This window comes from Rutidosis leptorrhynchoides, chromosome 5, assembly GCF_046630445.1.
Source record: "Rutidosis leptorrhynchoides isolate AG116_Rl617_1_P2 chromosome 5, CSIRO_AGI_Rlap_v1, whole genome shotgun sequence".
Taxonomy (NCBI): Eukaryota; Viridiplantae; Streptophyta; class Magnoliopsida; order Asterales; family Asteraceae; genus Rutidosis; species Rutidosis leptorrhynchoides.
Window position 1 is genome coordinate 211,981,631 of NC_092337.1, and position 72,089 is coordinate 212,053,719.

Genomic DNA, 72,089 nt, shown 5'->3' on the forward strand with positions numbered 1-72,089 from the left:
TCATATCATTCATTATAAATATCCTCAATATTTCTGAAGATGTTTTCGAAGCTATCCTTATTTGAAATCATTCATTCCTCCGTAATATCTACGTTACAACGTAAAAGAAACTGTGTTAGTTTCTAAATTCTGAAACCTTCAGGTTAAAATAAGAATGTTCTGAAGCAGTGTTGAGAACTGATGCATAAATTAGTATAATATAATGAAACTTGATCAACTTCATTATATTACATTAAGTTATGATAAGTTTTTAATGAAATGTGATGATTCACAGTACCATCCTCATGTGCCATGTTACGCGGCTCTTACATTCTATACAATCTTCAAACATATTAGAACGTATCACCCTGATAGTTCTAATTTCCCAAAATATTCTGGTAATTTTTATCATACCATTACCATTTCTTTCTAAGAGCAATATCTATGTTCATTCTGAATCTCATACCTACGAAATTCGGATCATTATTCGCTTGGTTCGAGGACGGGAAGATATAAAACCTAACCACAACCTTGAAACTACAAACCGTGCATATCAATACGTATGGCAACGTAAAGGCACGGGAGAATTAAAGACATTATAATTCCAAGGAAAGGATAAAAGAAAATAGATTCTTCTGGTGATAGATGAAAAAGAAGAATGAAAGATATGAAAGTTAGAAATATAACAAGGATTAGAATGGGATGGAGCATTTTTAGTGAATGTCTTAAAGTAGAAACTAAAGAGAAAGAATAGAAGGTGTGGGCAGTAAGGAAAAGAAGGAGGTAAATTTATAGTGAGATGTTCGACAAAGAAATCAAAACAGATTGCTGCGTTAAATCAAAGAAGATCCTGATCGCCGCAAAGCCAAATCTTATTACATAAGATTTTTCTCGAAACCCTTAAATTCCGGAAATCAATCATAATCATGTCATCGGTTACAACAATTCTATATTTACTCATTTCACTCCCTTTTAGCTTCGCTAGTACGCTTCACATAATCGAAATGTTTTATCTATATCTAATAATGATAAAACTTTGTTATCACTACATATTCGTCATGAAAGCATTCCTATTGTTATCCATAACGACCTCTAACAAATTTCGGGACGAAATTTCTTTAACGGGTGGGTACTGTAACGACCCGGAAATTTCCGACCAAATTTAAACTCTAATCTCTATATGTTTCCGACACGATAAGCAAAAAACCCTAATGTTGAGTTTAGAAAGTCTGAAATCTATATTGGAATGATTAGTTACCTTTGACCAAGCCTGACGATTCACGAACATTATGTGTATGTATGATATATATTTATTAACTGATAACGTTAACAAGATATTAGATATGTAATATCAGGTTTCGATATAAGATTACTATAATTATCGACAAGTGTAAAAGATAATATAAATTTTATAAATATCTGAAACTGTCTTTGTCAAATTATTAACGAGTCATTTTAATAAAATAAAGATTTTTAATAAGCACCAAAAGACTACAACATTTCATCACATGATTTTAAGTTAAAACTTTGGAAATCACTAAACCTGCGCACTTGCACGAGAAAAATCATAACTAATTCATTCGGACTCGAAAAAGGGTGATCTTGGTGTCCAAACGACCGTAACTCAAAAATCTACAACTTTTGTGACTATACCTTACACGAATCGTGTACCCATCTACACGAATCGTGTAATGTTTTGCCAAAATAAAGTGGGTAGGTACGAAAATTTCTTTAAAAAGGCTTGTACGTTTCATTTTTTTTTTTTTCATTTTTCATCAAACACCAACACACACACATATATTTATTACTCCGTATACTCACATAAATAAATAAATTAAAAATATTATTATTATTACTAATCAAGATTACTAAGATTATTAGTATCAATATTCATATTACTAGTATTAGTATTATTTTTGAGGGAAATTATCAGTGTTATTTCTAAAATTTATACAAAAATCCTATGATGGGGTTCCGCCCAAGTGTTCCAAAACTAATTTCATGAGTGGGATAATATTAAGAAGATTATGGGTCATAGCTGTGGAAGTTATGGGTATGGATCGGGGGTTTTGCTCGTGAGACAAACTAGTGTTTATCATCTCCGTTGTGTCTAAATAATATCCTGCAATATTGAATCTCAATATTGATACGTGAGCACTCTAAACTTAACTTTTATTTACTTTTAGTGTATCCTTGACTAGTGCTCGAGAAATTAGGATCGTGTATATTTTTATATCAATTTTTTTTTTGTTAAAATATATTTTTAGGATAGAATCTGAATTAGTTACTCTTGTGATTGAAATAAGGTATATGAATAATATGTTTTTGGAAAGGTGGCGAAAAACTATAAACTTTTCATTTAGATGTCGAATGAATTCGACGGACAGATTTGAAGTTATAGCCAATTGAACTTTCGTACAAATTATTAAAAATGAATATTTTTATGTTACGTCGTTGTTAAAATTGTTGTTATTATTATAAACACTACCATCGAGGTTATTAAAATTTTTAGTAACTAATATTTTTACAACAAATGTAAAATTATTATTTTAATTATTATTATTATTAAAACTATTAATTATTATCTTTATTAAAAATATTATTTTAAAAACAATTAATAATTTTGTCAAAAATTGTCAAAATATTACTTTAACTATTATAATCAACAAAATTATAAATTTATCATTTTTGTTATTGTTATTAAATTATTATTATGAAAATTATCAATTTATTAATAAAATTATCATTTTAAGGAAATATTATTATTATAAAATATTAATTCATCAATTTGATATATTTTTGTATATAAAATATTATTTATTAACAAGTATTGTTATTTACTATAAATAAATTTTGTTAAATATTTAAAATATAAAATGACTATATTTATTCAGGTATAAATTTTTGGAGTCCATTTTGAGTCAAATGAATTTCTGTTAACTTTTACAAATTAGTCTCGAGCATTAGGATTGGTACACTAGAAATTGACTTTAATCGTTATTTAGATATTAATCGATATAAAATTATATAATTAATTAGGTTCGTGAATCGAAGGCCAACCTTATAAGTTATCAATGATGTTATATGTATTTTTACTACAAAATACAATTGGTGAGTTTCATTTGCTCCCTTTTTAATTGCTTTTGCAATATATATTTTTGGGACTGAGAATACATGCGATGCTTTTATAAATGTTTACGAAATAGACACAAGTACTTAAAATACATTCTACGTTGAGTTGTACCACTTGCATACTTCCCTGTAGCTTGGTAACTAATATTTACAGCTGTATTGTAAACGCGAATCCTGTTGATAGATCTATCGGGCCTGACAACCCCAACCGGACTGGACGACCAGTATTCAACGGTTGCACAGTACTTCGTTAAAGCGACTACACTTTGGTACAGTGTAGTAAGATTATATATATTAAAGGGAATATGCGACGTGATTAAATGTTAAGTATGGTTACCAAGTGCTCAACCACTTAGAATGCTTTTATACACTTGCGAGTGTACAGATATTTATAACTATGAAATCTTGTGGTCTATTGAAACTTTTGATAACTGTTGTTGCGATAAACTTATGAACTCACCAACCTTTTGGTTGACACTTTTAAGCATGTTTATTCTCAGGTACGAATTAAGTCTTCCGCTGTGCATTAGCTCATATAAAGGATACTAGTTGGGACCATTTAAGTCATGATACAAGAACGTTGCATTCGAGTCATTGAAGATCATTAAGAGCTAAAATTTAGTTATTTGAATTTTGGGAAATGTTAGACGAACATGTCAATTTTGATGTAATGGTAGATTGTCTTTTTAAGAATAAATGCAACGTTTGTAAAATGTATCATATAGAGGTCAAATACCTCGCGATGTTATCAACTATTATAATTCGTTTGTAATCGATATGGACGTTGTCCGAATGGATTAGGAACGGATCGTTATAATATTGAACTTAAGTTTATGAATCTAATCATAAAAAGTATAAGTTTATAGTCGGAAATATAGGTTACAAGTCATTTTTGTAAAGGTAGTCATTTCAGTCGAAAGAACGACGTCTAGATGACCATTTTGGAAAACATACTTCCACTTTGAGTTTAACCATGATTTTTGGATATAGTTTCATGTTCATAAGAAAAATCATTTTCAAAGAAGAACAACTTTTAAATCAAAGTTTTTAATTAACTAACCCAAAACAGCCCGCGGTGTTACTACGACGGCGTATATCCGGTTTTACGGTGTTTTTCGTGTTTTCCGGTTTTAAATCATTAAGTTAGCATATCATATAGATATAGAACATGTGTTTTGTTGATTTTAAAAGTCAAGTTAGAAGGATTAACTTTTTTTGCGAACAAGTTTAGAATTAACTAAACTATGTTCTAGTGATTTCAAGTTTAAACCTTCGAATAAGGTAGTTTTATATATATGAATCGAATGATGTTATGAACATAATTACTACCTCAGGTTTTGTGGATAAACCTACTAGAAATGAGAAAAATAGATCTAGCTTCAAAGGATCCTTGGATGGCTTGAAAGTTCTTGAAGCAGAATCATGACACGAAAACAAGTTCAAGTAAGATTTCCACTCGAAATAAGATTGTTATAGTTATAAAAATTGAATCAAAGTTTTAATATGAGTATTAACTTGTATTATAAAGATATCTTACTGTAAATAAGAAAGATTTCTTGAGGTTCGATGATCACTTTACAAGATTGGAAGTAAGCTAGCAAACTTGGAAGTATTCTTGATTTTATGAAACTAGAACTTATAGAATTTATGAAGAACACTTAGAACTTGAAGATAGAACTTGAGAGAGATCAATTAGATGAAGAAAATTGAAGAATGAAAGTGTTTGGGTGTTTTTGGTCATTGGTATATGGATTAGATATAAAGGATATGTAATTTTGTTTACTTGTAAATAAGTCATGAATGATTACTAATATTTTTGTAATTTTATGAGATATTTCATGCTAGTTGCCAAATGATAGTTCCCATATGTGTTAGGTGACTCACATGGGCCGCTAAGAGCTGATCATTGGAGTGTATATACCAATAGTACATACATCTAAAAGTTGTGTATTGTACGAGTACGAATACAGGTGCATACGAGTAGAATTGTTGATGAAACTGAACGAGGATGTAATTGTAAGCATTTTTGTTAAGTAGAAGTATTTTGATAAGTGTCTTGAAGTCTTTCAAAAGTGTATGAATACATATTAAAACACTACATGTATATTCATTTTAATTGAGTCGTTAAGTCATCGTTAGTCGTTACATGTAAATGTTGATTTGAAACCTTTAAGTTGACGATCTTGTTAAATGTTGTTAACCCAATGTTTATTATATCTAATGAGATATTAAATTATTATATTATCATGATATTATGATATATTAATATATCTTAATATGATATATATACATTTAAATGTCGTTACAACGATAATCGTTACATATATGTCTCGTTTCGAAATCCTTAAGTTAGTAGTCTTGTTTTTACATATGTAGTTCATTGTTAATATACATAATGACATGTTTACTTATCATTTATCATGATTAAACATAGTGTAACAATATCTTAATATGATTCATATGTAATTAGTAAGACATTGTTATAACGATAATCGTTATATATATCGTTTCGAGTTTCTTAATTCAATAAACACAATTTTATGTATATAACTCATTGTTAAAATACCTAATGAGATGCTTACTTATCATAATATCATGTTAACTATATATATATATATATATATATATATATATATATATATATATATATATATATATATATATATATATATATATATATATATATATATATATATATATATATATATATATATATATATATATATATATATATATATATATATATATATATATATATATATATATAATCATATATATGTCATCATATAGTTTTCACAAGTTTTAACGTTCGTGAATCACCGGTCAACTTGGGTGGTCAATTGTCTATATGAAACCTATTTCAATTAATCAAGTCTTAACAAGTTTGATTGCTTAACATGTTGGAAACACTTAATCATGTAAATATCAATTTCATTTAATATATATAAACATGGAAAAGTTCGGGTCACTACACACAACAGCCATGGCAAAAGCCATGACAACCATAGGCATGATAAGAGCAGCCGGAAATCATATGATAAGGGATCCCTAATTGACAGCCTTTCCAAAACTCCAAGGGAGATACTGTTAACGGAGCCCGTAAATGCAAAGTTCACCCCTCCAGTACCATTAGAAAAGCGGGATGGTCAAAAGTCAGACAAATACTGTGAATTCCACGAAGACAATGGTCATGACACCGATGAATGCAAAGCGCTTGTACATGAAATAATCGCCAAAATCAAGGCAGGCGAACTTAATCACTTGTTGTCAAGTCGGAAGTTCAAAAAGGCAGACCCCAACAAAACATTCAGTTGGCAAAAGGAAGACGGCAAGAAGCGTGAGAAGGCAAAAGATAAAGTTGTCATTAACATGATCAACATCGAGAAGGACGAGTTTGCTCCGCAAAGCTCCTGGAAAGATGCTACACATCATGGAAGAAAAACGAGTATCTGTTCTTAAAAGGCTAACTTTCTTCTCCCCATCAGCACACTTTGGTAGTAAAAATCCAGTCATCATCAATGAGGCAGAGAAGGAAGTTACCGGCTGCCGTCGCCGGCCAGGATGGGAGAAACCATTTAACGGTGTGTACCTGAACCCTTCAATCCGACATCCAAACGTTCCAGGACTGAAAGCTGTGAGAGCTCCAACCGAGACAAGACAACGGTTGAAGGAAACAAAAATCGCTAAGTGCAACAACTGAGATTTAGATGGATACCATGATTGAAACTGATCACTTCAACTCATGGTTATCTTGATGTTTATGTCTTTTTTCTCCTAATAAAGAATCTATGTATGTTTTTCCTTTTTAAGGAATGGATAAAAGAATTTTACCGTTTACAATAACTTAGTCATTATGTTATTTACAACAATGTTCACATAATAATAATCGGCTAGCGGCAGACGGATTTCGGCATCCACATAAGTCCCATGCAAGTTATTTTGTACCAGTCTAGCCCTCGTCGGTACAAGTTTATACTGATAAACGGCCAATGAGTAGATGTCATAAACATGCGTGACTGCACGGTGTACACGCCAAAACTAATACAAATGTAGTCTAGACCTACATATGAAGATATGAACTAGTTCAAATGAAGAAAATTCGGCCTTTATCATTATGATTAAAAGTTTGAACTATTCGGCCTTTATCATTATGTTTTATTAAACGCACTCAAAATTCAGTAATATCTCACACTAAATTTTTAAGAACCTTGGATACTTCTTTGGAAAAAAGAGAGAAAAAAATCGTATTGGTATTGAGGGATTATCTAAGTTCATTTAAATTAGGTTTTAATTCATTATTATAATTTTATTAAATATTATATAATATTTTAAAATATTTAAAATTAAAATTTTATAATAATGACGTAGAAAGTTAAAGGGGAAGAATAAGTTAGAGAAGAGACAATACTATATCAACTATTAGACAAAAATGATGAATAGTAACTCGAGGCATTTTCGTCCTTTCACTTTTTTTTCTTTTTTTTTTTTTACTTTTCCCTTCATTTTTTCAAATAAAGGCCCCCAACTTAAAAAAAAAATAAAAAACCGACCCCCCAAAAAGGGGGTAAAGTGTCAAATAACTATTTTTATAAAAACTCTTAACTAAACTCCACCCAAATATTCAACGAGTCTCGCAACGAGTTAAATTTTTCCGACAACATCGTTAAACTCGAAATAATTTTAGGAACACAATGTCACTAACTATAGCAAAACGGACGCTTTTTAAAAAACGATAAATATTTGAGGTATTTTTCAAACACGTTGATTTTGCGTTAAATTTTTAAAAGTCGACAATTCCATGGCGAAACGCGGAGATGTAAAATAACATTTAAATCTTTGACGGGTTATACCTTTTAGTTCGACTCGAGTTGCGCTTCAACGACATGATCGTTAGCCACAAAATAATTTTACAAACTAAATACAATAAAATTTATTGAAAATCGAATCCCGGCGCGAAGCGAGGGTTAGATAACTAGTTATTATAATTACGGCAAACCCAGTATCCATTGTTGTTTCCAAGCAACACTCACCACATCCTTCACTCTCACCCTCTAAATTCCAAATTATTCCATTCAACATCTTAAACACATCCTTCCCCTTCCCACTGCACGTACCTTTTCATTTATCTCTCTCCCCAAACAATCGTCCAAATACAACACACCCTTCCGCCGCCAACCACCGTAACAAATGAAAGTCCTAAATCCGACCACCCTCATCTTCCTTCTCCTCTTCTTCACCACCTCCACCGCCACCAAATTCCAAACCTTCACCCGCACCTTCTACTCTTTCAACAAATCCTTCGAACAACAAGCAAACAACGAACTTACATTCGAAAATTACGCCACGTTAAGCCAAGACGCCATACAAATCACTCCCGACACTGCTAACGTCAACGCCGTTTTCTCTCTAACTAACCAATCCGGTCGTGTCATGTTCAACAAAAAATTCAAATTATGGGACGACAACAACAACAACATCGTAGCTTCTTTTAACACCTCATTTCTCGTCAACATGTACCCAATTAACGGCGACCTACCAGGTGAGGGGTTAGCTTTCGTGATCGCACCAACACTCGATATCCCAGTTGATAGTTATGGTCAATACTTGGGACTCACGAATCAAACACTCGATAACCAAACATCTAACGGTATCGTTGCGGTTGAACTTGATACCGTAAAACAAGACTTCGATATTGATGATAATCATATTGGTCTCAATATTCATTCCGTTAGATCTGTTGAGTCCAAATCTTTAACACCGTTAAATATTACTCTCGCGCCTAATGCTTCAGTTTTTCATAATATCTGGATTCAGTATGATGGTGTTGCTAAGATTATTCGTGTTTATATTGCGGATCAACCCGAAAAGCTGTCTCCTACTCCACCCATACCCGAAACTCCTATTATTCAATATGATTTGGATCTCATAAAAACGGTTAACAAGGAATCGTATATCGGATTTGCAGCATCTACTGGAAATTTAACCGAGTTGAACTGCATCCTACGATGGAACACAACGGTATACTTATATGAATTTTTTTATAGACACCTTTTATTATAAGCTAATTAATTATAGTATACATATAAATAATTAACTGTAATTTATCAAAGGTCATGGTTTATTAGTTTAGTGGTATTCATGAATAAATTTAAGTGAATTGTTTTTGCAAAAAATAACTACTGTATAACTTAACCATTTATTATTTTATACATTGTTGGTTAAATACAATTATTTATATTTATGTGTTCATAAACTTTTAATTATAGCTTTTAGAACTCTCGATACTCTACTTTGTGTAATGTGCTAATGATAACTTTCATTCCATTATTTTCTCCGTACATTTTCCTTTTGAAGGTAGCGTACTTCCCGGGACCAAAAAGTCGTGCGATGGTAATATCACTTGGTGTTGGAGTTCCGGTGGTGGTGGGATTCTTGGCGTTGACTGCGTATTTTGGTTATTATTTTTACAAAGAAAGAAAGATGAATAGGTCAAAATCGAATATTTTGAGCCGGCTAAGGACATTACCTGGAATGCCGAAGGAGTATCACTTTCGTGAGCTAAAAAAGGCGACAAATAATTTTGACGAGAAGATGAAATTAGGGAAAGGAGGTTATGGGGTTGTTTATCGTGGTGTGTTGCCAGAGGAAAATGAGGAGGTGGCCGTAAAATGGTTTTCGAGGGAGAGTTTAAAGAGTGAATACGATTTTTTGGCTGAGCTTACGATTATTAATCGTTTAAGGCATAAACATCTTGTTCGATTATTAGGTACGTACGTCTTCCCTTCATTTTTTAAACCATTATATTTTAGTATTAACCAATAAAGAATGTCAATTACTTTGACGGTCTTAATATTCTTATATAGATTTATGTTTTAAATAATTAATAACACATCCTTGAACTTCTTAATAAGATGATCATGAAAAAAAAAAAAAAGGTCATGAGATGAACACAGTTATAATATAGTATATATTTTTTGAGTGAAAATAATTATCTTCCTCAACTTAAATAAATAATAGATTTCATTGTTAATGTTATTCACTTGTTATGATCTGTCCAAATTTACAATAGCATAGCATTGCATTGTTTTTTTTCTTTTTTTTTTCCAAAGGACAGAAAATATATAGTAAATACAAGTTAAAAAAAAGCTATAAGAATTTACAAGCAGTCCAATGGGTTTTGTAACCACAAAATCCAGTCTAATCTAGCCTTTTTGAATCTAAAAAAAAAAGCCGATTAAAAGCCGTTACAATGATACTATCAAACACATGAGATATCCGAAACTTTTGATCGTTGAAAGCGTAACTATTACGTAGTCTCCACAAGTTCCACAGAGCCGCAATGAAAATAGCCTGAACAATGACACACTGGTTCTTTGAGTTTGAAAAATTATCAATCCATATTCAAGCATTGCATTGTTCGAACTTGCCTTAATAGTTTTATGGATAAAAAAACATGTGAATAATATCATTTTTATTCAAAACTGTATTCAAATTTATAACTTGTTTGGAATTTTTCTTTAGGGGTAGTGTTTTATTTGAGAAGAAGGTCAAAATTTTTGTGGCTTGTTGCGTGATAACAAATCAATTTAACGTTAGTATATTTTATGGATTTTTCTAAGAACGGCTTTAGAGATTGTCGTTAACCCTCACTATAAAGTTAATTGGTATGATAATATGGTAGATTTATAAATCATTTATTTTTATTATTATTATTTTTTTGAATGAATGGTTAGTACTAGCTACTATATCTCAAAATAATTGTCACATTTTGATATTTAAAAGTCTTACTTTTATTGACTTTGATTTTTAATTTTTTTGTTTATATCTATATAGTCATATGTCATATAAAACTCTAAAATGATGATTTCATTATTAAACTAATTATCCTTTAATTTTTATAATGATGATGTCATAATTTTATATTAATTTAATTAAAAAATAATACGAAATCTTTTATAAAATAAAATACTAATCTCTCTTAAAATGTAAAATCTTCTACAGAACACCCAAATTTTAAAGCATATTATACAAGTTTTATATAATAAGTGTATTTTAATTTTTTAAAAACATTTAAAAGGCATTTATTATTACTAATTATTATTATTACTATTATTAAAAATATAAATACTAAACTTTAAGCGAACTTTATTATTATTATTTACTTTTAATATAATAATTATAATTATAATTATTATATTATTAATATTCAAATATGGATTCTTTTTACGAAATTAATTACGTTACATATGTATGCGAAAATACATGTCTCTATATATTTGTAAAAATATAGACAAGTTTCTTAGTCAAACGGGTCATTAAAATAAATGATTTTAGCATTTATATTCATTTAATACCTAAAATATGTCATTAAATTGTTTCTTTAAACAAACCCGTGATTTCACGGGTCATTTCATTAGTTATATAATAATAATTTTTAATAAGAGTTATAGCAATGACAACGCATTTAAAAAAATAATATCCATCAGATTATCTAGCATTTTTTATTAAAATTAAAATTAAAAGTCAAATCAAATTCTGTCTGGAGGAGTAGAATTTGACAAAATCAATATGATTGAATAGGTATAACTATGTGTATTTTAAAATATTAAATGTTAAGAATCTCAACATTTAGGCCGGCATTAGTTGTTTCATCGTATTTTTACTATTTATAATATATTTATTTATTTTATTTTTATTTATTATTTATTATTATCAAATTAGTTTTATGAACCCGTCCGTTAGACGAAAATTATAAATATTGATATTTAAAATCGTCAGTATTGACGACAATACATATGTTGTCGATCAAATATGGACAACAATTAAATACATGAAAACATAAATAAAATAGAATCGTTAGATAAATATCCTCTATATAAGAGCCACTGCTTTACATGGTGTTTTAAATTAAATATAAAATAATTATTAAATCTTATCTCAATTTAATATCTTTAATTAAATTAAAGATGAAAATAACTGATAAAATCACACGAAAATTATTAATTAATCTGACAAGTATAATTTTATTAATCAATTGTTAAATTTTAAATTAAATATGATAAATATATTGATAATATAATAATATTATTAATTATTATTATTATGATTATAACATCTTGTTTAAGTGTAATTATAATTATAATATTGTAGGTAAATGGAATTCATATTAAATTAAACTATAATATTCGTTAAGTCTAAACGCGTGAAGCATATCCACGATTTAGTTAATGCTAGGGCGGATGAAGGGTCGACGTTTCAAGTTTGGGTTAACGAAGTGGGCTATTCGAGTGATGTTAGGGAGATTGTTGAGAATTGCTTCTCACCTGATTTGTTGGCGGAAGCCAATAGTGTGATTCGGTTTGGAACTATTTCGACGCCATTTAATGTCAGCAAAAACGTTCCGGAGTCGAATGCTTCTGCGGGTAGACAGGTGTTCCCTGATGATTCACAGAAGGCGGATAACGGTTTGGATGTTGAGAAGGAGGTGGTCGAGGCGGTTGTTAGGGCTTCGGGGATTTTTGATGCTTCTATGGCCGATGATGTTTTGAATATGGAACATTCTGTGCAGGAGGAGGGTTTGGGTAATGTTTCGGTATTGGACAAGGTTGTTGATGCGTCTGTGGTTAATGTTTCGGGTGTGGACAAGGGCAACGCGAGCTGTGATATTATCGGGCCTAGATCGAGTTCATACCCGCTTGATTTCGTGGGTTCAAAGCTTGACGGTTTAAGTGCAGTTCATGTTTCAAAGAAAAGAAGATTTGAGGACGTGTCGAAACCGGTTGAGGATGATGAGGTCAATTGTGAATTGCTTGACAATTTGGCTAAAGTAGCTACGGGGAATAGTGAGGGTCAGAAATTTTGCATTTGTGCAAATAAGCTTTGCAAGGGTCATTGTAGGGGTTGGCATGTCCATTCTAGTAAGTTTCGAGTTAACGGGGTTAAAAAGCTTGATCCGAAGAGTAAGGTAAAAGGGAAAGGTAAGGTTAAGGACAAGAGGGCTAAGGGTGGAGGATTTAGTTTGAGGGATTCTAGTGACGACGAGGATACCGGAGGTGCTAAAGATTTTCATACTTTCGTAAGTGTTAAGGGAAGCGGATTGGAGTGGGGGCGGGAGAAGTGCTAGAAGGTGTTGGCTTTTTTGATGAATTTAGAAATGGAGGTTTTAATTCAGACGGGATTGGAATCGAGTCTACCTTTAAGTTCAAGGCGAACGGGGAAGATGACACGTGATTATGGGTTCGTTTTTATCGTAGTTGGTTGTGTTTTAGGTTCGTTAGTCTTTGTTGATGTTTTTGATTTTTTTACGTAAAGGCTCGTTTATAGTTAGCTTTTAGGTTTGGTTTTGTCTTTGAGCCTTTTTGTGGGGTCCCTTTTGTATCTCGGTTTGTTTTTTATAAAAGTTTTTGTTCTTTTGCCCAAAAAAAAAAAATTAATAATTAATTAATAAATGTTAATAAATGATAGAATGACATATGAGAGGAGTAAATTAGGAGTTAACATGTGACAGTTTGAACGAGTAAATGTATGACACCTAAACATTGATGTAATGGGGGCCATGGTGTAGAACTGTAGATAACAATATATAGATATTCAAAATATATTTAAGGCTATATCGTTCATTTTATTTTTCTTTAGATATATTGTTGCCTATTAATTTAATTATTCATGTAGTTGAATATTATCAAGATATATTTAACATTACGTTTTGATTAAAAAAAATTGGTTTTAAAAATCCAAACATCTATGTCACAATATTTAAGACCATATGATTAAGAAAAATAATTAATCAACGCTATCGATTATATTTTTACTATTTATTATTATATTATTATCTAATCATTTTTTAACATTTCATTAATCAACCGTCAACTGTTTTTTAAATCGTTCAATTAACCAACCGTTAACCATTTTTTTAACGATCAATCAACCAACTCATAACCGATCAAAATTACCACGTAGGAAAGCGCGAGTTTCTCATCCTCGTTGATAGACATTATCTAATTTCTTACATAGATTTTTGCTATTATACTTTATCAATTTATAACTTGTGATATCGTGAAATTACTAATTAATAATAATAATAATAATAATAATAATAATAATAATTTTAATAATAATAATAATTTTAATAATAATAATAATTCCACTAAAGCTTGGCTTCAGTGGTATGGGAGTGAGATTCAACTTGGGTACTGCTAACTCAGGTTCGATTCTTACTCCAAGCAGAGAGTTTACAACTTTTGATGGCACTGCCAACATCAATGCGATTTGAGAAGGTCTTTAGGGGGTTTTTCCAATCTTCGATGACACTGTCAACATCGTCGTGAATTGGGTTTCCTCCTAACGCGTGTGTGTATGACAAATGAGAGCATTCGATGTCGATATCGCCGTTCAATAATAATAATAATAATAATAATAATAATAATAATAATAATAATAATAATAATAATAATAATAATAGTAATAATAATAGTAATAATAATGTCAACTCACACTGATCCTCAGTGTGAGTTGTTGTTGCTTAGGGCATGTACGGGAGTTTCTAAACTCTACTTTTCCTTGCGTACTTGTCCTCCTAGTATATTTGAGGCGGCTCAGCGCGCTTTCGATGGAGCCCTTCGATCTTCCTTGGAGCGTATTGTTACTGCTTCAGGGCCTGGGTTTGGTGATTGGCAGTGGCGGCTTGCCACCTTGCCATTTGCATTTGGAGGGCTTGGTGTTTATTCTGCGGGAGATGTTCGTCATTATGCTTTTCTCGCTTCTCGATTACAGTCTGCTGGATTGCAGACCAAGCTACTACGTCATGCGAGTATTGTTGGTCTTGGTCGTGCTTTTGAAGATGCATTGGGTCTGTTTAATAAAACAGTTGGGTTTGATATTTTAGGTAATCCGAGTGAGGTCGCTGCCCCAATACTCATGAAGAAATTGGCAGATGTTTATTTCACAAAGGTTACCGCTTCTGCAGAATCCACTTTTTCGTTATCTCCCCGACAATCGGCCTTATGGAAATCGCAGTAGGGTGATCACACCTCTGCTTGGCTAAGGGCAGTCCCTATTTTGGGGTTGGGTCAGACGATGAACGCAAAGACTTACCGATGTCTGTTGTGCTACCGGTTGGGTGTTCCATTGTTCTCTATCTCGACGGCATGCTCTGCCTGTTCAAGGGTTTTTACTGGGGATATTTTCGGGGATCACGCGGTGTCTTGTGCTGGTATGGTGGGTATTAAGCATCGACATAATGTTGTTCGGGATTCCCTTGTTGATGTTTGTTATCGATCTGGGATTTCAGCGAGAAAGGAGGTTGACATTGGGTTGTCTGGAGGGAACAACAGGGCCCTCAGACCTGCAGATGTGTTACTTTATTCCTGGGATTGTGGTCGCGATGTTTGTGTTGACTTGACAGGGTCTTCTCCTTTGACACAGTCTGGGCTTTCTGACTTTGTCCCTGGACGTGCTGTGGTTGATGCGGCTCGTCGGAAGCGGGTCAAGTACGAATCTAGCTGTCAGACGATTGGTTATGGTTTCATTCCTTTCTCATTTTCTTCCCTTGGGGAATTAGAAAAGGATGTTGTTTCTTTGCTAAAGCGGGTTCAGAAGAGTTCGATGGCGCAAGATATTGGTGCCGGTGCTGCTGCTCATATTTTTACTAGGATAGGTTTTGCTATTGCTAGAGGTGTGGGGGCCCAGATTGTCTCTAGGCTCCCCACTAATTTTTTGTAAGTTTTAATACTTTTAAGTTTATTATTATAATAATAATAATAATAATAATAATAATAATAATAATAATAATAATAATAATAATAATAATAATAATAATAATAATAATAATAATGAAAATGATAAACGTAGCACTAAAAGCTACACTTAAGCATACCAAAAATAATTTTATACCATATTTATAATTCAACCCTGCCATGAATAATATTAATCCCAAATTTATATAAGGAAAGTTTATATTAAAAAAGGAATATTTTAACTTTGTAATTAATTAAATAAACTTTAGAAACTTATTTATAGTATGCTTAAACGTAGCCATAAGGGCTACGTTTTCAAAATCAATTGTTAAAATTAATTCTTTACTTGTATTATCAAATGACTAAATCAATTGTTAAAATTTAAATTAGTCTCGAAAAAAATTAGCGTTTCATTTGAAATAATTGACATATGACATCATATCATAGTATAAATCAATGTTTAAGATTTAAAGACATCTAATTTCGAATATTTAATTTGATATTTTAACAAGAGATTACATAATATAATTTTTTGTATACATAGAAAATATTTTTTCATCTGCACCAACAAAACACAATTCTTATCCAACGAGATTAATTGACATTCTGTATTATACTCTAGTATATGTTTTGATTGTATATTTATTCAAAGTTCATTTAATTTTAAAACTGTGTAGGATGGTGTCACAAACACGGGAAGCTACTACTAGTGTACGAGTACATGCGAAAAGGTAGTCTCGATATGCACCTATTCACGGTCACAGGCGAACCATTGAGCTGGACTCAGCGACGCACGATCTTAATCGGTGTCGCCTCAGCCCTCCATTACCTTCACAACGAATACGACCAAAAAGTTGTTCATCGTGACATCAAAGCTAGCAACATTATGCTCGATTCGGATTTCAATGCTCGATTAGGTGATTTCGGGCTAGCTCGTGCTCTTGATAATGAAAAATCAAGTTATGCTGAAGCCCAAGGTGTACTTGGAACTATCGGTTATATCGCCCCTGAATGCTTCCATACAGGAAAAGCAACTCAACGTTCCGATATTTATGCATTTGGGGCGTTAATAATCGAGGTCGTTTCAGGTCAACGGCCCGGGACAAAAGTCAACGGGTTCCATTTCATGGTTGATTATGTATGGTCGTTGTATCGAGAAGGACGTATCTTGGATGTGGTCGATAAGAGAATTTCGGACGATTACAACAGTTAAGAAGCCGAACGATTATTGTTGTTGGGGTTAGCTTGTTCACACCCTATTGCTAGCGAGAGGCCAAAACCACATGCCATTGTGCAAATATTAAACGGGTCGATGGCTGTCCCTAATGTCCCGCTTTTCAAGCCGGCTTTTGTGTGGCCCGCGATGATGTCACGTGATGATGTTTCACAAGCTACTTCGATCGATACGTCCCCTATGTCAAAAAGTCAATACGTGACCGATTGGAGTCTCATGAGTCGAGAGAAATACTCGGGTTACACCGATCGATCTAGGGTTTAGTTTATTTGCTACAACTATATGTCTATAAATAACCTTAGGGGATGCATTATAAATAACCTTAGGGGATGCATTCTTTATGGTTCGTTTTTGTTGTCATATTATATTTGTTCCTTTTAGGTGATGATGATTATGATGCAGGAGATATAATATCTGAATCTTGAGTTTCATAGTTTATGACATGAAATCTGTTTGTGTGGCAAATTGATGCCCGTGTATATATTTTAAGGGCTACGTTCTTTTCCGTTTGATATAAAACTGACTTTTCTTTTGTTTATTTTTTTTTTTGATATATAATGTATATGAAATTGTGCAAGCCTATTGATTCTCTTATTTCTTAGGTTTTGTTTGTATCATGTCTATTAAATTTGAGTAAAATACATTCACAGAGGTGGATTTCTCAGGGAGAATCAAACATATGCCTGGACATCTAAAGTTTTGCTTGACCGTATGGAGCAGTTATTTCTCAGGGAGAATCAGTTTTGCTTGAATAAAATTAGACCCGTTTAAAATTTTTACCCGTTTGACCCATGACCCATTACAACTCAAAACCGTTTTGACTCATTACTCAAATCGACTCAACTTCACCCATTTGCAGGTATAGTCCGTAATCCACTTTGATTTTTGATAAATCAACTACATTAATGCATTAACCCATTGTACAGTACAATTGTTTAATGCATAAATGTAATTGATTTATCAAAAATCAAAGTGGAAATATCAAATCCTAATGATTAGACATCCAAATACAAAACCAATGAGTACCACCAACGTATCTGCAAACTTGATCAACATGCAGTAACACTCTGAGTTTGCGTACTCTCGATCTATGTACAAACTGAGAACCACTAAAATTCGCATGTAACAGATTGATACTTAGAAAGACAAAGTTAGACTTTAACAGACTAAGTGGTGAATTTGTGTGAAGACTGAGTCTTTTTGTAGGATGATAACCTCTCTCAATATGTATGCATATAAAATTCATAACACATACTACCTCCCACTCATTAAGTGTTCATTTACTTTTTACACACAGTTTTAAGAATTCTCACTAACTTCATTCTTCACCAATCGTAAATCTTCTCTCTTCAGAATAACCTCTTACGATTGATTAAAATTCAAAGTGAACACTTGAAATGAAATGAGACATCGTGGTAGGACCAAGGGAATATTAAGAGTTTACAAATTGATAATGACCCTCAGTCTTTGTACAAACTGTGACCAGAGGGATAAAAAATGTACTTGATAAAACTTTCTGGTTATTTTATCTACTTGAATATATGTATTCATTTGTTTCGAAGTAATCAAATAGATTTAACTAGTTAATTTCGTACATATAGAAACATAAGAATATCAATCCATATTCCATGATAACTCACTTTCCACATACAACAAATCATACAATTTGTGAAAATAAAACACAGAAGAACAGGATAAGAGATAGCGCACACAATAAATGGTCAAATTACAATTCCACAATCGTCAAAGTTCTGCTCCATACATGTTCTAAAAAAAATATTTAGTTAAATTAAATGTCAACAATTCAAAGACTTTACTTGAAAGTATTCATCGACAAAGCTAACTGATAATATAGCAACACATTAAAGACTCAAGAGACACCAGAAAAGAAAAAGAACCTAATGAATATAGTTTCTTGCTTTCAGGATCACTAAAGGTTGACTTTCTTAGTCAAAAGTCAAGCGAACCCATTGATGGAGGAAGTCCCGAAAGGTCTCTACTGTTGTGGATTCTTTCACTCGATTTTTGACCAAAGGATTCAATCTCTTGTTTCCCGAGTTGTTGCACATCCTCAGGAGAAAGTATCTTGATATACCAGACACTACTTACAAATGCCCTGCATACACAACACCATTTACAAAAATATACTCATTTTAAACTGACAAATAAAAAAAAAAAAAAAAAAAAGAAAAAGAAAAATGTCCGATGAGTATAAAGCTTAAGTGAGGAACTTACTCCCAAGGGTCGTCTCCAAGGAGAAGAATGTCATTCTCCCTATCGACGAATACAAGCTGCCAGCCTGATCTTTGCGGGTCTTCAACAAAACCCTCGATCCCGAACATCTGACCCAATTCCTCTCTCAGCTCTTGATAGCTGTTGAACCGGGTGATGTCCAGTGACCTCCCGACGCACCCTGATTTGTATACCTGCAACCAAACAAATACATATCATACCCCATGTTACTTTTTAACTACACGTTTAATAAATCGCAAACAATAAACAGCTAGAGGTGGAAATTTTGACTCATTTACTCATGAAGGCGTGGTTATCTTTCCTCTAACATGACAAAATGGTAACTGGCAAATATTATTAACAATCAAAAGGTTATACACCGAGACATTGCCTGAGTGGTACAACTTTTATGTTGATCCCAGGCTCACGTCCTTAAAATAATAGGTGAGGGTTCGAATCCTGGGAGGGGTGTTTTTTCAAGGATTCTGTTGGGGTAATACGGTGCATGTCTTAAGCCTCTCAATTTAATCCAAAGCACACCGGGTACTGAATGCGGCGATGGTGTGTGAAGAGTTTCCTCCTAACGCGTGTGTGGGTGACAAATGAGAGCATTCGATGTCGATGTCGTTGTTCAAAAAAATAAAATAAAGACTGAACATATGCCTCCGACATACTTCATTTTTTAATTGACATGCACGCGCGCGCACACACACATGTGTATGTGTACATATGTGTGTGTGTATATATATACATACACATATATATATATAAGTGATTTTGGTTTTCATAATCATACTTGGCACACTAATTGTATATTAGAAAAAATATTTGAGGTTGACCCGATCAATATAAAGTTTCCGTTATTTACCCGTTACCCAACCCAACTGACCAGCTCATATTTCCACCTTTAGTTGCCATATTAACAGCTGTACCTTCACAAATGTCCTGTTATGGTTAGACTGGAACAGCTCAGAAGAGTCATGCGTGTAACCAAAATTCTGAAAACCAGAAGCAGGTGAAGAAGGCATTGTGGACGACAAATCAGTGTCAATTGTTGGAAGAATAAGTCCAGATGAGTCGATATTAATCGGACTAAATAAACCACGATTTTGAACATCCAAGTTTGAAGATTCTTGCTCAACGGATGGTGAAATTGAAGAAGACGTATTGACTTGTGGTTGACCAAATTTCAATCCCCATGATTGCTGATTCGATTGAATCTCCGGGATCAAAAGTTGACCCGTTCTTGAAAAACTCGAAAGATTGCTAGTCCCTTCTGAGCATTTCGAACCCAACATATTCTGCATAACGGGGACGCTACTCGATGTAAATTTGGGACTCGAGTCTATAAAATCTGTTTTTGGAAATGAATGACGCTGGTTTTGCATCAGATATGTTTCAGGATATGAGTTTTGGTGGTGTTGACTTTCTTGGTTGTTGACTTGTTGCTGCATTGACCTTGAATTATCCAACATTTGGGTTTGACCATGGACAAACGGTTGTGTAATTGACTGCTGCTGAAGATATTGAACGGGCTGTTGAAATTGCAATAATTGTTGGTATTGTTGATTAAGATTACTTTGTAGGATTGACTGGTCAACTCTTTGCGCCTGCATCCATGGATACATAACACCCGATTGAAAATTTAGAGGTTGCTCGTTAGTGTGCCCTTGTAACCATGTCATCCTGCTAAACGCATCATCTCGGTTGTCTGCATACATATCTTGAAAATCGGAAAGCAAAACAATGACATAACTTTAAAAAAAAAAAAAAAAAAAAAAAATTACCCGAATGATACCTTGAAAAGATGATGGTCCAGGATACCAAGGTCGTTTCAACCGAAGGGGAAACAAAGAAGGATAGATAGGATAGGTTGATAAGGGTTCAATTTCCCATAACGACACCCGAGGCTGTTTCTCACCTGCAGTTGACTCATCCCAACCAACCTAACACATACGTATTAAGTTTACAGTTTGTACTTCTCGCAAATAAAGGTGAACCAAGAATACCGAAAATGATATTAGTATGTTTCAGGTAGCCAGTAGGGGTGTTCATCAGTTCGGTTTCCTCGGTTTATTCGCTTTTGAAAATTTTGAAGGCAAAACAAGAATCCGAAACCAAAACCGGATCAAATTAAAAACCGAAACTGAACCGAAAACCGAATCCAAATTCTGTTTGGTTTTAGGGTTAATTGGTTTGAAACCAAATATTAAACAATCATAGTTTAAGGTAATTTACCTTAACAGAGCGCCAATGAGAATTGGGCCAGCGGACAGGATCTAAATCAGCAATGCCAGTGATGGTTCCCATGTATCTGGATATAAACTATGTATTAAACATTATTTAAACCTTAAGATTAAATCAACAATAATGAGGTACGGTTCAGTTACCTGCGTACACTTGATTCTTCAGTTTCAAACAGCATACGAAAACGCATCCCAACTGAAACCCGTGTGTGATACACTGATTTGATGTATTTAGAAAGGGGTATGACAAACTCAGATGGACTGGCCCTGAATCGAATGTCATTTTTAAGAAGAATAAGAAGCTATAAAGCATGCTATATAATATGATATAACAATAATATATAATATATATCGTTTTAATATATCACCTTGGATTATAGAAGATAGTGAAACAACTATTAGTAGCAGATGCATGAGCAGCAGCAGCAAGAAGGCCGATATGCATACTATCACTTGATAGAACAGAGGAAGGCATCACTGTTTGGGGACGAGTTGCTCGCCTAACTCCTAAATGGAGCTGATTTTTCTCGTTCCTAGTTATTCAAATCAACATCGCTTCAATGTAAATAAGCACGAACTAACTAAATAAAAAAGGGTAAAACCGACCCTCTAACGGCCCCACAACGACCACTCCCACGACCAACCTGTGAGAGGAAAATCATGTAACCCATGAACTAACTAAATAAAGGTGGTAACATATATTAGCTCGGGTGGGTTTAGTAACAATCGACTTTTTCGGGTTGGCTTGATTACAATTTTTCTCCATTTCTCAAAAGTTTAGAAAATCAAAAGTGTGTTACATCACAAGAACTCAAATATATTATCAAGTTGACTTAGGATGTGGTATGATTTGAAACTACACTTCGTGCGACTTTCAACCCGTTTGACATGTTCCCATTTTGGCTAAACTTTTTCTAAAACCCATTTGAGACTAAATCACAAAATATGCCACAAATTCACTCTCGAACTGACTGATTGCACGTCAATTTTCCATTTTAAATGAAAAAAAAAAAATAAACTATTTACCATATAAAAAGAACAGAATCTCCAGCTACAAGCCTTTTTGCACTAACAAACACGCTCCATCCTGTAGTTAGAAGATGGCGCTTGGGCTGCCCTGCAAGACATGGAAAAAACGTTTAACATCAACAGAAATACGTCAAGTATTTCATGAAACAACAGTAACGAGAAATAAAAGTTCAAGAAAAGTTGAGTATTGAAACTTCCCAGGGTACAAGAAACACATATAAGAGACATTTACTCCCGTTTCACAGTACGACCCCTTTTACACAAAATGAACATTTTGATAATCTGATCTAAAATATTTATAATTAAATTTTATAGAAAAAAACCTCCCCTTAGACTCTCAAACATCTATATGTAATTATTCCTTCAAGCAGCAAAAGCACATCCAATTACTATCTTGTACAATCAGTTAAACTACACCTGATTCTAATTATAATTATTCTACTATCACTCAATGTTGCAAAAATCGGTACTCGAGAAGAAGTCGCCGGGTGGAAGGGGCCGAGATGGAAAAGTTCGGTGAATTCATAAAAAGATGCTTAATGTGGTCGGCGTTTAGATGGTTGCTAACCGTCCGTCATACGTTTGATTGGTCACCCTCTATTATATCTTGATCTTCTTTGTTTTTTTGTATCGTGGTCATATTTTCTATTTTGTTGTTTAGATCTTTTGTTTAGGTGCGAGCTTGGTTAGTTTGCAGTTCTTGTTTTAAGCTCAGTTGACTTTGGTTGTACGTTATTTGGGCTTCAATTTCCGTTTGAAGTTTCCTTGTTTTAAAGAAGTTTTCTGTTTTTTCGCAGGAAAAAAAAATTATGTAATAAAGTTCAAAAATATATGTATAAATTATAAAGTTCAAAACAATATGTGTAAATATACGTGAATTCCATAAACATAAACATAAACGTTAATATAGTTAAAATAAACATATTCTTCATTTGTTCAAGAACTCTAAAATTCTTATTTAAATTCACATTAAAATTAAAATGATAGACCAATATTAACTTTTACCGAATTTGACCGACTAAATCCAACTTTGACCAACTAAATCCCATTTTGACTCATTGACCATTGTTGACCAATTAATTTCTCGGATTTTGGAAAATCGGATCGGCCAGTTCCTAAAAAGGAGTAATCGGCATTGATCGGGGCATTTTACAACATTACTATTGAGTAAGCACTCCCTGAACAAACAGTCAAACAACATAACAACATAATAAGGAAGTACGAACCCACCCCGGAAGATATGCCTGAACTTCCACTCAACGTCATGTAGATCCCTTGCAATAAGTTCCTGTGCAGGAGGCTGCATAGAAAAATCCTAATACGAACAAAAATCAATAACATAGTTTTTGTTAGTATATATTCGACACATATCCTATATTAAGACTATTATCGGAGTAATATGATACAACCAGTATTACCAATGGAGGAAAAACTTTTTCAGCAGCACGTCTAGGAACCGAAAACCCGCCATGTGTACTCGTATCGCTAGCTGTTAACGTCTTGCAGAAGTAATTGGTCGGCTGTCTACTCGGAACACCCAACTCAACAGGAAGAAATTTATCCTTTTGTTCTTGCTGAAAAAAAGAGAGATAAACTTTTTAATCCTCCTAGTTCTATATACTTTACAATTACAAACTTATAAAGCACATCGTAAGTTTGACTAAATATTGATTTACTTGAGTCAATGGCTGTAATGTCATTTGAGCATACACTTCATCGGTTTCAACGTCTGCCTGAAATTCACGAAATTGTAAAAAGAATCAATCATTGTTACATCCGTCCCAAAATAACCATCCTAGATTGACTTTAGTCTTTCTTTTCAACTTTGATTTTGAATATCTTTTTTGTGTTATATAACATGTGTTGATGAAAATTATTCCAATGAAAACACGTTTGAAATCTCTCAATTCATATTAATTTAATCAAATCAATTATTATATAAAACAAACAAACATATTTAAAGTCAAATTTGTGAAAGAAAAAAAAAAAAAAGACTTTTAAAAATTAAATGGTTATTTTGGGATGGATAAAGTACTAAGAATCTGTATAAAAACATACATGCATTGTGACATTGTGAAGTTGGCAGATCAATTGGGGAGGCAGGCTTGGATAATTTGGAATGTGAGCATCCATTTCTTTATTCGTTGTGGCAGCAACCTTGTGGTTTCACATTACGAAATCGGATCAAAATATATAACAACAATTGCATGTAATGCAAATTAAAACGTTATTATTATTATTATATATTTAAATTTATAAATTTGTGGACCTGCTCACTATGACCCTGAGGGAAATAAATGACACGAGAACCAACTGTTGGTAGTGAAACAAGAGGGCCAGCACAAGCATGCCATAGTTCTGAATTCAAACATTTGTTTTCTCCTTCCATAAATAAACAAAACAAACAATTAATTAATTTCTAGTAATTCTCATTCATTAGTTATTAAATTTTTCATCAAAAATATAAGTAATTAAGGAAGAATTAATGAAAATGACACAATCACAATCACAATCATCATGGAAAATCAAAAGGTAAAAAGGTAAAACAAAAACACACAAAAAAAAGACTAGTTAGTACAAGGGAGTACTAATATTTACCTTCTTGAAGCTGCTGACCAGACCCTGATGTTGAAAGCTTCATTTTATTTAAAATTTATTATAATCGCAAACCTTAACTTTTTTTTTTTTTTGTTATTTTTTAATTATTATATATAAGAAAGGTATGTAATTCTTTAACTAATTATTAAAAGATTTTAAACAAACATTACCCTTCTTCTTCCTAAGCTAGTCTAAAACACCTGATTTTGACATGCATTATAACAAATAAGCTAAAGTAAAAAAGAAGCCATAATTTTAACCAAGCTCAGAAAACCACTTGTTGTTGTTGTGAAAAACAGCCATGATGTTGAGATGATGATCAAATAAACACTTTTTGTTTTTAACTTTGTCTCCGATCACCATCGGATTAAGAAACAAAAAAGTGATGAAATAAAGAGACTGACGTTGCAGTATATTATATATTATTAATTTGTTAGTTTAGTAATAGTTAAAAAAATCGCCTTTCAAAAGAAAAGGTAATAATTTAAAAATATCCAGCAGTGGACGACCGACCGAAGTATAGCTGAAAAAAGTAAAGAGAGAGGATGAGTGATGGATATATAATGGAGAATAAACATTTATTAATTTTAAATGAAGTTTTAAAAATTAAATTTTAAAGTAAAATTCAAATTTAAAATCAGATTTAAAATCCATGAAGATTAAGATAAAAGATGGGAAATGAGGGCCGTAGGGGATGTCCGTACATGGAGATGGAAGACCGTTGATTATTAATGACAAGAGTCAGCATTTCATGTGCCACCATCCTTCAATTCTCCAGTTTATGATTATTTTATATAGTGAAAAAAAAAATGATAAAATGAAAACTAAAAGAGAAAGAAACTTATTCTTTAGATGAATTGACTCGAAATGATGTATAATATTAATATAATATAATAATATATCTTTATATTCCTTCCGTTCCAAATCGATTATTCATTATTTCATTTTGGGATATTCCAAATTAATTGTCTAGGTTCTTTTTTAACCAATCAAAAGAGATTATTCTGGAGAGAAGATATATTAGTGGTGGAGAATGAAGTTAGTGAGATTTCATAAAACTGCGTGTTTTTGTCTGGGGACAATAGATTTGGGACGGAGGGAGTACAATATTACTTATTAATAGTTTACGGACAAAAAAAAAATTCACAGTTTAAGAAAATGTCATAAAAGTAATGTATTTTCTGTTACTTTTCAGTTTTACCCTTAAATTTTCTTTCTCATTTAATCATATCCACGTACAACAGTAAAAATAGAGATTAGAAAGGCCTCTAAATTTAATATCTTATTTATGTAGGTCACATGATATATTTGAGAATAATTTTGTAGGCAATAGAAATTCTTAAGTTGGTCCATTTATATCAAATTGTTCTAAACTTCACAGGAAAAATGTAAATAAACACAAACCGCTATAAAAAGTCTAATAAGACATTAGAAAATTACAAAGAATAGAAAGGGCTTTCAAGCATTATAACCTTGAAAAATACAAGTTAAAAGTAGAAACCACAAAGGAGTAGAGACGACGACAACAACAACAAAATCCAATACCACATAAATAGTGTATGGGGAGGTGATATGTAGACAGTCCTTCCCTTATTCGAGAATAAAGACAAGTCATTTCTCCACACAGAGTGAAAACACTCTCAAAAGTAGAGAAAGTCATCCCTCTCTCTGTTCGACGGATAGAGAGATTGCTTCCGAGTGGACCTCCAACCAATAAGTAGAAAATTTTTTTTTACAAAAAATAAAATAAAATTGAGACGTAATGAAAATGGTAAAATCAAATTTTCATGAGTTTTAAATCCTGCCTGAAATTTAATTTTGGCTCTAAGAGTCAATCAAATCGTCAATAAATTGACGCTTGATGTCGACTCAATAACTAGAGCCGTCGCAAAGGAATAGAGAATATTTTAAAAAATAATAGTCGGTCATTATAATTATAGTATTGTATATAGGGGAAATGATCTGAAAAGGTAACCTAAGTTATCTAATTTGACAATCAAGATAACCCCCAATATGACTAAACCCAAAAAGGATTGGAATTTAATTTTTGCTCACAAAATGAATTGCGTGTTCAAATTTTTTAAATTTGAGGTAATATTCAATGAACACAGAATTTAAAATCACGAATCACTTCAAATTGAAGCTTAAAACAAATTCCTAGAGCTTCGATAATCATTTTTTGTGTAGCAACTAGATCCAAAACATCATGAAAAACAATGAATCGACTTGTTCAAACGAGTTGTTCACGGAGAATAATAACGAACGTGATGAAATTGGATTGTTCGCGCCAAACGTGTGGATATCTGAACTATCCAGTTGAAAAAATCAAGTTTTGACTATTCGTTCAATATTTAGTAAACTACCAGGACTACATGTTTAATTTTGTTTTTTTTTTTTTTCAAACTCTTTTCTATCGCTACTTGGATTGAATGGGATTCTGCGTAAATATTTTTATCATGCCACCACTTTATTTCAACAGTTTACATAACTTTTTATATGGAGTTTCCGAATTAAAGATAAATGTGAATTTCAGGATGAATTATTTGCCTTTTATAACAATTGTCTAGATGTATGACCGTACGAGTCGATTTTGTGGCGAAGTATAAAATCTTAAACCTAAATGAATGTGAGGTGATCGTTACATACCTATATTTTATCCATCACAATTAATTTTCTATCATACCCTTACTTATACTTAAAATAATAATATACCTTCAACTCTCTATTTTTATGTAGAAATATAGTTGTGAGTTAAAACTTAAAAGTGTGTATGAATAAAAAATTAATGTGTAAGAATTACCTTTCTAAATGAATTAACAATTGATTTTATAAGATTCTTCGTTATCGGGTAAACCTACATATGTAGATCTAATGTGGCACAAAAGCTAGACCCCTTTAGACCACATGTAATGGAGAGGGGCGAGTTGATAGTGTTGGTTGCTTTTTTCATTTATTGATGACTAGAATGTGTGGATTTTTTATGTGGCGTAACGATAGTGTGAGTTTTTAGTGTGAGTTATTAGTAGAAAGCTGAGGTGTCAATTAATTTGGGGTTTCTTCCTTGTTTGCAAAAAACAGTCCACCCTATTCATTGTCTTTCTATCTGACGTTTCTTCCCAATTCAAAACCCCAAAATCAGTCCACCCTATTATTTCAACTTCTCTTCTCTAATTGTGACGACCCGAAAATTTCCGACCAAATTTAAACTTAATCTTTATATAATTCCGACTTGATAAGCAATGAATTTTAATAAATCTTGAACCTCCGAAAAGAGTTTTACACAAGCTTTTGGTCACCCTTTTATTCCGACGATTCACGAACGTCATAACTTGATTTAATTGCTTAATTGTTTAATTATTGTGTATATATATGAATTTATATATATTTAACTTGAAAATATGATAATTAAATATCTCATTATGTATATTAACAAAGTATTATATATATATTTTCATACTACTAATTTAAAGAGTTTTCAAACAATATATATATTACTATTTAAACGACGTAATTAACTTATGTTAAAATGTATTTACATATAATGTATTACGAGTGTAAATACATCCTTACAAGTATTGAATAAACTTTATAATATACCAACACATATAAAGGATAGCTATACTCGTATTTTCGTTCAATTTCCTCAAAGAATTCTACTCGCATTCATACGGTATTTTTACCCGTATTATACACAGCTTCTAGAAGTATTTACTATTGGTATATACCAATAGAAATCTGCAATTATTTGTGTAATATGTCATCCATGACCTAATCAATTTAATATGTCATGCATGACTTAATACAATTTAACTTATCTTAGATATTTTCACTAAAAGTCAAAATTATAAGCTTATAAATAAGGACCATTTTAACTCATTTTTACTCCACATTTTCTTAAACTAAAAACACACACTTGAATGCTCTCATATCATACTTTAATTTCAGCAACTTTCCTCTTCATAATCAAGGTAAAATACTTCTCAAAATCCTTGTTCAATTCCTTGTATAGTTGCTATCTTATTATACTTATAAAACTTGTAAAAACTAGAACTTATTTTGGTGAACACCAAGCTTGTTTGAAAAACTAATCTAATCTTTCTAACTTAACTCTAATAACACTTATTTATATGTATTATGATGTTATATTAAGTTAATATAAGAACTTATAACTTGTACATATGAAGAACACCTTGAAACTTAACATATATCCTTTAATCTCCATTCGGTAAAAAGCGGGCTGTTTTGGGTTGGGAATTAAAAACCTATCTTAGACTTTGAGTTCGAGGCTAAGCCTTTGGAAATATGTTAATATATGTAAATAAGACTTCCAGTATTTTTTTCATAATTTTAGACAAAGTGGAAGTATTTTATCAAAAATCATATATTGGGTGGGTGCCGGGATTCTTCCGAATCTGTCCACCGGCACAAAAAGAGGGTAAAACTCTGAATATTAATACATGGGCTGAAATTTTTGCATTGTTTTTGAAAAATTAACTTCTTAAGGAATCCATCACAATTTAATTACTTTAAACAGAGTTGTAATAAATATTTGGCGAGCAAATCAAAATCTGCTAAAATTAACGTTGTATGGACGAAATTTATATTGTAAAAACTATATTAACCATATCCTTGATAACTTTTCCTATATCCTATATATATTTGGACATGTTATCATTAGTATAACAAAATATTATAATCTTAGTTAATTCCGAGATTGTATATATATATATAATAATTTTGGTACATTCCATGACAATAAGTATACAATACGTTTTGATAAATCCTAAGACAATAAGTATACAATACGTTTTGATAAATTCTAAGACAATACGTATACAATACATCTCTAGGTTGATGCAAAGACAATACGTATACAATACGTCGTGGGGTAATTCTAAGATTATATATATATATATATATATATATATATATATATATATATATATACACACACACACACACACACCGATTATTGGACTGTTGGACTTTTTGGACTATTTTGGACTACTAACAAAGGACTACTAACAATAGACTACTAACATAAAATGTTACAAATTATTATATAAGTATTCTATGAACTTGCTTTATTTTATTCATATGTCGTATTATTATCTGAATCGTTATTATTGTTATAGGTTCGTGAATCCAAGGACGACGGTCATATTTTTAATAAGTTGAAAACTTATTATTAATATACTTTTACTACTGTGAGTATATAGTCCCATTTTTAAACTCTAAAAATATTTTGGGATGAGAATACATGCATTTTATGTTTTACGCCATGGACACAAGTACTTAAAATATATTCTACGTTGAGTTGTACCACATTGCATATCTTCCCTAATAGATTGGTAACTAATATTTACATGTTGTAAGAACATGTAAGCGCGAATCCTATTGATAGATCTATCGGGTTTGACAACCCCAACCGGGCTAGTTGTAGTGACCCGAACTTTTCCATGTTTATATATATATTAAATGAAATTGTTATTTACATGATTAAGTGTTTCCAATATATTTAGCAATTAAACTTGTTAAGACTTGATTAATTGAAATAGGTTTCATATAGACAATTGACCACCCAAGTTGACCGGTGATTCACGAACGTTAAAACTTGTAAAAACTATATGATGACATATATATGGTGTAGCGACCCCGACAAATCGTCAATTGACGGCGTCGACTACTTAGGTCCCGTTGCGTGGTCATAGGTCTTTAACGTGACGTTTGACCAAAGATATGTCGCATTACTTTCAAAAAAATAAAGATTGTTTCAAAGTTTACAAGAGTTGTTCATCCAAAAGTTTCGTTACAAGTTATAAGTACAAGTGAAACATATGCGACACAGTTTTAAAGAAAGCCAAAAGACGCTCCATGTATGCACATATACCCGACATCCAATGCAAGTATCAAAATAATGAGCGGAAGCATGTTTCACATATCGTTCAAAGACCTGAGAAAAACATAGAAATCTGTCAACGAAAACGTTGGTGAAATCATAGGTTTAAGTAAGTAAGTGAGTAAAAGTAAGTGAGCTAAAGTAAGTCGAACCACAAGATTTGCAACATTGATAAAATAATAGTACATTCTAAAAGTTAATATTCACGAGCACCCAATTATCAAGGCTTAACATTCCGTCCGTTGAACCCCATCATAATAGTGCTAGAACAACACTGTGTCTCGAAAATATATTTCATCTGTGGACGGTAGCGAACCGTCCGAGATGAGGGTTTGTCAAACCCATATGGCTATACAACATAAGTTCACGCCTACACTTACACCCTGCAAGTGTAACTAATGATAATCGAATTGAGGATTTCGTTCTAAACTCGTATGTAGAATGTTTGTTTTCCGGTACTTGTGTTCACTTAGTTAAAAAGAAACGTTTATGTTTTCTCATCCCAAATACAAGTTCAAAAAAAGTAAAAGTGGGACTATGATCTCAACTTGAGTGCAAGAGTAATAAAGTACTTCAACAAGTAAACGCGTGCAAAGACAAAGCTAGTCTTGACCTAAACATATAGATTGTATCAATAACGGTAAACACGATAGGTCAAAGATGTTCAATTAGTCCTATGGCTCGCTACGACTCGATCATAAAGCATGTGAATCAAATTGTCAAGTTTCATGCAAGATACAAGTAAAGAATCATGTTAGAAAGATTGCATAATCATTTGTTTAAGTTTGACAAAAAGTCAAAATTTGGTCGGTCAAAGTCAACAAAAAAGTCAACACGTTCGATTCGGGTCCCAAACTATTTTTCTGAGGTTTTTAATCATATATGAGCATGTTAGAACAAGTTACATGTGAATCGGAGGTGCGTAGCATAGCAAACATTTTTCGAAAATTGACAAAGTTGGACAGCCCACTTTGGCGCGCCGCGCGGGTATATGGCGCGCCGCGCCATTACCTGTGCAGAGAAATCTGGCAGTTTTTAAGTTTTATGCACGAACCTAACTTCAAACAATCACCATTTATGACCCGCAAACAACCAAAACATGTATCTTATATCATCGGAAAGGTATTTTGACAAGGAACACAACTAACTACTTTTCATCAAGCGAAAACATCATTTACAATAACCGATTTCTCGCCAAGTGGTCATTCAAGGTCCATTTTCAAAGTTTCAAGTTCTTGAAATGCATTACATGATTCGGGAATCCAATCCACACATATGATATGCCGCTTCGAAGGTAATTACTCATGCAATACAACTAAACACTTACTAAAAACATTTCATGGCATCCAAAGTATCAAAAGTTCATTTCAAGTTCATCAAACCCTAATCAAAATTCACAAAAATCACAAATCATGTATTTGAAGTTTTCTTAATCAACCTACGCATCAAAACGAAGCTAGTGATACTAGTAACACAATTAAAACATGAACTTTAACAATTTAACAACACTTAATCTTCCAAAATCAAAGATTAAGCAAACCCATTTTCAAGTGTTCAAACTAGTTACTCAAATCAACAAATCGAACAAACAAAACATATATTCATGTTATACACGAGCCATAGACACTAATTAACACTATTATAATTCAAAAACATCAAGAACACAAAATCTAGTAATTTAAGAAATTTACCCAAATGAGATGAAATTGGTATCAAGTCGAAGAGGATGAAGAGAGGATTCCAAATATGTAATTTGTTTTGATGTTAGCCTCCAAATCCGAAATTAGATGATGAATCTTGTTTGAGTTCTTGAGAGGAAAATGGAAGTATGAAAAGAGAGAAAGAGAGAAAATGAGAGGAGGAGGTTGAAGGTTTGACTAGTTGACCTAGTCAAATCTTTGGTCTCTTTGCAAGTTTAGTCCCTCTAGTTCGGGTGCGGGTGCGTGAATTAACCAAACGAATTATTTTGAATTACACGAGAGTACGAGAGATGTTATAATCCAATAACGAAAATATTTTAAGAATGTAAGCTAATGGAGGATACGAATCGAGATACTGAGGATATTATTAAAATAAAAAGACGGCCGTTAAAATAATTTAACGGAAAAATGCGGGATGTTACATTACCCACACCTTAAAAGAAATTTCGTTCCGAAATTTAGTTGGAAGCAATAGTCGTTGTTTCTTACTCGAGACCTAGTGTTGTCAATGCTATGAATAAGTGAAGATACGTGCTTGGGCATTCCCACAAATTTTGACAGTCGAGATCTCAGTTTGTATTAAGACTTGGTTTTACGATCCACAATTTCAACCAGTTTCCCATGAAGGGGAGTTTGCCATCAATAGTAAGTTTATCTAGGAGAGTAGCACGTTCCTGTTCCGTAGGACACGTCTCTAAGTTTGTTACATGGAACGTATGGTAAACGAAAACTTAATTGAGTCGGAAGTTCTAAACGGTAGGAGCGGTTCCAATACGCCCCATGGTTTCAAAAGGATTAATATATCGCGATTTTAACTTTACCTGATTCTCGAAACGGATTACACCTTTCCAAGGTGCGAGTTCTCAATATTACACGGTTACTGACTTGGGATTCGAGAGGTTTACGTCGAATATCGGTATAGCCCTTTTGGCGACTACGGGTCGTCTTGAGTCCTTCTCGGACTTGGACGATCTCAAATGTTATTTCTTGAATGAGTTCGGATCCGGTGATTTGCTTGCCACATGCTTTGGTCCAACGAATAGGGGTATGACATTTGCAGTCATATAGGGTTTCGGAAGTGCGGCGTTAATACACGAATGGTAACTGCTGTGTGAGAGGAGACAACTAGAGGCAACAATACAAGTTTGTAACATGTCTTTCCAAGATGTGAAACGTACGTTTGTTTGGTCCGTTGGTTGTGGATGATACGTGGTACTCATGTTTAAACGTGTCTCTAAGGCTTCTTGTAACACTAGAAGTGAAACGAGTATTGTGATCCGAGATAATCGACAATGGTACATCGTGTTGGAATAGAATTAAGATATGTTTGAACAAGTTAGTTAGGGTTTGAAAATGTTCATTGGAACAAGTTCCTTATCGGCTACAGAGAACGTTTTCCAGGGCTATTCACCCTCGTGGTGAATACTAGTAATACATGATGAGTCTCTCTCTCTCCATTGAGAAAGTATATAAAAGGTTTCCTTATACAAAAGTACAAGCGAAAGGACAGGAGTGGAATGAGAACTTAGAATAGGATGAGCTCACATCCTGAGGTAGCCATATCGCACATCTAGTGGTCAAATGTTGAGACCTGGTGGGAAAACGAGATAGAACACGTAGTTGTATAGTTCGGGGTCGAGTAGTAGTTGTCCGTATCAGGAGCATGAGGACGATAAGTCAAAGAGAAAGGAAGTATCCTTGGATTTTGTGTTATCTTGGGTCCCAGTAATATCAGACGGTCATAGTGAAATAACAGTGTTATGTAACGTGGTACGTGGTGATGAGAAGATTGATCGGATCCATAATTAAGTATTCCAATCGTTCGTGCAAAAATAACGAATTTCAGTTTCCTTGATTTCGAGTCGAGAGAGTATGCCTTTCGGGCGTTCAAGTAGAAATATTTCCATATTTGAATTTCATTGTGTTAAATGAATTTAGCTAGTAAGGTTGGTGTGAATAATTGCGTTAAAAGTTCGGACACAGAGAGGTTTAGTCCTTTCCTGGGGGAGTTAACGGGGTTAAAGGACGAGTAACACGAGAAAAAGTCGAAAATGAATCTGCGATAATAATCGGCGAGATCTAAGATTTTACGAGTACAAGTCAGAGTCGTGAGGGTTTCCCGATTACGTGTGGTTCCGATTGTGAGACGTATTGAAATACTTTGACCACTAACAACATGGTCAAAAGATTGGACTTCGTTTAACCAAAATTCTCACTTGGAGAATTCGGCGTAGAGTTGCTCTTTTCTCAAGAGTTCGAGCGTAAGACGGAGACGTTGTTCGTTTTCTTCTTCATTTGAATAGGTTTAGAACATCAATTATAAGTATGGTAACGATTTTTATCTTAGATAAGTTTGCATACGCGGTGCCGGAGGTCTATGAATACAGACGGAGCCTTAGATAAACTGAACAACACTAAAAGAAATTTATAACTATCGTAGCGAGTTTTAAAAATGGGTTAGGAGACATCTTCTCCCTGATCCCTCAATTGATGATAATCGGAACAGAGGTTGGTTTGGAATATACGCGAGATTCATGTAAATAATCATGAGGTCATGGATACGAGGAAGAGGGTATCGGTTTTCACCCGAAAGTTACTTAGTTCCGATGATCTATACATAACTGTAGGGAAACATTTCTCCTTAACGAATAGGTTTTGAGCTCCTTAGTTCTATAGGTGTCAAGTCACAATTCAAATTATCCACTCAATAAGTTTAACGTATATCCTCCGATAAAATTTATCGATACACAAAAATTTTTCGTTGGTCACTTAAATGGCGTAAGTAGTACCTAGGGAAAATGGTGGAATGTAAAGAGTAGGCTCCTAGCCTTGGATACAAAACATTTATCGACATCCGAATCGAATAAACATGAAACATGAGAATTTCGAGAAGAAACATACCCGTGACTAGTTGTCATCTCGGGCTTCCTCGGTGTTAATGTTGAAGTCGCGTGCGTTGGGGTTGATTTTCTTCTTTGGGCATTCATTCCTAAAATGACCCGTTTGGCCACATGCGTAGCAAGTGACCGACTTTTGTGTGTTGGGTCCCTTTTGTGTGATGGGGGTGGCACTTCCACAATATTTAGCCATATGACCCCTTCCTTGGCATCGGCAGCAAATTAGCTTGCCACATTCACCAAAGTGATGTTTGTAGCATCTGTTGCAAAAAGGCTTGGTACATTCACCAAAATGATGTTTGTGGCACTTGTTACAATAAGGCAGGTACCTGGTGTAACCTTTCTTGCCGTCGGAGGTGAAAGACTTCTTGATGAAGTTGTTGTTGTAGTTGCTCGATGGAGAGACTTACCATTTTCTTTTGTTGTTACCCAGTTGGTCCTCAGCCGTTGGTGTCGGCGCTTCAATTTCATTCACCGTTTTTATAGATTGGCGGGCCATCGTTAAAGCCTCTTGTAGGTTGGCGGGTTTGGATGATACTACCTCGTGGTGAATGCTCTTTGGGAGGCCTTCCATGTAAAGTTCAACTCTTAGGGATTAAGGAGTCATGATGTTCGGGCAACTTAAGGCTAGTTCGACAAACCGTTGATTATAAGCTTCAAGGTCATTCCTGACCGTTTTTAAATTCCTTAGCCCCTGTTCGAGCCTTTGAGTTTCGTCACGCGGGAAGTATTCGGTGATCATTCTTTCTCTTAATTCGGTCCAAGAGAGTGTGTGGGCTTCATCGATACCCACCGATTGTACATGCGTGTTCCACCATGAGAGAGCAACACCGGTGAAAGTGAGGGTGGAGAATTTGACCTTATCTCGGTCTCGACAACCGCTTATGCTAAAAACGGATTCCGTTTGATCAAACCATCGGGTGAGAGCAACCGGTCCCCCGGTTCCATCGAAAGTGGGAGGATTGTACTTCATGAAGTTTTTGTAGGAGCAACCTTCGTTTGAATTACCGGCCCCACGATTATTGTTGTTGGAAAAGTGATCGACCACGGCCGCACCCACGGCAGTGGTTATCATTCGTTGAAGAGCTTGTTCTAAAGTTTAGAGAGGAGTATTGTGTTGACCTTGGTGAGCCATTGTTCCTTCATGACACAAGAATATCGTTGATTAGTATTCTTAACAATACTAATCGTGATATGGAATAATGATGAAGAGATAAATTTTTCCTTGACTCGCCTTAAATTCTTTGTGTCGTAATGTCGGAACGTTCATATGAGTCATCGTAATATAATCCCGGCAATTATATTACCCTGATTCATATGTGCATTCGACATTATTCTATAAAGTCAAAGTGGCGCGTCAATCAAATTAAACAACGAAAGATTTAGATGAAGCGAGAGTTAGTTATGAGTAGAAACGTTCGAGTATAAATGCACAAATAGTCAAGTAATTCCTACTTCAAGTCTATATGCCGGTTGTAGTCTAGATTCACTAATGTACCCTATGACTCGGGGTTGACACCAATGAACTCTAAATCCCTACAACCAAAGCTCTGATACCACTTGTAGCGACCCCGACAAATCGTCAATTGACGGCGTCGACTACTTAGGTCCCGTTGCGTGGTCATAGGTCTTTAACGTGACGTTTGACCAAAGATATGTCGCATTACTTTCAAAAAAATAAAGATTGTTTCAAAGTTTACAAGAGTTGTTCATCCAAAAGTTTCGTTACAAGTTATAAGTACAAGTGAAACATATGCGACACAGTTTTAAAGAAAGCCAAAAGACGCTCCATGTATGCACATATACCCGACATCCAATGCAAGTATCAAAATAATGAGCGGAAGCATGTTTCACATATCGTTCAAAGACCTGAGAAAAACATAGAAATCTGTCAACGAAAACGTTGGTGAAATCATAGGTTTAAGTAAGTAAGTGAGTAAAAGTAAGTGAGCTAAAGTAAGTCGAACCACAAGATTTGCAACATTGATAAAATAATAGTACATTCTAAAAGTTAATATTCACGAGCACCCAATTATCAAGGCTTAACATTCCGTCCGTTGAACCCCATCATAATAGTGCTAGAACAACACTGTGTCTCGAAAATATATTTCATCTGTGGACGGTAGCGAACCGTCCGAGATGAGGGTTTGTCAAACCCATATGGCTATACAACATAAGTTCACGCCTACACTTACACCCTGCAAGTGTAACTAATGATAATCGAATTGAGGATTTCGTTCTAAACTCGTATGTAGAATGTTTGTTTTCCGGTACTTGTGTTCACTTAGTTAAAAAGAAACGTTTATGTTTTCTCATCCCAAATACAAGTTCAAAAAAGTAAAAGTGGGACTATGATCTCACCTTGAGTACAAGAGTAATAAAGTACTTCAACAAGTAAACGCGTGCAAAGACAAAGCTAGTCTTGACCTAAACATATAGATTGTATCAATAACGGTAAATACGATAGGTCAAAGATGTTCAATTAGTCCTATGGCTCGCTACGACTCGATTATAAAGCATGTGAATCAAATTGTCAAGTTTCATGCAAGATACAAGTAAAGAATCATGTTAGAAAGATTGCATAATCATTTGTTTAAGTTTGACAAAAAGTCAAACTTTGGTCGGTCAAAGTCAACAAAAAAGTCAACACGTTCGGTTCGGGTCCCGAACTATTTTTCTGAGGTTTTTAATCATATATGAGCATGTTAGAACAAGTTACATGTGAATCGGAGGTGCGTAGCATAGCAAACATTTTTCGAAAATTGACAAAGTTGGACAGCCCACTTTGGCGCGCCGCGCGGGTATATGGCGCGCCGCGCCATTACCTGTGCAGAGAAATCTGGCAGTTTTTAAGTTTTATGCACGAACCTAACTTCAAACAATCACCATTTATGACCCGCAAACAACCAAAACATGTATCTTATATCATCGGAAAGGTATTTTGACAAGGAACACAACTAACTACTTTTCATCAAGCGAAAACATCATTTACAATAACCGATTTCTCGCCAAGTGGTCATTCAAGGTCCATTTTCAAAGTTTCAAGTTCTTGAAATGCATTACATGATTCGGGAATCCAATCCACACATATGATATGCCGTTTCGAAGGTAATTACTCATGCAATACAACTAAACACTTACTAACAACATTTCATGGCATCCAAAGTATCAAAAGTTCATTTCAAGTTCATCAAACCCTAATCAAAATTCACAAAAATCACAAATCATGTATTTGAAGTTTTCTTAATCAACCTACGCATCAAAACGAAGCTAGTGATACTAGTAACACAATTAAAACATGAACTTTAACAATTTAACAACATTTAATCTTCTAAAATCAAAGATTAAGCAAACCCATTTTCAAGTGTTCAAACTAGTTACTCAAATCAACAAATCGAACAAACAAAACATATATTCATGTTATACACGAGCCATAGACACTAATTAACACTATTATAATTCAAAAACATCAAGAACACAAAATCTAGTGATTTTAGAAAGTTACCCAAATGAGATGAAATTGGTATCAAGTCGAAGAGGATGAAGAGAGGATTCCAAATATGTAATTTGTTTTGATGTTAGCCTCCAAATCTGAAATTAGATGATGAATCTTGTTTGAGTTCTTGAGAGGAAAATGGAAGTATGAAAAGAGAGAAAGAGAGAAAATGAGAGGAGGAGGTTGAAGGTTTGACTAGTTGACCTAGTCAAATCTTTGGCCTCTTTGCAAGTTTAGTCCCTCTAGTTCGGGTGCGGGTGCGTGAATTAACCAAACGAATTATTTTGAATTACACGAGAGTACGAGAGATGTTATAATCCAATAACGAAAATATTTTAAGAATGTAAGCTAATGGAGGATACGAATCGAGATACTGAGGATATTATTAAAATAAAAAGACGGGCGTTAAAATAATTTAACGAAAAAATGCGGGATGTTACATTACCCACACCTTAAAAGAAATTTCGTTCCGAAATTTAGTTGGAAGCAATAGTCGTTGTTTCTTACTCGAGACCTAGTGTTGTCAATGCTATGAATAAGTGAAGATACGTCCTTGGGCATTCCCACAAATTTTGACAGTCGAGATCTCAGTTTGTATTAAGACTTGGTTTTACGATCCACAATTTCAACCAGTTTCCCATGAAGGGGAGTTTGCCATCAATAGTAAGTTTATCTAGGAGAGTAGCACGTTCTTGTTCCGTAGGACACGTCTCTAAGTTTGTTACATGGAACGTAGGGTAAACGAAAACTTAATTGAGTCTGAAGTTCTAAACGGTAGGAGCGGTTCCAATACGCCCCATGGTTTCAAAAGGATTAAAATATCACGGTTTTAACTTTACCTGATTCCCGAAACGGATTACACCTTCCCAAGGTGCGAGTTCTCAATATTAAACGGTTACTGACTTGGGATTCGAGAGGTTTACGTCGAATATCGGTATAGCCCTTTTGGCGACTACGGGTCGTCTTGAGTCCTTCTCAGACTTGGACGATCTCAAATGTTATTTCTTGAATGAGTTCGGATCCGGTGATTTGCTTGCCACATGCTTTGGTCCAACGAATAGGGGTATGACATTTGGGGTCATATAGGGTTTCGGAAGTGCGGCGTTAATACACGAATGGTAACTGTTGTGTGAGAGGAGACAACTAAAGGCAATAATACAAGTTTGTAACATGTCTTTCCAAGATGTGAAACGTACGTTTGTTTGGTCCGTTGGTTGTGGATGATACGTGGTACTCATGTTTAAACGTGTCTCTAAGGCTTCTTGTAACACTAGAAGTGAAACGAGTATTGTGATCCGAGATAATCGACAATGGTACATCGTGTTGGAATAGAATTAAGATATGTTTGAATAAGTTAGTTAGGGTTTGAAAACGTTCATTGGAACAAGTTCCTTATCGGCTACAGAGAACGTTTTCCAGGGCTATTCACCCTCGTGGTGAATACTAGTAATACATGATGAGTCTCTCTCTCTCTATTGAGAAAGTATATAAAAGGTTTCCTTATACAAAAGTACAAGCGAAAGGACAGGAGTGGAATGAGAACTTAGAATAGGAAGTATGTTTTCTAAAATGGTCATCTAGACGTCGTTCTTTCGACTGAAACGACTACCTTTACAAAAACGACTTGTAACTTATATTTCTGACTATAAACCTATACTTTTTCTGTTTAGATTCATAAAATAGAGTTCAATATGAAACCATAGCAATTTTATTCACTCAAAACGGATTTAAAATGAAGAAGTTATGGGTAAAACAAGATTGGATAATTTTTCTTGTTGTAGCAACGTGAAAATTGGTAACAAATCTATATTAATCATATCCTAGCTAACTTATATTGTATTATACATGTATTCTAATATATAATGTAATCTTGGGATACCATAGACACGTATGCAAATGTTTTGACATATCATATCGACCCATGTGTATATATTATTTGGAACAACCATAGACACTCTATATGCAGTAATGTGGGAGTTAGCTATACAGGGTTGAGGTTGATTCCAAAAATATATATACTTTGAGTTGTGATCTAGCCTGAGACGTGTATACACTGGGTCGTGGATTGATTCAAGATAATATATATCAATTTTTTCTGTACATCTAACGTTGGACAACTAGTTGTAGGTTACTAACGAGGACAGCTGACTTAATAAACTTAAAACATCAAAATGTATTAAAAGTGTTGTAAATATATTTTGAATATACTTTGATATATATGTACATATTTGTTATAGGTTCGTGAATCGACCAGTGGCCAAGTCTTACTTCCCGACGAAGTAAAAATCTGTGAAAGTGAGTTATAGTCCCACTTTTAAAATCTAATATTTTTGGGATGAGAATACATGCAGGTTTTATAAATGATTTACAAAATAGACACAAGTACGTGAAACTACATTCTATGGTTGAATTATCGAAATCGAATATGCCCCTTTTTATTAAGTCTGGTAATCTAAGAATTAGGGAACAGACACCCTAATTGACGCGAATCCTAAAGATAGATCTATTGGGCCTAACAAACCCCATCCAAAGTACCGGATGCTTTAGTACTTTGAAATTTATATCATATTCGAAGGGTGTCCCGGAATGATGGGGATATTCTTATATATGCATCTTGTTAATGTCGGTTACCAGGTGTTCACCATATGAATGATTTTTATCTCTATGTATGGGATGTATATTGAAATATGAAATCTTGTGGTCTATTGTTACGATTTGATATATATAGGTTAAACCTATAACTCACCAACATTTTTGTTGACGTTTAAAGCATGTTTATTCTCAGGTGAATATTAAGAGCTTCACTGTTGCATACTAAAATAAGGACAGGATTTGGAGTCCATGTTTGTATGATATTATGTAAAAACTGCATTCAAGAAACATATGTCGATGTAATATATTTCTATTGTAAACCATTATGTAATGGTCGTGTGTAACAGTATATTTTAGATTATCATTATTTGATAATCTACGTAATGCTTTTGAAACCTTTATTGATAAAATAAAGGTTATGGTTGTTTTAAAAATGAATGCAGTCTTTGAAAAACGTCTCATATAGAGGTCAAAACCTCGCAACGAAATCAATTAATATGGAACGTTTATAATCAATATGAACGGGACATTTCAGTTGGTATCAGAGCGCTGGTCTTAGAGAACCAGAATTTTGCATTAGTGTGTCTTATCGAGTTTGTTAGGATGCATTAGTGAGTCTGGACTTCGACCGTGTTTACTTGAAAAATGATTGCTTAACAAATTTTGTTGGAAACTATATATTTTTAACATGTGAATATTATGTGATATATTAATCTCTTAACGCGTTTGATATTATGTGATAGATGTCTACCTCTAGAACAAGTCCCATTGACTCACCTAATAATAATGAAGAGTCAAATGTAAATTGGAATGATTCGTGGACTGATTCACAAGTTCCCGAAGAGGAACCGGAAGAAGAGTCGGAACCGGAAGAAGAATCGGAACTGGAAGAAGAAATAGAACCAGTGGGAGAAATAATAAAATGGTTAAGTAGAAGAAAATCCTCAACCAACCGACCAAAGTTAATTATGGTCAATGGTGTTTCTGCCAAGGAAGCAAAGTATTGGGAGGATTACCAATTCTCCGATGAATCGGATCCCGACAAGGATTACGATGATGTTATAGAAATTACCCCAACACAATTTAATAAGGCAAAAGAGAACAATAAGGAAAAGGGCATAAAAATAGAGAAATTTGATTCCAAACCCGATGAACTTTATATGTATCATCAACACCCGTATTTCTTAAGTTGTGACAATAACCCGGGAACCTCTAAACCACCAGGTTTTTCTAAACCAATGTGGAAAACAACAGCTCGTATTAGGGGAACATCATATATCCCTAGAAACTTGGCAAAACGAACCAAAACCGAAGAAGAAGAAACGAGCGAGTCGGAATAAGATAGTTGTATTCGTGTGGTGTAATATATGTAATATAGTGTGCTTATGCTTTATGATATATGTAAAAATTGCTTGTATTAATAAGTATTTTTTTTTATGAATCTAACTCTTGTCTATTTTACAGTATAAAAACACAAAATGGATAGACAACCCAATATTTTAAGAGACCTACCCGGAGACATGATTGATGAAATCTTGTCTAGAGTCGGTCAGAATTCCTCGGCACAACTATTTAAGGCGAGATCAGTTTGTAAGACATTTGAAGAACGTTCCAAGAATGCCTTGATTTATAAAAGGCTTTCATTCGAAAGATGGGGGATATCACATTGGGAAATCCATAAGTTACGATGTGTTTACTTAGACGCATATATTGCGGGGAACCCAAATACTATTTTACGCAACGGGTTAAGAAATTATTTTGACTCAATATATCCGAATATAGGACTTCGTGATTTAGAAAAATCGGCTAACATGCAACATAAAGAAGCATGTTATGCTTACGGGTTAGTAATGTTCGCTTCTCACCAATGTGAGAACAAGAACATCGGGCTATAACTATTAAACAAAATGTTCCCACAAGTGACGGAGTCGGTAATTGGGGTAAGAAATGAGGTTTTTAGGTTATTACGAGACTGTTGGTCATTACGTAACCTTCATCCTTTTGACGACGTTACAACACATTGTCTTACTATCGGTCACAACGGTTATGTTCCACAAAACCAAGGATGGGAAGTGGTATTAGTAAAACCAGAATGCATGACTTGTTTCTGGACGTATGAATTACGTGTCTTTATTGCCTTTACTGAACGCCTTATTTATTAACTAGAATTATCTTCGCAACTACTTTGTATCAAAGTTTTATGTGCTATATTTCATGCAATATGTAAAAAAAAGCGGTATTGTAAGTTTGCAAGTTATTGTATAAAGGTTTGAATATGATTTTTTTTTTTTTTTTTTTTTTTTTTTTTGTGATTAGTTTTTCAGATAGAATTGTAGTAGTTGAAATGGTATGTTAGCTACTAAGTATGAACTTAACGGGTTGGTACTACCCGAATTAAAGAATATAAAACGCTAATATGAAGAAAGAGCTTTTATAAATAAGTTCATATTACGCTACGAAATACTATTGACTACTCTTGATATTCTATATGATTAACTCGTTTCATTTGACTATTTTGAAGGAAATGGCACCGACTACTTGACACACCTTGAATATGATCGAAGAGGAATTTTGTGCCTTTCTTGCTTCAAACATAGCCGCAGTACAGGCTGCGCAACATACCAACAGTAACCTTGGATCTACCAGTACAGGAAATCGTGTAGGATGCATCTACAAAGAATTCACTGCCTGCAAACCTTTAGAATTTGATGGAACCGAAGGACCGATCGGATTAAAACGGTGGACCGAGAAGGTCGAATCGGTGTTTGCCATAAGTAAGTGTACTGAAGAGGACAAAGTGAAGTACGCTACGCATACCTTCACAGGTTCTGCGTTAACATGGTGGAATACCTATCTAGAGCAAGTGGGACAAGATGATGCTTACGCACTACCGTGGTCAGCATTCAAGCACTTGATGAACGAGAAGTACCGTCCCAGAACCGAGGTCAATAAGCTCAAGACAGAACTTAGAGGGTTACAAACCCAAGGATTTGATATTACTACGTACGAAAGACGATTCACAGAATTATGCCTATTGTGTCTGAGAGCGTTCGAAGATGAGGAAGAGAAGATCGACGCGTTTGTGAAAGGATTACCGGAAAGAATCCAAGAAGATATAAGTTCACACGAGCCCGCCTCCATACAACAGACATGTAGAATGGCTCACAAACTAGTGAACTAGATTGAAGAAAGAATTAAAGAACAGACTACTGAAGAGGCCAATGTGAAGCAAGTCAAAAGAAAGTGGGAGGAAAACGGTGATAAGAATCACCAATACAACAACAACAGCAATTACAACAATAATGGCAACAACTATCCCAACAATCGCAACATCAATCGCAACTACAACAAATGGCCCAACAACAACAACAACAACAACAACAATAGCAACTACAACAATCATCCCAACAACAATAATAACCGCAATAACAACAACAATCAGAAGCAGCTATGCCAAAGGTGTGAAAAGTATCACTCGGGGTTCTGCACCAAATTTTGCAACAAGTGTAAAAGAAATGGTCATAGCGCGGCGAAGTGTGAGGTCTACGGACCAGGGGTTAACAGAACGAAAGGAACAAATGGTGTCGGAACGAGTAATGGCGGAGCAAGTAGTGTCGAAGCAAGTTATGCCAATGTAGTTTGTTATAAATGTGGAAAACCGGGCCACATTATTAGAAATTGCCCGAATCATGAGAACACGAATGGACAAGGCCGCGGAAGAGTTTTCAATATTAATGCGGCAGAGGCACAGGAAGACCCAGAGCTTGTTACGGGTACGTTTCTTATTGACAATAAATCTGCTTACGTTTTATTTGATTCGGGTGCGGATAGAAGCTATATGAGTAGAGATTTTTGTGCTAAATTAAGTTGTCCATTGACGCCTTTGGATAGTAAATTTTTACTCGAATTAGCAAATGGTAAATTAATTTCAGCAGATAATATATGTCAGAATCGAGAAATTAAACTGGTTAGCGAAACATTTAAGATTGACTTGATACCAGTAGAGTTAGGGAGTATTGATGTGATAATCGGTATGGACTGGTTGAAAGAAGTGAAAGCAGAGATCATTTATTACAAAAATGCAATTCGCATTATACGAGAAAAAGGAAAACCCTTAATGGTGTACGGAGAAAAGGGCAACACGAAGCTACATCTTATTAGTAATTTGAAGGCACAAAAACTAATAAGAAAAGGTTGCTATGTTGTTCTAGCACACGTCGAGAAAGTACAAACTGAAGAAAAGAGCATCAATGATGTTCCCGTCGCAAAAGAATTTCCCGATGTATTTCCGAAAGAATTACCGGGATTACCCCCACATCGATCCGTTGAATTTCAAATAGATCTTGTAGCAGGAGCTGCACCAATAGCTCGTGCTCCTTACAGACTTGCACCCAGTGAGATGAAAGAACTGCAAAGCCAATTACAAGAACTTTTAGAGCGTGGTTTCATTCGACCAAGCACATCACCGTGGGGAGCTCCTGTTTTGTTTGTCAAGAAGAATGATGGTACATTCAGGTTGTGTATCGACTACCGAGAGTTGAACAAACTTACCATCAAGAACCGCTACCCACTATCGAGAATCTACGACTTATTTGATCAACTACAAGGCTCGTCTGTTTATTCAAAGATTGACTTACGTTCCGGGTATCATCAAATGCGGGTGAAAGAAGATGATATTCCAAAGACTGCTTTCAGAATACGTTACGGTCATTACTAGTTTATGGTCATGCCGTTTGGTTTAACTAATGCACCAGCTATGTTCATGGACCTTATGAACCGAGTGTGTGGACCATACCTTGACAAGTTTGTCATTGTTTTCATTGATGACATACTTATTTACTCAAAGAATAACCAAGAACACGGTGAACATTTGAGAAAGGTGTTAGAAGTATTGAGGAAGGAAGAATTGTACGCTAAGTTTTCAAAGTGTGCATTTTAGTTGGAAGAAGTTCAATTCCTCGGTCACATAGTGAACAAAGAAGGTATTAAGGTGGATCCGGCAAAGATAGAAACTGTTGAAAAGTGGCAAACCCCGAAAACTCCGAAACACATACGCCAGTTTTTAGGACTAGCTGGTTACTACAGAAGGTTCATCCAAGACTTTTCCAGAATAGCAAAACCCTTGACTGCATTAACGCATAAAGGGAAGAAATTTGAATGGAAGGATGAACAAGAGAAAGCGTTTCAGTTATTGAAGAAAAAGCTAACTACGGCACCTATATTGTCATTGCCTGAAGGGAATGATGATTTTGTGATTTATTGTGACGCATCAAAGCAAGGTCCCGGTTGTGTATTAATGCAACGAACGAAGGTAATTGCTTATGCGTCTAGACAATTGAAGATTCACGAACAAAATTATACGACGCATGATTCGGAATTAGGCACGGTTGTTTTTGCATTAAAGACTTGGAGGCACTACTTATATGTGGTCAAAAGTATTATATATACCGACCACAAAAGTCTTCAACACATATTTAATCAGAAACAACTGAATATGAGGCATCGTAGGTGGATTGAATTGTTGAATGATTACGACTTTGAGATTCGTTACCACCCGGGGAAGGCAAATGTGGTAGCCGACGCCTTAAGCAGGAAGGACAGAGAACCCATTCGAGTAAAATCTATGAATATAATGATTCACAATAACCTTACTACTCAAATAAAGGAGGCACAACAAGGAGTTTTAAAAGAGGGAAATTTAAAGGATGAAATACCCAAAGGATCAGAGAAGCATCTTAATATTCGGGAAGACGGAACCCGGTATAGGGCTGAAAGGATTTGGGTACCAAAATTTGGAGATATGAGAGAAATGATACTTAGAGAAGCTCATAAAACCAGATACTCAATACATCCTGGAACGGGGAAGATGTACAAGGATCTCAAGAAACATTTTTGGTGCCCGGGTATGAAAGCCGATGTTGCTAAATACGTAGGAGAATGTTTGACGTGTTCTAAGGTCAAAGCTGAGCATCAGAAACCATCAGGTGTACTTCAACAACCCGAAATCTCGGAATGGAAATGGGAAAACATTACCATGGATTTCATCACTAAATTGCCAAGGACTGCAAGTGGTTTTGATACTATTTGGGTAATAGTTGATCGTCTCACCAAATCAGCACACTTCCTGCCAATAAGAGAAGATGACAAGATGGAGAAGTTAGCACGACTGTATTTGAAGGAAGTCGTCTCCAGATATGGAATACCAATCTCTATTATCTCTGATAGGGATGGCAGATTTATTTCAAGATTCTGACAGACATTACAACAAGCATTAGGAACTCGTCTAGACATGAGTACTGCCTATCATCCACAAACTGATGGGCAAAGCGAAAGGACGATACAAACGCTTGAAGACATGCTACGAGCATATGTTATTGATTTCGGAAACAGTTGGGATCGACATCTACCGTTAGCAGAATTTTCCTACAACAACAGCTACCATTCAAGCATTGAGATGGTGCCGTTTGAAGCACTTTATGGTAGAAAGTGCAGGTCTCCGATTTGTTGGAGTGAAGTGGGGGATAGAAAAATTACGGGTCCGAAGATAATACAAGAAACTACCGAGAAGATCATCCAAATTCAACAACGGTTGAAAACCGCCCAAAGTCGACAAAAGAGCTACGCTGACATAAAAAGAAAAGATATAGAATTTGAAATTGGAGAGATGGTCATGCTTAAAGTTGCACCTTGGAAAGGTGTTGTTCGATTTGGTAAACGAGGGAAATTAAATCCAAGGTATATCGGACCATTCAAGATTATTGATCCTGTCGGACCAGTAGCTTCCCGACTTGAGTTACCTCAACAACTCGCGGCTGTACATAACACTTTCCACGTCTCGAATTTGAAGAAATGTTTTGCTAAAGAAGATCTCACTATTCCGTTAGATGAAATCCAAATCAACGAAAAACTTCAATTCATCGAAGAACCAGTCAAAATAATGGATCGAGAGGTTAAAAGACTTAAGCAAAACAAGATACCAATTGTTAAGGTTTGATGGAATGCTCGTAGAGGACCCGAGTTCACCTGGGAACGAGAAGATCAGATGAAGAAGAAATACCCGCATTTATTTCCAGAAGATACGTCAACACCTCCAACTGCTTAAAATTTCGGGACGAAATTTATTTAACTGGTAGGTACTGTAGTGACCCGAACTTTTCCATGTTTATATATATATTAAATGAAATTTTTATTTACATGATTAAGTGTTTCAAACATATTAAGCAATTAAACTTGTTAAGACTTGATTAATTGAAATAGGTTTCATATAGACAATTGACCACCCAAGTTGACCGGTGATTCACGAACGTTAAAACTTGTAAAATCTATATGATGACATATATATGGTTATATATATAGTTAACATGATATTATGATAAGTAAACATATCATTAAGTATATTAATAATGAACCACATATGTAAAAATAAGACTACTAACTTAATGATTTTGAAACGAGACATATATGTAACGATTATCGTTGTAACGACATTTAATGTATATATATATCATATTAAGAGATATTCGTACATCATAATATCATGATAATATAATAATTTAAAATCTCATTTGATATTATAAACATTGGGTTAACAACATTTAACAAGATCGTTAACGACTCAGTTAAAATGTATATACATGTAGTGTTTTAATATGTATTCATACACTTTTGAAAGACTTCAAGACACTTATCAAAATACTTCTACTTAACAAAAATGCTTACAATTACATCCTCGTTCAGTTTCATCAACAATTCTACTCGTATGCACCCGTATTCGTACTCGTACAATACACAGCTTTTAGATGTATGTACTATTGGTATATACACTCCAATGATCAGCTCTTAGCAGCCCATGTGAGTCACCTAACACATGTGGGAACCATCATTTGGTAACTAGCATGAAATATCTCATAAAATTACAAAAATATGAATAATCATTCATGACTTATTTACATGAAAACAAAATTACATATCCTTTATATCTAATCCATACACCAACGACCAAAAACACCTACATACACTTTTATTCTTCAATTTTCTTCATCTAATTGATCTCTCTCAAGTTCTATCTTCAAGTTCTAAGTGTTCTTCATAAATTCTACAAGTTCTAGTTTCATAAAATCAAGAATACTTCCAAGTTTGCTAGCTTACTTCCAATCTTGTAGAGTGATCATCCAACCTCAAGAAATCTTTCTTATTTACAGTAAGATATATTTCTAATACAATATAATACTCATATTCAAACTTTGATTCAATTTCTATAACTATAATAATCTTATTTCGAGTGAAAATCTTACTTGAACTATTTTCGTGTCATGATTCTGCTTCAAGAACTTTCAAGCCATCCAAGGATCCTTTGAAGCTAGATCCATTTTTCTCATTTCCAGTAGCTTTATCCAGAAAACTTGAGGTAGTAATGATGTTTATAACATCATTCGATTCATACATATAAAGCTATCTTATTCGAAGTTTTAAACTTGTAATCACTAGAACATAGTTTAGTTAATTCTAAACTTGTTCGCAAACAAAAGACATGTTCTATATCTATATGATATGCTAACTTAATGATTTAAAACCTGGAAACACGAAAAACACCGTAAAACAGGATTTACGCCGTCGTAGTAACACCGCGGGCTGTTTTGGGTTAGTTAATTAAAAACTATGATAAACTTTGATTTAAAAGTTTTTCTTCTGGGAAAATGATTTTTCTTATGAACAAGAAACTTTATCCAAAAATCATGGTTAAACTCAAAGTGAAAGTATGTTTTCTAAAATGGTCATCTAGACGTCGTTCTTTCGACTAAAATGACTACCTTTACAAAAACGACTTGTAACTTATATTTCCGACCATAAACCTATAATTTTTCTGTTTAGATTCATAAAATAGAGTTCAATATGAAACCATAGCAATTTGATTCACTCAAAACGGATTTAAAATGAAGAAGTTATGGGTAAAACAAGATTGGATAATTTTTCTTGTTGTAGCAACGTGAAAATTGGTAACAAATCTATATTAATCATATCCTAGCTAACTTATATTGTATTATACATGTATTCTCATATATTATGTAATCTTGGGATACCATAGACACGTATGCAAATGTTTTGACATATCATATCGACCCATGTGTATATATTATTTGGAACAACCATAGACACTCTATATGTAGTAATGTGGGAGTTAGCTATACAGGGTTGAGGTTGATTCCAAAAATATATATACTTTGAGTTGTGATCTAGCCTGAGATGTGTATACACTGGGTCGTGGATTGATTCAAGATAATATATATCAATTTTTTTCTGTACATCTAACGTTGGACAACTAGTTGTAGGTTACTAACGAGGACAGCTGACTTAATAAACTTAAAACATCAAAATGTATTAAAAGTGTTGTAAATATATTTTGAACATACTTTGATATATATATACATATTTGTTATAGGTTCGTGAATCGACCAGTGGCCAAGTCTTACTTCCCGACGATGTAAAAATCTGTGAAAGTGAGTTATAGTCTCACTTTTAAAATCTAATATTTTGGGATTAGAATACATGCAGTTTTATAAATGTTTTACGAAATAGACACAAGTAATTGAAACTACATTATATGGGTGAATGATCGAATCCGAATATGCCCCTTTTGCTTGGTAGCCTAAGAATTAGTAAACCGATCTACTAATTGACGCGAATCCTAAAGATAGATCTATTGGGCCTAACGAACCCCATCCAAAGTACTGGATGCTTTAGTACTTCGAATTCGTTTTTTATCATGTCCGAAGGATTTCCCGAAATGATAGGAGATATTCTTATATGCATCTTGTTAATGTCGGTTACCAGGTGTTCACCATATGAATGAATTTTATCTCTATGTATGGGATGTTTATTGAAATATGAAATCTTGTGGTCTATTATTATGATTTGATAATATATAGGTTAAACCTATAACTCACTAGCATTTTTGTTGACGTTTTAAGCATGTTTATTCTCAGATGATTATTAAGAGCTTCCGCTGTCGCATACTTAAATAAGGACGAGATTTGGAGTCCATGCTTGTATAATATTGTGTAAAAACTGCATTCAAGAAACTTATTTCGTTGTAACATATTTGTATTGTAAACCATTATGTAATGGTCGTATGTAAACAAGATAATTTAGATTATCATTATTTGATAATCTACGTAAAGCTTTTTAAACCTTTATTGATGTAATAAAGGTTATGGTTTGTTTTAAAATGAATGCAGTCTTTGAAAAACGTCTCATATAGAGGTCAAAACCTCGCAACGAAATCAATTAATATGGAACGTTTTTAATCAATAAGAACGGGACATTTCAGTTGGTATCAGAGCGTTGGTCTTAGAGAACCAGAATTTTGCATTAGTGTGTCTTATCGAGTTTGTTAGGATGCATTTGTGAGTCTGGACTTCGACTGTGTTTACTTGAAAACTGATTGCTTAACAAATTTTGTTGGAAACTATATATTTTTAACATGTGAATATTATGTGATATATTAATCTCTTAACGTGTTTGATATTATGTGATAGATGTCTACCTCTTGAACAAGTCCCATTGACTCACCTAATAATAATGAAGAGTCAAATGTAAATTGGAATGATTCGTGGACTGATTCACAAGTTCCCGAAGAGGAACCGGAAGAAGAGTCGGAACTGGAAGAAGAATCGGAACCGGAAGAAGAATCGGAACCGGAAGAAAAAATAGAACCAGTGGGGGAAATAATAAAATGGTTAAGTAGAAGAAAATCCTCAACCAACCGACCAAAGTTAATTATGGTCAATGGTGTTTCCGCCAAGGAAGCAAAGTATTGGGAGGATTACCAATTCTCCGATGAATCGGATCCCGACAAGGATTCCGATGATTTTATAGAAATTACCCCAACACAATTTAATAAGGCAAAAGAGAACAATAAGGGAAAGGGCATAAAAATAGAGAAATTTGATTCCAAACCCGATAAACTTTATATGTATCGTCAACACCCGTATTTCTTAAGTTGTGACAATAACCCGGGAACCTCTAAACCACCAGGTTTTTCTAAACCAATGTGGAAAATGACGGCTCGTATTAGGGGAACATCATATATCCCTAGAAACTTGGAAAAACGAACAAAAATCGAAGAAGAAGAAATGAGCGAGTCGGAATAAGATAGTTGTATTCGTGTGGTGTAATATATGTAATATAGTGTGCTTATGCTTTATGATATATGTAAAAATTGCTTATATTAATAAGTATTTTTTTTATGAATCTAACTCTTGTCTATTTTACAGTATAAAAACACAAAATGGATAGACAGCCCAATATTTTAAGAGACCTACCCGGAGACATGATTGATAAAATCTTGTCTAGAGTCGGTCAGAATTCCTCGGCACAACTATTTAAGACGAGATCAGTTTGTAAGACATTCGAAGAACGTTCCAAGAATGCCTTGATTTATAAAAGGCTTTCGTTCGAAAGATGGGGGATATCACATTGGGAAATTCATAAGTTATGATGTGTTTACTTTGATGCATATATTGCGGGGAACCCAAATGCTATTTTACGCAATGGGTTAAGAAATTATTTTGACTCAATATATCCGAATATAGGACTTCGTGATTTAGAAAAAGCGGCTAACATGCAACATAAAGAAGCATGTTATGCTTACGGGTTAGTAATGTTCGCTTCTCACCAAAGTGAGAACAAGAACATCGGGCTACAACTATTAAACAAAACGTTCTCACAAGTGACGGAGTCGGTAATTGGGGTAAGAAATGAGGTTTTTAGGTTATTACGAGACTGTTGGTCATTACGTAACCTTCATTCTTTTGACGACGTTACAACACATTGTCTTACTATCGGTCACAACGGTTATGTTCCACAAAACCAAGGATGGGAAGTGGTATTAGTAAAACCAGAATGCATGACTTGTTTCTGGACGTATGAATTACGTGTCTTTATTGCCTTTGCTGAACGCCTTATTTATTAACTAGAATTATCTTCGCAACTACTTTGTATTAAAGTTTTATGTGCTATATTTAATGCTATATGTAAAATAGCGGTATTGTAAGTTTGCAAGTTATTGTATAAAGGTTTGAATATGATTTTTTTTTTGTGATTAGTTTTTCATATAGAATTGTAGTAGTTGAAATGGTATGTTAGCTACTAAGTATGAACTTAACGGGTAGGTACTACCCGAATTAAAGAGTATAAAATGCTAATATGAAGAAAGACCTTTTATAGATAAGTTCATATTACGCTACGAAATACTATTGACTACTCTTGATATTCTATATGATTAACTCGTTTCTTTTGGCTATTTTTGAAGGAAATGACACCAACTACTCGACATACCGTGAGTATGAACGAAGAGGAGTTTCGTACCTTTCTTGCTGCAAACATAGCCGCAGTACAGGCTGCGCTACATACCAACAATAACGCTGAATCTAGCAATGCAGCTAACGGCGCAAGAAATCGTGTAGGATGCACCTACAAAGAATTCACTGCCTGCAAACCTTTAGAATTTGATGGAATCGAAGGACCAATTGGATTGAAACGGTGGACCGAGAAATTCGAATCGGTGTTTGCCATAAGTAAGTGTACTGTAGAGGACAAAGTTAAGTACGCTACGCATACCTTCACAGGTACTGCGTTAACATGGTGGAACACCTATCTTGAACAGGTAGGACAAAATGCTGCTTACGCACTACCGTGGTCGGCATTCAAGAAATCGATGAACGAGCAGTACCGTCCAAGAAAGAAAGTCAATAAACTCAAGGCAGAACTTAGAGAGTTACGAACATAAGGGTTTGACATTACCACATATGAACGACGATTCACAGAGTTGTGCCTATTGTGCCCGGGAGCATTCGAAGATGAAGAAGAGAAGATCGACGCGTTTGTAAAAGGGTTACCAATAAGGATTCAAGAAGATGTAAGTTCACACGAGCCCGCTTCTATACAGAAGGCAAGTCGAATGGCTCATAAACTCATAAATCAGATTGAGGGAAGAATTAAAGAGCAGGCGGCCGAAGAAACTAACACGAAACAACTCAAGAGGAAGTGGGAGGAAAACGGTGACAAGAGTCACCAGTACAACAACAATAACAATTACAACCACAATCGCAACAACTATCCCAACAACAGCAACAACAATCGCAAAAATAACCGCAATCCTAACAATAACTACAACAAACATCCCAACAACAACAACAACTACAACAACCATTTCAATAACAATAACAATCCCAACAACAACCTCAAAAACAACAACTGCAACAAAAACCAAAAACAGCCATGTCATAGGTGTGAAGAAAATCACCAGGGGTTTTGCACGACATTTTGCAACATGTGTAAAAGAAATGGTCATAGCGCGACAAAGTGTGAGGTCTACGGACCAAAGTTTAACAGAACTAAGGGAGCAAATAATGCCAGAACAAGTAATGCTGAAACGAATAGTGTCGGAGCAAGTAATACCAACGCTGTTTGTTATAAATGTGGAAAACCGGGCCACATTATTAGAAATTTCCCGAATCAGGGGAATACTAATGGGCAGGGCTGTGGAAGAGTTTTCAATATTAATGCGGCAGAAGCACAGGAAGACCCGGAGCTTGTTACGGGTACGTTTCTTATTGACGATAAATCTGCTTATGTTTTATTTGATTCGGGTGCGGATAGAAGCTATATGAGTAGAGAATTTTGTGCTAAATTAAGTTGCCCATTGACGCCTTTGGATAGTAAATTTTTACTCGCATTAGCAAATGGTAAATTAATTTCAGCAGATAATATATATCGGAATCGAGAAATTAAACTGGTTAGTGAAACATTTAAGATTGACTTGATACCAGTAGAGTTAGGGAGTTTTGATGTGATAATCGGTATGGACTGGTTGAAAGAAGTGAAAGCAGAGATCGTTTGTTACAAAAATGCAATTCGCATTATACGAGAAAAAGGAAAACCCTTAATGGTGTACGGAGAAAAGAGCAACGCAAAGTTAAATCTTATTAGTAACCTGAAGGCACAAAAACTAACAAGAAAAGGTTGCTATGCCGTGCTAGCACACGTCGAGAAAGTCAATTCCGAAGAAAAGAACATTAATGATATTCCCGTCGCAAAAGAATTTCCCGATGTATTTCCGAAAGAATTACCGGGACTACCTCCACACCGATCCGTTGAATTTCAAATAGACCTTGTACCGGGAGCTGCACCAATAGCTCGTGCTCTATACAGACTCGCACCTAGCGAAATGAAGGAACTTCAGAGCCAATTACAAGAACTTTTAAAGCGTGGTTCCATTCGACCAAGCACATCACCGTGGGGAGCTCCTGTTTTGTTTGTCAAGAAAAAAGATGGTACATTCAGGTTGTGTATCGACTACCGAGAGTTGAACAAACTTACCATCAAGAACCGCTACCCACTACCGAGAATCGATGACTTATTTGATCAACTACAAGGCTCGTCTGTTTATTCAAAGATTGACTTACGTTCCGGGTATCATCAAATGCGGGTGAAAGAAGATGATATTCCAAAGACTGCTTTCAGAACACGTTACGGTCATTACGAGTTTATGGTCATGTCATTTGGTTTAACTAATGCACCAGCTGTGTTCATGGACCTTATGAACCGAGTGTGTGGACCATACCTTGACAAGTTTGGCATTGTTTTCATTGATGACATACTTATTTACTCAAAGAATGACGAAGAACACGGTGAACATTTGAGAAAGGTGTTAGAAGTATTGAGGAAGGAAGAATTGTACGCTAAGTTTTCAAAGTGTGCATTTTAGTTGAAAGAAGTTCAATTCCTCGGTCACATAGTGAACAAAGAAGATATTAAGGTGGATCCGGCAAAGATAGAAACTGTTGAAAAGTGGGAAACCCCGAAAACTCCGAAACACATACGTCAGTTTTTAGGACTAGCTAGTTACTACAAAAGGTTCTTCCAAGACTTTTCCAGAATAGCAAAACCCTTGACTGCATTAACGCATAATGGGAAGAAATTTGAATGGAAGGATGAACAAGAGAAATCGTTTCAGTTATTGAAGAAAAAGTTAACTACGACACCTATATTGTCATTACCTGAAGGGAATGATGATTTTGTGATATATTGTGACGCCTCAAAGTAAGGTCTCGGTTGTGTATTAATGCAACGAATGAAAGTAATTGCTTATGCGTCTAGACAATTGAAGATTCACGAACAAAATTATACGACGCATGATTTGGAATTAGCGTGGTTGTTTTTGCATTAAAGACTTGGAGGCACTACTTATATGGGGTCAAAAGTATTATATATACCGACCACAAAAGTCTTCAACACATATTTAATCAGAAACAACTGAATATGAGGCAGCGTAGGTGGATTGAATTGTTGAATGATTACGACTTTGAGATTCGTTACCACCCGGGGAAGGCAAATGTGGTAGCTAATGCCTTGAGCAGGAAGGACAGAGAACCCATTCGAGTAAAATCTATGAATATAATGATTCACAATAACCTTACTACTCAAATAAAGGAGGCGCAACAAGGAGTTTTAAAAGAGGGAAATTTAAAGGATGAAATACCCAAAGGATCGGAGAAGCATCTTAATATTCGGGAAGACAGAACCTGGTATAGGGCTGAAAGTATTTGGGTACCAAAATTTGGAGATATGAGAGAAATGGTACTTAGAGAAGCTCATAAAACCAGATACTCAATACATCCTGGAACGGGGAAGATGTACAAGGATCTCAAGAAACATTTTTGGTGCCCGGGTATGAAAGCCGATGTTGCTAAATACGTAGGAGAATGTTTGACGTGTTCTAAGGTCAAAGCTGAGCATCAGAAACCATCAGGTCTATTTCAACAACCCGAAATCCCGGAATGGAAATGGGAAAACATTACCATGAATTTCATCACTAAATTGCCAAGGACTGCAAGTGGTTTTGATACTATTTGGGTAATAGTTGATCATCTCACTAAATCAGCACACTTCCTGCCAATAAGAGAAGATGACAAGATGAAGAAGTTAGCACGACTGTATTTGAAGGAAGTCGTCTCCAGACATGGAATACCAATCTCTATTATCTCTGATAGGGATGGCAGATTTATTTCAAGATTCTGGCAGACATTACAGCAAGCATTAGGAACTCGTCTAGACATGAGTACTGCCTATCATCCACAAACTGATGGGCAGAGCGAAAGGACGATACAAACGCTTGAGAACATGCTACGAGCATGTGTTATTGATTTCAGAAACAGTTGGGATCGACATCTACCGTTAGCAGAATTTTCCTACAACAACAGCTACCATTCAAGCATTGAGATGGCGCCGTTTGAAGCACTTTATGGTAGAAAGTGCAGGTCTCCGATTTATTAGAGTGAAGTGGGGGATAGACAGATTACGGGTCCGGAGATAATACAAGAAACTACCGAGAAGATCATCCAAATTCAACAACGGTTGAAAACCGCCCAAAGTCGACAAAAGAGCTACGCTAACATTAAAAGAAAAGATATAGAATTTGAAATTGGAGAGATGGTCATGCTTAAAGTTGCACCTTGGAAAGGCGTTGTTCGATTTGGTAAACGAGGGAAATTAAATCCAAGGTATATTGGACCATTCAAGATTATTGATCGTGTCGGACCAGTAGCTTACCGACTTGAGTTACCTCAACAACTCGCGGCTGTACATAACACTTTCCACGTCTCAAATTTGAAGAAATGTTTTGCTAAAGAAGATCTCACTATTCCGTTAGATGAAATCCAAATCAACGAAAAACTTCAATTCATCAAAGAACCCGTCGAAATAATGGATCGTGAGGTTAAAAGACTTAAGCAAAACAAGATACCAATTGTTAAGGTTCGATGGAATTCTCGTAGAGGACCCGAGTTCACCTGGGAATGAGAAGATCAGATGAAGAAGAAATACCCGCATTTATTTTCAGAAGATACGTCAACACCTCCAACTGCTTAAAATTTCGGGACGAAATTTATTTAACGGGTAGGTACTGTAGTGACCCGAACTTTTCCATGTTTATATGTATATATATATATATATTAAATGAAATTTTTATTTACATGATTAAGTGTTTCCAACATGTTAAGCAATCAAACTTGTTAAGACTTGATTAATTGAAATAGGTTTCATATAGACAATTGACCACCCAAGTTGACCGGTGATTCACGAACGTTAAAACTTGTAAAAACTATATGATGACATATATATGGATATATATATAGTTAACATGATATTATGATAAGTAAACATATCATTAAGTATATTAACAATGAACTACATATGTAAAAGCAAGACTACTAACTTAATGATTTTGAAACGAGACATATATGTAACGATTATCGTTGTAACGACATTTAATGTATATATATCATATTAAGAGATATTCATACATCATATTATCATGATAATATAATAATTTAAAATCTCATTTGATATTATAAACATTGGGTTAACAACATTTAACAAGATCGTTAACCTAAAGGTTTCAAAACAACACTTACATGTAACGACTAACGATGACTTAACGACTCAGTTAAAATGTATATACATGTAGTGTTTTAATATGTATTCATACACTTTTGAAAGACTTCAATACACTTATCAAAATACTTCTACTTAACAAAAATGCTTACAATTACATCCTCGTTCAGTTTCATCAACAATTCTACTAGTATGCACCGGTATTCGTACTCGTACAATACACAGCTTTTAGATGTATGTGTACTATTGGTATATACACTCCAATGATCAGCTCTTAGCAGTCCATGTGAGTCACCTAACACATGTGGGAACCATCATTTGGCAACTAGTGATGTGCGTAGAGGGTGTATACGAAATAGCTTATATTTTACTAGGAAATACTATTAAAAATGATACAATTTTACACAAGTTATTTATTTATTTATTTATAACGTGGATATAACTAAACCTTGCTACAACACTTATAGGCAGTGTACCTAATCTTAGAGTAGTGTAGTTTTTAGTAAGTCCGGTTCGTTCCATAGGGAGCTAGTGATAACGTACTATATTTTTAACAACTATATTTATATATATATATATATATATATATATATATATATATATATATATATATATATATATATATATATATATATATATATATATATATATATATATATGAGTAGTAATATTATTATAAAAGGGGGTTTTACCGTTTAATGACCGGTTTGTCGATTTTATATTTTAAGCGTAAAGATAAATGACGATAATTAAAGTGCGTAAAATAAATTGCGATAAATAAAATGACAGTAAATAAAATAACAGTAAATAAAAATACGATGAGATATAAAATAGAACAATTATGCTTATTTAAACTTCCGTAACCATGATGTTTGACGTTTTGACTTTAATTAATTATCCTGGGTTAATTGTCCTTTGTCCTGGAGTTATTTGATACCTATCTGGTTTTTAGCCATAATAGTCCATCGGTCATAATTATAAAATTCTCGGCAAACTTAACCTTATACCCGAAATCAAATAGTCTAACTAATTAGGGATTCGAACTATAACAAGGTCTTAATACTTTGTTTAATGAATACACCAGGTTATCGACTGTGTGTAATCCAAGGTTTTAATACTTTGTTAACAATTACACCAATTACCCTTGAATGTAATCCACCCCTGTTTTAATTAGTCCATGATTATTAATTTACCCACTTGATCAGAATGAATAATCAATTACCCAACCCAATTGATTAATTAAATGATTGTTAAAGATGTTGTATAAACGTCACTAAATAGGACATGCATAATCATTTAATAATTATTAGATTAATTAATTTGAAGATAGGTTCGACAGGCTCCAAAGAATTGTCATTCGATTATACAATACCCCCCATCTATTAATGGTCCATGGTCCAATATCCACAAGTGTCGGTCTTTTGTCCATACCCTAATTATGGTACAAAGTTTAATAACCCAATTATTATTAAACTTAAATTAAGCATAATAATAACTTAGTTACGAGACATTAATTTAAAAAGGAAAAACATAGCTTACAGTGATTATTTATTGCGTAGCGTTACCCGGACAAAGTTTCGACTTAAAACCCGTAAAACATTTCTTACAATAACCCAATTATTATTAAACTTAAATTAAAATTAAATTATAAATATATATATATATATATATATATATATATATATATATATATATATATATATATATATATATATATATATATATATATTACATACGTTTAAGAGAAATAGAATTGAAAAAGTGTAGTTTGAAAGCCTCCGAATGCCTTTCTTTTATAGGCAAATATTGATTTGAAATTTTCACTTATGACCCCTTAACTATGCTCAATTAACAACTTTTTATTATTTATTATTATTCTTATTATGAATTATTTAAATATTATATTATATTCTTGTGCATAGTTGACTTGTACTTTCAGCCCCGTTGCATCGAGCGTTGAAAGTTGGTTCATGTCTCGGTTCTGGATTTTCGAACGCCTATTCGTATAATTTAATATCTTGTACTTTGCGTTTTGCGGCTTGTACTTTTGTCATTTTTAGACGTTTCTTATAAATAATGTAAGATCCTGTTTTCTTTTTGGGTTTGGACGCCGTCCAAACATTTGGGATGCCGTCCCAGTTTGAATACCTGGACGCCGTCCAACAATTTGGGACGCCGTCCCAGATCGAAGACCTGGACGCCGTCCAACATTTTGGGACGCCGTCCAGAATGGCTGGTAGGCATGTCTTTTTGCTTTTAAATATCTTTGATGGGTAAATTGGTAATTTCACTTGGTGGATGAATTAAAGGCCCTAGATCAGTTTGGTTGAGCCTCATTACTCCATTCCTAACCACCAAACTTCATCCACTTAAATCCTAGTGAGAGAGTGTGATTCAAGTGTGAGAAAGCTCAAATCGGAGAAGAAGAAGCTTGTTTCGGGTTTTAGCTCGAGCATTAAAGTTGTTCATCTCCTCGTTAGCTTCGTTTTGATTGTTGTGGTAAGCCCTAAACTTGATTACCTTAGTTTAATGTGTTTAAGGGTTAGGGTTTGGGTTAGTATTGCACATAAAACCCATTTGTGAGTAATTTGGGGTTTTGGGTAAGTTTGGGTCATGAAGACCCAAATGGTGACTAACCTAGGGTTTTGAAAGGGTAAATGGTGTAAATGGGTCTTAAAGACCTAAGTAAATACTAATACACTTATAGTTAATGTTAGTGGGTGTGATTTGGGTTGTGGGTGACCCAAATGGGTGTGTTGACCTAGAAATGGGTCAAATGGGTCTTTGATGACCTAGGTTGTCTTGCATGTATGAAAACGAGTTAACTTTGTGGTTAAAAGTGTGTTAATACCTTAATTGGCTAAAGTTAGGGTTTTTGGTGAAGTTAACCATTATTAGGGTTAAAGGTGCAAAATGGGTCGGCATTGCACTTAGGGTCAAAAGACTCTAGATTGTTGAGTGAGTTACTTGACCGACTTGAGTTGTGAGTTGATTATGTGATAAAATGTAATAGGTACGTTACATTGACGTTGCAAGTTCGGTTATCTCACACGAAGACTTTGAGGTGAGTGGAATAATTATATGCTTATGTATATAATGTATCTATTTGTTGTAGCGTGAAAGGTGTAGTGTCGAGGTGTTAAGACACCACGTTTCACGTGAAGAGTGTAGCATCGAGGTGTTAAGATGCCACTCGGGTGTAGCATCGAGGTGTTAAGATGCCACCTAGGAGTGTAGTGTCGAGGTGTTAAGACACCACTCCGTAAAATAATGAGTGATGCATCGAGGTGTTAAGATGCCACTCGGGGTGATGTGCCGAGGTGTTAAGGTGCCACCCTAGGGGTTAGTGGTGCGAGGTGTTAAGTGCCCTAACGGATGTTACGAACACCGATGGCGTTTTCGCGAGCACCGTTCCCTTGTACTATTGGTTAACCTTGGTTATTTGTGTTGTAAGCATGTTATATTATTCGAGTTATATTTATATGCGGTTGTTATGCTAGCTTGGGGGTATTGGCGAATTATAGCTTGTTATTGCGACGATAAGCTAATGTTGTTTGCTAGCATGTTTGCGGTTGTGTAAGTGTATGCAAGTAGGTATAATTATATATGTATTCGTATAATTATTGCATTCACTAAGCTTTGCTTACCCTCTCGTTGTTTACTTTTTTTATAGGCTCGGGCATTGACATGGGTAAGAGCGTTCAATTGGATTAGTGATCTCCCGCTTGTTTTGTTAGGGGATGCTTTTGGGTGTTAGCTTTTGAAGTTCGACCGAGATTGGGTAGTTTAACCCCAAACACCATGCTCTAGTGTCGTTTGGAACTTAAACTTATATTGGGTCGAAACTTTTATTTTTGAACGAAACTCGTAAAATGGGCGATGTGGGCCCGATGATGTAAAACTTGATTTGATGATGAAAATCTCTTAGTTTCACTTATATTGACTTGTGGTAAAAAGGTTCTCGTTTGAAAGTGTCGGGAAGCGGGTTTTCTGCTTGTGTGAGTTGGACCCGTGATCAGTAGCTGGAAGACCATTGGGACGCCGTCCCAATTGCTTGGACGCCGTCCCAGTTATTAGAGCTGGACGCCGTCCCAAATGTTTGGACGCCGTCCCACCTTTCTGAGCTGGACGCCGTCCAGGATTCTGGACGCCGTCCAGATGCACTGACATACAAAATTTTTTTTTGTTGGTACGCGTTTTGAGTTTATGAAGTCGGGTTGTTACAAGTGGTATCAGAGCATGGTCTAAGGGATTTAGGTGACTTGAGATAGGCGCCTAGACTTAGACTTTTGTGTGCGCGTTTATGCGGGACTTGTAGGACTTTGGGTCGGATCGGGATGGTTAGTGCATAGGTTTATGTGAACTAATCATGCGCTAATTGTTGTGTTGTGTTTAGCAATCATCAAGCGAGATGGACATTGTACTAGCGAGTTAACGCGACGTGCTCGCGTATTAATGACTAGCTACCATCACTACGAGTGCAAATTGTGTCAAACAAGTAATGTACGACGATTGTTGAGCGAGATGGAGTAGTGTGGCGTATATGTATGTATATATGTAATCTGTCCTTCCGTTTTGTGGTTTAACCTAATTCGTTTTATAGAATGAAGACGAGAAATGGTCCCGATCATGATAACGGAAGTACAAGCGAGGACGCCGAGTTTTCAACCAAGGTCGAGGCCGTCTTTAAGAAGTTAAAAGCGGATTTTCTTGCGGACGTTCGAAAGGTTTTTCAAGATTCGGTTGATGAGCAAATAACTGATCTAATTAATGAACGAATGAAGGCCACTATCGAAGAGGCCCTTGATGCTAGGAATATCTACCCTCGCGGTGAAGGAGGTGAAGGAAGGCGGGACTTCCACTACAAGAACTTCAAGGATGCTCAACCCCCGATGTTTAATGGGGTGCGGGATCCTTTAAAAAGTACATGTTGGATCTCCGATATTGAGGGAGCTTTCCGTACCGCGGAATGTCCTCCCGAAAAGAAGACGAGGTATGGTTCTAGCATGTTACGCGAAGAAGCTAAGTTGTGGTGGGACGATAAAATCAACTTGTATGGTGAAGAACAATGTATGGGTTTGACTTGGGAAGACTTCAAGAAAGAGTTTTTCAAAGAATACCGAACTTCTTCCGACCTCGATAGAATCCGGGACGAGTTGCACCATTTGCAACAAGGTTCCATGGATTTGGTTACCCTCAAGTCTACATTCTTGGCAAAGACTCGTTTTTGCCCGGAATATGTTGGTGATGATCATAAGCTCATGAAGCATTTCTACCGTACTTTGAATGATGAGTACAAGGGGAAGATTAGTCGGGGTATGGCTAAGACTTTTGATGAATTGTTTGAGTTGGCTCGGGGTTTTGAGCCGGAGGTTCCAAGAAAGAGTGATTTCATGTTTTCCAAAAGAAAGTTTGAAGGTTTTAGTTACTCTAACGCCTCAAGCAAGAAGAGCAAGAGCAAGAGGGGGGCCGAAATTGTCAATAGTGCAAAGAAGGGCACAACCGGTGGGTTTTCTTATACGTGCTGCAATTGTGGGCAACCGGGTCATATGGCTCGTGAGTGTCCGAAACCACGTTCCGGAAACAAAATCACTTGTTTTAATTGCGGCAAAGAGGGGCATAAGAAGCCGGAGTGTCCCGATTTGCGAAATGACAATGTGAAACGGTTAGAGAAGGCAGCGGGTACGGCTAGGGGTCGCAACTATTTGATGACCAATGATGAAGCCAAACAATCGCACGAAGTTGTCTCAGGTACTTACATGGTTAATTCTAATCCGGCAAGGATTCTTTTCGATAGCGGTGCAAATTTGTCGTTTGTGTCTCCTAAATTTGTGCCTAAACTTAATAGACCGTTAGCTAAGTTAAGTCGTCCGATAGAAGTCGAAATAGCGGACGGCAAGACGGTGCTAGTGGTTGATGTGTGTGAAAATTGTGATGTTGTTTTTGGTGCCGAAACCTTTAAAATTGATCTTATTCCAATGACCTTGGGCGACTTTGATATTGTCATTGGTATGGATTGGCTCGATCGTTATAGAGCCGATATTGCATGCCATGATAAGTTTATTCGTGTGAAGACCCTAAGTGGGGGAGAGTTAATTATTCATGGTGATAAGCGAAGGAGACCGGTGCCGATATGCACTTTTACACGGGCACGTCATTTTGTTGTTAGTGGTGGCATGGCTTTCCTTGCTCATGTTGTTGATACTCGTAATGAGCCACCACCTATTCGTGAAATTCCGGTTGTTAGTGAATTCGAAGACGTTTTTCCGGACGAATTACCGGGTGTTCCGGCGGAAAGACAAGTTGAGTTTCGTATTGAGTTGGTTCCGGGAGCTACTCCCATTGCTAAAACTCCTTATCGTTTAGCACCAACGGAAATGCAAGAGTTGTTAAATCAAACCCAAGAGTTGCTCGAGAAGGGTTTTATTCGACCGAGTGCTTCGCCATGGGGCGCTCCGGTGTTATTTGTGAAGAAGAAAGATGGTAGTATGTGTATGTGCATTGATTACCGTGAGTTGAATAAAGTGACGATCAAGAATCGTTATCCATTACCTAGGATTGACGATTTATTTGATCAACTTCAAGGTGCAACGTATTTCTGTAAGATCGACCTACGGTTCGGCTATCACCAAATGCGGGTCCGTGAGGAAGACATAGAGAAAACGGCTTTTCGAACGCGTTACGGGCATTATGAGTTTGTAGTTATGCCCTTTGGTCTTACGAATGCACCGGCGGCATTCATGGATCTTATGAACCGGGTGTGCCAACCTATGTTGGACAAGTCGGTAATAGTGTTCATTGACGACATACTAGTCTACTCGAAAAGTATGAACGAACATGAACGTCATTTGCGTGAAGTATTGAAGACGCTACGAAAGGAGAAGTTGTATGCAAAGTTCTCCAAATGTGAATTTTGGCTAAGGGAAGTTCAATTCCTTGGTCATATTGTGAACGAAAACGGTATTCAAGTAGATCCGGGAAAGATCGAGACGGTGAAGAGTTGGGGACGACCGACTACGCCTACGGAAATCCGAAGTTTTCTCGGATTGGCCGGTTATTATCGTCGGTTTATCCAAGACTTTTCTAAGGTTGCTTCTCCATTGACGAAATTGACAAGAAAGAATGCTAAGTTTAATTGGGAGAACGAGCAAGAAATTGCTTTTCAATTATTAAAAGAGAAGTTGTGTCAAGCTCCGGTGTTAATATTATCGGAAGGTGTGGAAGACATGGTGGTTTATTGTGATGCTTCCTTAAATGGTCTCGGGTGTGTTCTAATGCAAAGAGGTAAAGTCATCGCTTATGCCTCTCGACAATTAAAGGAACATGAAACGAGGTATCCGACTCATGATCTTGAGTTGGCGGCGGTAGTGCATGCGTTGAAAATTTGGCGCCATTACTTGTATGGTGTCAAGTGTACGATTTATTCGGATCATAAGAGTTTGAAACATCTCTTTAATCAACGAGATTTGAATTATCGCCAACGTAGGTGGATGGATGTGGTGAAAGACTACGATTGTGAAATACTTTATCATCCGGGTAAGGCGAATGTGGTCGCGGATGCGTTGAGTCGATAGAGTCAACATCCGGCGATAAAAGTGGGGTCGTTACGTTTGATTATTACCAACGATTTTCTTGAAAAGCTTGGTGAGATTCAAATAGAGGCTTATGTTCACAATAAGCATACGGAGCGAATCGTGGGCCAATCGGAGTTTATTACTATGGGTCCGCGTGGTTTGTTGTCTTTTCAAGGAAGGGAGTGGGTGCCTAAGATGGGTGATTACCGACGAGTGCTACTTGATGAAGCACATAAGTCAAAATACTCCATTCATCCGGGCGCGACGAAAATGTATCTTGACTTGAAGAAAGATTATTGGTGGCCGGGCATGAAGCGTGATGTTGTGAAGTATGTTGAGCAATGCATCACGTGTTTGCAAGTAAAAGCCGAACACCAAAAGCCGTATGGTAAATTTCAACCGTTAGAAATTCCGAAATGGAAATGGGAGCACATTACCATGGATTTCATTACAAAGTTACCTAAAACGGCGAGAACCCAATTCGATTCGATTTGGGTTATAGTTGACCGATTGACAAAAAGCGCTTTGTTTCTTCCCATTAGAGAAGCGATATCGTCGGAGACTTTGGCTAAGTTGTTTATCAAGGAAGTGGTCTCGCGACATGGGGTTCCTATATCTATTATTTCGGATCGAGATACCCGTTTTACATCTCGGTTTTGGGAAAAGTTTCATGAAGATATGGGCACGCAATTGAAGTTGAGCACGGCGTATCATCCTCAAACGGACGGTCAAACCGAACGTACGAATCAAACTTTGGAAGATATGTTACGGGCGTGCATCATTGACTTTGGTGGTAGTTGGGATGAGCATTTGCCTTTGGTAGAATTCTCGTACAATAATAGTTATCATACTAGTATCGGGATGCCACCTTACGAAATGCTTTATGGGCGTAGGTGTCGAACTCCCGTTTGTTGGGGAGAAGTGGGTCAAAGAGAGATCGGGAGTACCGATTTGGTTTTAGAGACAAATAGCAAGATCGATTTGATTCGGGAACATCTGAAGAAGGCTCAAGATAGGCAAAAGTCGTATGCCGATAAACGTAGACGAACGATCGAATTTCAAGAAGGCGATATGGTGATGCTTAAGGTTTCTCCATGGAAGGGTATTATTCGATTTCGAAAACGGGGAAAGTTAGCTCCTCGGTTTATTGGGCCATTCAAAGTTTTAGCTCGTGTTGGCGAAGTTGCTTATCGTTTGGAACTACCCGAAGAACTTGCGGGGATCCATAATACATTTCATGTTTCCCACCTCCGTAAGTGTCTTGCGGATGATTCCTCATGGATGCCTTTAGACGAGATCGAGCTAAACAACAAGTTATAATATGTCGAGGAACCGATTGCTATCCTTGCCGAGAAGGTGAAAATGTTGAGGAATAAAGAGGTTAGAACTTTCAAGGTTCAATGGCGGCGAAGTAAAGGTTCCGAGCTCACTTGGGAGCCCGAAGAGTTCGTGTTAGTTTATCTTCCCTCGTGTCATGCAGCTTGGATTGCGAGGTCGCAATCCTGTTCAAGTGGGGGAGAGTTGTAAGATCCTGTTTTCTTTTTGGGTTTGGACGCCGTCCAAACATTTGGGACGCCGTCCCAGTTTGAATACCTGGACGCCATCCAACAATTTGGGACGCCGCCCCAGATCGAAGACCTGGACGCCGTCCAACATTTTGGGACGCCGTCCAGAATGGCTGGCAGGCATGTCTTTTTGCTTTTAAATATCTTAGATGGGTAAATTGGTAATTTCACTTGGTGGATGAATTAAAGGCCCTAGATCAGTTTGGTTGAGCCTCATTACTCCATTCCTAACCACCAAACTTCATCCACTTAAATCCTAGTGAGAGAGTGTGATTCAAGTGTGAGAAAGCTCAAATCGGAGAAGAAGAAGAAGCTTGTTTCGGGTTTTAGCTCGAGCATTAAAGTTGTTCATCTCCTCGTTAGCTTCGTTTTGATTGTTGTGGTAAGCTCTAAACTTGATTACCTTAGTTTAATGTGTTTAAGGGTTAGGGTTTGGGTTAGTATTGCACATAAAACCCATTTGTGAGTAATTTGGGGTTTTGGGTAAGTTTGGGTCATGAAGACCCAAATGGTGACTAACCTAGGGTTTTGAAAGGGTAAATGGTGTAAATGGGTCTTAAAGACCTAAGTAAATACTAATACACTTATAGTTAATGTTAGTGGGTGTGATTTGGGTTGTGGGTGACCCAAATGGGTGTGTTGACCTAGAAATGGGTCAAATGGGTCTTTGATGACCTAGGTTGTCTTGCATGTATGAAAACGAGTTAACTTTGTGGTTAAAAGTGTGTTAATACCTTAATTGGCTAAAGTTAGGGTTTTTGGTGAAGTTAACCATTATTAGGGTTAAAGGTGCAAAATGGGTCGGCATTGCACTTAGGGTCAAAAGACTCTAGATTGTTGAGTGAGTTACTTGACCGACTTGAGTTGTGAATTGATTATGTGCTAAAATGTAATAGGTACGTTACATTGACGTTGCAAGTTCGGTTATCTCACACGAAGACTTTGAGGTGAGTGGAATAATTATATGCGTATGTATATAATGTATCTATTTGTTGTAGCGTGAAAGGTGTAGTGTCGAGGTGTTAAGACACTACGTTTCATGTGAAGAGTGTAGCATCGAGGTGTTAAGATGCCACTCGAGTGTAGCATCGAGGTGTTAAGATGCCACCTAGGAGTGTAGTGTCGAGGTGTTAAGACACCACTCCGTAAAATAATGAGTGATGCATCGAGGTGTTAAGATGCCACTCGGGGTGATGTGCCGAGGTGTTAAGGTGCCACCCTAGGGGTTAGTGGTGAGAGGTGTTAAGTGCCCTAACAGATGTTACGAACACCGATGGCGTTTTCGCGAGCGCCGTTCCCTTGTACTTTTGGTTAACCATGGTTATTTGTGTTGTAAGCATGTTATATTATTCGAGTTATATTTATATGCGGTTGTTATGCTAGCTTGGGGGTATTGGCGAATTATAGCTTGTTATTGCGACGATAAGCTAATGTTGTTTGCTAGCATGTTTGCGGTTGTGTAAGTGTATGCAAGTAGGTATAATTATATATGTATTCGTATAATTATTGCATTCACTAAGCTTTGCTTACCCTCTCGTTGTTTACTTTTTTTATAGGCTCGGGCGTTGACAAGGGTAAGAGCGTTCAATTGGATTAGTGATCTCCCGCTTGTTTTGTTAGGGGATGCTTTTGGGTGTTAGCTTTTGGAGTTCGACCGAGATTGGGTAGTTTAACCCCAAACACCATGCTCTAGTGTCGTTTGGAACTTAAACTTATATTGGGTCGAAACTTTTATTTTTGAACGAAACTCGTAAAATGGGCGATGTGGGCCCGATGATGTAAAACTTGATTTGATGATGAAAATCTCTTAGTTTCACTTATATTGACTTGTGGTAAAAAGGTTCTCGTTTGAAAGTGTCGGGAAGCGGGTTTTCCGCTCGTGTGAGTTGGACCCGTGATCAGTAGCTGGAAGACCATTGGGAAGCCGTCCAAATTGCTTGGACGCCGTCCCAGTTATTAGAGCTGGACGCCGTCCCAAATGTTTGGACGCCGTCCCACCTTTCTGAGCTGGACGCCGTCCAGGATTCTGGACGCCGTCCAGATGCACTGACATACAAAATTTTTTTTTTTGGTACGCGTTTTGAGTTTATGAAGTCGGGTTGTTACAAATAAATTGAACCACTTGGATTGTATCTTGTACGTTTGAGCTTTTTGGTCATTTGCGTCTTCAAATCGTCGAATCTGTCTTTTGTCTTCTCCTTTTATTATTTAAACGATAATTACTTGAAATTAGAACAATTGCAACTAAAAGCTTATCTTTCTTGAAGGATAATGCTATGAAATATATGTTCATTTGGAGCACTATCAAATATCCCCACACTTGAACATTGCTTGTCCTCAAGCAATAAGAACTTGAAATAAAATCACACTTCACTCGAATCACTTTTTTATTCTCACACTTTGTACATCAGTGATTTTGATATGGCGATATAAACAATGATAGTAACGATGTAGTTTACAGTCCCACGTGACTATGAAAATTTAGATCCTTTAAGGAAATTAGATCTTTATGAAAACATTTGATCTTTTGAAAATTCAATCTAGCTTTTACCCTAGATAAGTTTTCCGGAATAACCCTTCATCGGTGTTGCAAAATATTTTTGTTGGTTTTGTGGGTTTCAGATTTGAAAATTTTAGCTCAACACTTGCGGTTTTGTGTCACCCACTTGCTAACCTTGTATTAGGAAAGCAACATGTCCAGTTTAATTGTCCCGTATATTACCTTTCGGCAAACTACCGTCCGGTTGTAAAGGAAAGCGATGAACAAGCAACTGTTAAGGCAATGTCCCGTGACATGCTTTTAATTATGGTCTATATCGTGTCGGATGCAATTACTATCCTTTGTAGAGGCAATAGTAAAGATCACCCTATAATTTTTTGGTCTGGCACAAAGTCCTGTCTTCGACCATGCTATGCAACCACCGTTCTTACGGTTGACACCCGATTTGGTTCACGTGACCTAATGAATTCCGGGTGAATTCCTAGGATTTTACGTTCAATGGTAATGAACGCATTGAAAATAGGTTTTCAGAAAACAAATCGGTTTTAATTTTGATCAAAATATTTTCTCGTTCAAGCTCGAGTTTAGATATCATCGAATTCCATGAGTTTGAATTCTCAATCTTTAAGGTCAATCTCAAGGATTGAGTAATATCAGGCTTAAAAGCTGATTTTTAATCTTTAAGGAGATTATCCTTTCTGGGGGTCTGATTCATTAGTCTTATCAAGCTAATTTGCACGGCGCCCTCCCCATTTTACGAGACAGATCCTCTCATGGTTAGGATAAGTCTGACCACTTGGCGACCCTGTTTGATGCCGAGGTCCGTGGATTTCCTGCTGATTTTAGAGATGACTTTTCTAGATTTTTCGTCAACCTACAGCTGGTCTGGACAACAACTTCTAGACCTAAATCAAGAAGCGCGTGTCTTTTTCAAAAGACTTTACTTCCTTTTAATGATGGAATTGATTCATCGTGTAGATCCATCTATTCTTTTCAAAGGTATTACAATAAATCGGGTAAAATTGATTAGTTTAGTCCAAAGCAAAAGTACGTGCAATAATCTTGTACAAATATGTTTTATATGTTTTGAAGAACTTTGTAAATTCTTCCCACACTTAGCTTTTATTTATTTTTGTAAGACCCTAATCTTCATTGTACAGCAGAGTAAATAGGGTACATGAAGTGTGGGTGACCTTGTATATTAAAACAGAGGTCAGAGGGCGAACTG

The 72,089-nt window shown here is 35.3% G+C and overlaps 1 protein-coding gene and 1 pseudogene across 3 annotated transcripts; one reads left to right on the forward strand and one right to left on the reverse strand.

The window, feature by feature from the left end:
• The first annotated feature begins 8,298 nt into the window (after positions 1–8,298).
• On the forward strand, positions 8,299–17,343 carry LOC139849257 (probable L-type lectin-domain containing receptor kinase S.5; annotated as a pseudogene).
• Positions 17,344–18,792: 1,449 nt separating this feature from the next.
• LOC139847277 (auxin response factor 8-like) lies at positions 18,793–25,530 on the reverse strand. Of its 3 annotated transcripts, none has more exons than XM_071836949.1 (14): positions 25,185–25,530; positions 24,856–24,968; positions 24,645–24,743; positions 24,263–24,319; positions 24,005–24,160; positions 23,817–23,901; positions 22,584–22,674; positions 21,926–22,090; positions 21,702–21,818; positions 21,550–21,625; positions 21,110–21,257; positions 20,244–21,034; positions 19,315–19,505; positions 18,793–19,195 (listed from the first exon to the last, which is right to left on the reverse strand). In XM_071836949.1, the coding sequence occupies exons 1-14, from the start codon at positions 25,225–25,227 to the stop codon at positions 19,030–19,032; spliced, it is 2,298 nt and encodes a 765-aa protein (XP_071693050.1). In that variant the 5' UTR covers positions 25,228–25,530; the 3' UTR covers positions 18,793–19,029. The 3 variants fall into 3 exon arrangements, with proteins under 3 accessions (XP_071693050.1, XP_071693051.1, XP_071693049.1); XM_071836950.1 differs by having other exon boundaries at positions 20,244–21,022; positions 21,702–21,824; XM_071836948.1 differs by having other exon boundaries at positions 21,702–21,824.
• Between the last annotated feature and the right edge of the window lie 46,559 nt (positions 25,531–72,089).

What these genes read in the sequence shown, in the direction of transcription:
- LOC139847277 (XM_071836948.1), bottom strand. Translation starts at nt 25,227, where the DNA reads ATGAAGCTTTCAACATCAGGGTCTGGTCAGCAGCTTCAAGAAG. An exon ending in TTCACAATGTCACAATGCAT is followed by an intron (nt 24,320 to 24,644) that starts GTATGTTTTTAT and finishes CGTGAATTTCAG; the next exon opens with GCAGACGTTGAAACCGATGA. An exon ending in ATAACAGGACATTTGTGAAG is followed by an intron (nt 19,506 to 20,243) that starts GTACAGCTGTTA and finishes GTTTGGTTGCAG; the next exon opens with GTATACAAATCAGGGTGCGT.